The sequence below is a fragment of the Puccinia triticina genome, chromosome 14A, assembly GCF_026914185.1.
Source record: "Puccinia triticina chromosome 14A, complete sequence".
NCBI lineage: Eukaryota > Fungi > Basidiomycota > Pucciniomycetes > Pucciniales > Pucciniaceae > Puccinia > Puccinia triticina.
Window position 1 is genome coordinate 1,870,849 of NC_070571.1, and position 67,204 is coordinate 1,938,052.

The 67,204-nt window shown below is 49.5% G+C and overlaps 16 protein-coding genes across 16 annotated transcripts in view; 7 read left to right on the forward strand and 9 right to left on the reverse strand.

Moving 5' to 3' along the window:
• Positions 1–1,729, forward strand: part of PtA15_14A151 (uncharacterized protein) — a gene marked incomplete at both ends in the record, with an annotated part of 1,874 nt that extends 145 nt beyond the window's left edge. The window contains 7 exons of the mRNA XM_053162838.1: positions 75–150; positions 298–366; positions 496–584; positions 740–828; positions 910–1,124; positions 1,246–1,337; positions 1,438–1,729. Coding sequence (XP_053026824.1) covers positions 75–150; positions 298–366; positions 496–584; positions 740–828; positions 910–1,124; positions 1,246–1,337; positions 1,438–1,729 — 922 coding nt within the window. The remainder of the gene's footprint in view (positions 1–74; positions 151–297; positions 367–495; positions 585–739; positions 829–909; positions 1,125–1,245; positions 1,338–1,437) is intronic.
• Positions 1,730–2,484: 755 nt separating this feature from the next.
• Positions 2,485–4,311, reverse strand: PtA15_14A152 (uncharacterized protein; the record flags this gene model as incomplete). Its single annotated transcript, XM_053162839.1, has 3 exons — positions 2,485–2,583; positions 2,668–4,016; positions 4,128–4,311. The coding sequence occupies 3 exons, from the start codon at positions 4,309–4,311 to the stop codon at positions 2,485–2,487; spliced, it is 1,632 nt and encodes a 543-aa protein (XP_053026825.1).
• A 1,098-nt stretch (positions 4,312–5,409) lies between these two features.
• PtA15_14A153 (uncharacterized protein) lies at positions 5,410–7,733 on the reverse strand (the record flags this gene model as incomplete). The annotated part of the gene is made up of 13 exons (XM_053162840.1): positions 5,410–5,477; positions 5,551–5,621; positions 5,706–5,870; positions 5,954–6,039; positions 6,104–6,124; positions 6,196–6,429; positions 6,502–6,642; positions 6,702–6,798; positions 6,870–6,897; positions 6,978–7,092; positions 7,169–7,237; positions 7,304–7,418; positions 7,543–7,733. The coding sequence occupies 13 exons, from the start codon at positions 7,731–7,733 to the stop codon at positions 5,410–5,412; spliced, it is 1,401 nt and encodes a 466-aa protein (XP_053026826.1).
• A 565-nt stretch (positions 7,734–8,298) lies between these two features.
• On the forward strand, positions 8,299–10,480 carry PtA15_14A154 (uncharacterized protein; the record flags this gene model as incomplete). The annotated part of the gene is made up of 5 exons (XM_053162841.1): positions 8,299–8,417; positions 8,507–9,053; positions 9,123–9,218; positions 9,294–10,264; positions 10,336–10,480. The coding sequence occupies 5 exons, from the start codon at positions 8,299–8,301 to the stop codon at positions 10,478–10,480; spliced, it is 1,878 nt and encodes a 625-aa protein (XP_053026827.1).
• Positions 10,481–14,720: 4,240 nt separating this feature from the next.
• On the reverse strand, positions 14,721–16,805 carry PtA15_14A155 (uncharacterized protein; the record flags this gene model as incomplete). The annotated part of the gene is made up of 4 exons (XM_053162842.1): positions 14,721–15,445; positions 15,528–15,787; positions 15,854–16,571; positions 16,709–16,805. The coding sequence occupies 4 exons, from the start codon at positions 16,803–16,805 to the stop codon at positions 14,721–14,723; spliced, it is 1,800 nt and encodes a 599-aa protein (XP_053026828.1).
• Positions 16,806–18,033: 1,228 nt separating this feature from the next.
• On the reverse strand, positions 18,034–19,471 carry PtA15_14A156 (uncharacterized protein; the record flags this gene model as incomplete). The annotated part of the gene is made up of 6 exons (XM_053162843.1): positions 18,034–18,322; positions 18,407–18,498; positions 18,593–18,807; positions 18,894–18,968; positions 19,214–19,328; positions 19,406–19,471. 6 exons carry the CDS (start codon positions 19,469–19,471, stop codon positions 18,034–18,036), a joined length of 852 nt encoding a protein of 283 aa, XP_053026829.1.
• A 1,207-nt stretch (positions 19,472–20,678) lies between these two features.
• Positions 20,679–21,684, reverse strand: PtA15_14A157 (uncharacterized protein; the record flags this gene model as incomplete). The annotated part of the gene is made up of 6 exons (XM_053162844.1): positions 20,679–20,699; positions 20,848–20,968; positions 21,083–21,174; positions 21,242–21,344; positions 21,433–21,502; positions 21,606–21,684. 6 exons carry the CDS (start codon positions 21,682–21,684, stop codon positions 20,679–20,681), a joined length of 486 nt encoding a protein of 161 aa, XP_053026830.1.
• A 527-nt stretch (positions 21,685–22,211) lies between these two features.
• Positions 22,212–31,160, forward strand: PtA15_14A158 (uncharacterized protein; the record flags this gene model as incomplete). The annotated part of the gene is made up of 38 exons (XM_053162845.1): positions 22,212–22,256; positions 22,332–22,600; positions 22,682–22,804; positions 23,435–23,630; positions 23,715–23,964; positions 24,059–24,243; positions 24,314–24,580; positions 24,656–24,752; positions 24,901–24,911; positions 25,021–25,134; positions 25,200–25,232; positions 25,302–25,411; positions 25,487–25,533; positions 25,653–25,738; positions 25,810–25,929; positions 26,006–26,041; positions 26,132–26,162; positions 26,235–26,276; positions 26,346–26,373; positions 26,447–26,479; positions 26,552–26,619; positions 26,699–26,729; positions 26,812–26,966; positions 27,058–27,090; positions 27,343–27,388; positions 27,454–27,529; positions 27,586–27,699; positions 27,758–27,764; positions 27,848–27,855; positions 27,951–28,037; positions 28,147–28,358; positions 28,614–28,838; positions 28,980–29,289; positions 29,363–29,450; positions 29,511–29,993; positions 30,080–30,333; positions 30,658–30,810; positions 30,882–31,160. The coding sequence occupies 38 exons, from the start codon at positions 22,212–22,214 to the stop codon at positions 31,158–31,160; spliced, it is 4,752 nt and encodes a 1,583-aa protein (XP_053026831.1).
• A 1,124-nt stretch (positions 31,161–32,284) lies between these two features.
• PtA15_14A159 (uncharacterized protein) lies at positions 32,285–37,425 on the forward strand (the record flags this gene model as incomplete). Its single annotated transcript, XM_053162846.1, has 22 exons — positions 32,285–32,444; positions 32,516–32,980; positions 33,079–33,108; positions 33,617–33,973; positions 34,047–34,079; positions 34,176–34,345; positions 34,431–34,778; positions 34,872–34,927; positions 34,999–35,049; positions 35,120–35,192; positions 35,266–35,380; positions 35,453–35,464; positions 35,550–35,657; positions 35,742–35,916; positions 35,997–36,049; positions 36,129–36,161; positions 36,231–36,298; positions 36,353–36,434; positions 36,510–36,688; positions 36,790–37,014; positions 37,103–37,168; positions 37,273–37,425. 22 exons carry the CDS (start codon positions 32,285–32,287, stop codon positions 37,423–37,425), a joined length of 3,012 nt encoding a protein of 1,003 aa, XP_053026832.1.
• A 646-nt stretch (positions 37,426–38,071) lies between these two features.
• Positions 38,072–42,347, forward strand: PtA15_14A160 (uncharacterized protein; the record flags this gene model as incomplete). The annotated part of the gene is made up of 15 exons (XM_053162848.1): positions 38,072–38,177; positions 38,257–38,360; positions 38,430–38,753; positions 38,820–39,064; positions 39,140–39,215; positions 39,317–39,662; positions 39,748–39,803; positions 39,877–40,025; positions 40,100–40,159; positions 40,261–40,270; positions 40,353–40,700; positions 40,764–41,702; positions 41,789–41,862; positions 41,964–42,121; positions 42,205–42,347. 15 exons carry the CDS (start codon positions 38,072–38,074, stop codon positions 42,345–42,347), a joined length of 3,138 nt encoding a protein of 1,045 aa, XP_053026833.1.
• Positions 42,348–43,254: 907 nt separating this feature from the next.
• Positions 43,255–45,397, reverse strand: PtA15_14A161 (uncharacterized protein; the record flags this gene model as incomplete). Its single annotated transcript, XM_053162849.1, has 10 exons — positions 43,255–43,389; positions 43,503–43,577; positions 43,667–43,761; positions 43,838–44,006; positions 44,075–44,417; positions 44,493–44,545; positions 44,621–44,636; positions 44,722–44,868; positions 44,957–44,984; positions 45,127–45,397. 10 exons carry the CDS (start codon positions 45,395–45,397, stop codon positions 43,255–43,257), a joined length of 1,332 nt encoding a protein of 443 aa, XP_053026834.1.
• Positions 45,398–45,564: 167 nt separating this feature from the next.
• On the forward strand, positions 45,565–46,005 carry PtA15_14A162 (uncharacterized protein; the record flags this gene model as incomplete). The annotated part of the gene is made up of 1 exon (XM_053162850.1): positions 45,565–46,005. The coding sequence occupies one exon, from the start codon at positions 45,565–45,567 to the stop codon at positions 46,003–46,005; it is 441 nt and encodes a 146-aa protein (XP_053026835.1).
• A 375-nt stretch (positions 46,006–46,380) lies between these two features.
• Positions 46,381–49,697, forward strand: PtA15_14A163 (uncharacterized protein; the record flags this gene model as incomplete). Its single annotated transcript, XM_053162851.1, has 3 exons — positions 46,381–46,768; positions 46,847–47,558; positions 47,618–49,697. The coding sequence occupies 3 exons, from the start codon at positions 46,381–46,383 to the stop codon at positions 49,695–49,697; spliced, it is 3,180 nt and encodes a 1,059-aa protein (XP_053026836.1).
• Positions 49,698–50,178: 481 nt separating this feature from the next.
• PtA15_14A164 (uncharacterized protein) lies at positions 50,179–51,968 on the reverse strand (the record flags this gene model as incomplete). The annotated part of the gene is made up of 3 exons (XM_053162852.1): positions 50,179–51,527; positions 51,611–51,728; positions 51,891–51,968. 3 exons carry the CDS (start codon positions 51,966–51,968, stop codon positions 50,179–50,181), a joined length of 1,545 nt encoding a protein of 514 aa, XP_053026837.1.
• Positions 51,969–53,001: 1,033 nt separating this feature from the next.
• PtA15_14A165 (uncharacterized protein) lies at positions 53,002–54,044 on the reverse strand (the record flags this gene model as incomplete). Its single annotated transcript, XM_053162853.1, has 4 exons — positions 53,002–53,214; positions 53,306–53,414; positions 53,511–53,668; positions 53,754–54,044. The coding sequence occupies 4 exons, from the start codon at positions 54,042–54,044 to the stop codon at positions 53,002–53,004; spliced, it is 771 nt and encodes a 256-aa protein (XP_053026838.1).
• A 10,593-nt stretch (positions 54,045–64,637) lies between these two features.
• PtA15_14A166 (uncharacterized protein) lies at positions 64,638–65,244 on the reverse strand (the record flags this gene model as incomplete). Its single annotated transcript, XM_053162854.1, has 2 exons — positions 64,638–64,863; positions 64,928–65,244. The coding sequence occupies 2 exons, from the start codon at positions 65,242–65,244 to the stop codon at positions 64,638–64,640; spliced, it is 543 nt and encodes a 180-aa protein (XP_053026839.1).
• Between the last annotated feature and the right edge of the window lie 1,960 nt (positions 65,245–67,204).

Consider the following 67,204-nt stretch of genomic DNA (forward strand, 5'->3'; position numbering starts at 1 on the left):
GTGACTTGTGTCTTTCTTAGGATTTGGAGCCCTGAAAATCCTGGATGCTAACTTCGACGATGTTTTTTTTCTAGGATGGATTTGATTGCAGCTATCGGCGAGTTTATGGGCACCTTCGTCTTTTTACTCGTCGGTTTGGGCGGCATTCAAGTTAGTCAAAATTTTCCATCCAGATAGTAGAAGCACGCATCTTTGCCGGTTTTGTTCGACATTTGCTTCCCTTTGGGGCTTTGTACCATCGATAACCCTTCAATTTTCGTATCAACTCACATTTCCCGGACCAAAAACTCTTTCCAGGCTGGCAAAACATCCAATACCGACAATTCAATCGCAACTGTCGGAAACAGTTCTGTCCCAAACCTCAACGTGCGCTATCCCTTTTTACAAGAGTATGCAAGGAAAACGGAAAAACCGCCAGGAATGCAGTTCATTAGTTGACTTTACACTTGACTGATTTTGCTTTTTCGTTTCTTAACAAATAAAAAAACTCTAAAGTTATTGATGTATGTATCCACTTCCATGGGTCTGAGCTTGCTGTTTTCTTGCTGGATATTTTTTCGTGCTACTGGTGCGGCTTTCAATCCGTGAGTCTGGGGTTCCTTTGCTCTAATTGACAGGAAATAAAAGTCATTTCCTTGGCCAACCGATCCATTCCAAGTTTTCTTGTGACACTTATCTTTCTTGAACCTTATTTCTTATCACTATCTGTTTATCGCGGATTTGCGTCCAATCGAAACAGCAACGTATCTCTTGCCTTGTTGCTGATACGAATAATCAGCCCTGTGAGGTTTGTGCTTTACACAACCGCCCAGCTCTTGGCCTCGATGGGTGAGTCGTATGATTGCGGTTAGTCCACCTTGACACGAACTGCTCGATTAAAACACATTTGTTTTCGGAATTGTTTGTTAGCTGCCTCGGCGGTTCTGCAGGGTCTCTTGCCTGGTCCATTGGCCGTCTCAACCACTCTCGGTGCCGGGACAAGTCAAGTCCAAGGCTTGTTTATCGAAGTTTTCATAACTTGTGGTCTGGTACTTTCGGTTCTATTCTTGGCGGTTGAAAAACATAAGGCCACGTTTTTGGCCCCCGTGGGTATTGGAATAACTCTTTTTGCAGGTCACTTATTCGTTAGTTACTGCCCATATCCCCTGGGATGATTCATGATCTTTTTTTTTCAAAACTTAGCAAGACCAGGAGTGCAAGCTGACATTTTCGAATCCTCATACCATGAAATGATCGTCTTTCTAGGCTCTTGTCTACACTGGAGCTAGTATGAATACTGCGAGGTCGTTTGGACCTGCAGTTATTTCTGGGTTTTCGTCGGAACATTGGATCTACTGGTAAGTAATTTTAATCACTGAAGTCTTCGAAACCGTGATGCCAAAGAAGGTAAGAGGCAGAATAAGCTGGCGAAGATTAAGCTTTTTTAATGTGCAACAGGATCGGGCCCACGCTGGGCTCTCTACTTGCGGTGGCCATTTATGCCGTAATGAAGCTGGCTCGATATTGGAAGCTGAGCGAAGGGCAAGACACCGACGTTCCGAGCAAGTCACCCAAGCTGTTTACCCAAGCGCCTCCACCAGTGAGCAAAGTTGTACGAGCAGTAGATCCAGAAAAGGCCGAGGTGGCTCAGCCCAACTCAAGCAAGCCAGAAAGGGTCTGCTGGCCATCACAATCAGGCAGTTTGAGTCATCCAAGGAATCCCAGCCATGAAGACGCAGGGATGGTTTGAAAACGAAAGCAGCTATAATAGAATGTGTGATAGATCTAGATCAAGGATTCAGAATGAAATACGATTCTTATATAATCCCAAAATATGTATCCATCGTTTGCTATTGTTTGCTTGCACTCAGACATCGTGTTTTATAAAGGGAATGTGTTGAAAATGAAGCAAATGTGTGCCGCTATCGTGATCGTGCAGCCTTCAGAGATTTTACAAGACAGGAAAAAAAGGGCGATAGCGGAGCGTCTAGAACAACTGGAGTAAAAACCGTGAAACTCTTTTTGGGTCTTTCTTCAAAATGTCTATTTGTATTTAGATCATGGACCGTCCAAAGTAAAGATCACAGACCAACCATTTATTTTGAAACACAACAAAACAACAACACAAAGGTGGGGGAAAAGATGCAAAGAGTCAATCCATATATTGAATTCCACTAGAATGTGTATTCAATGAAGACCTTAAACGAAGAGATTGATCTGTAACATCAAAGAAATAGGAAATCGAGACAAAAGCATGTGAAGAATTACTGATGACAGAAAGATTGGAGAGAGAGAGAGAAAGAGATATGGGAAGTGAACAGACTATTGGATAGACAAAAATGACGACAAGGCTGGATGAGAAAGAAGCAGATCAAAAGATAAATAATCACGATCGCGATGATCAGGAGGAATGAGAGACCAAATCAGATAGAGCAAAAAAAAATGGCGATGAGAACACCAAGCAATCGAAAAACAACAACGAAAAGACGGGAGAGAAGACGAGGATTAGTTGATGAGCGAAGGGGCAGTAGGGTGTGGTTGTTGAAGCAAAACGGATGCATTGGCGAAGGCGTCGTCCAGGAGTTTTTCCACCTCCGATGTCGCCTGGAATCCAATCAAGAGAAAAAAATAAGCATGGGCACACACAAAAAGAAAAGCAGATGGGATTAGCGGAAGAGTGGGACTGACCAATTTGACTTGGACTTCAAAGATCCCTCTGATCTTTTCCCGACGACAATTTCTGAGGGGTGTTTCTTGGGAATCATTGGGACCCCTGAACTGATCGAGCTCCCAATTGGAGATAAAGTCGATCGAGTTCTGGATCGAGTCGAAGTCGGTTTTCCAGTTAGCGACGAGGCCCTTGACGCCCTTGAGCTTGCGGACGATTTCGATCTGGGTCTGTCTGCTGATCTGAGTGTGTTCGTGGATCTGGTTTAGGGAGTGGATCAGGCTGCTGGTGATCAGCTTGAGTTCGCCCAAGTTTTCCATCGACCGCTTCTCGTCGACCTTCTTCGTCGTGCCTCGGCCTTGATGGGATAGATCGGTCAGCGAGTCGGTCTGGAACGAGCTTCGCTTCTCGTCCCGCGCACCACCACCACCGGTCGGCGTCAAGCGTCCGCCCTCCAGTTCATCCTCCAAATCAACCTCATCCACTTCGACGTGCTCGTGATCGTGTGGATCGAGCTGCTCTAAATCGTCGAGCGGCTTGGGTGATCCATCCCTCGATGATGAGGGATGGTCCGGTTGGGTGACCAGAGACTTGCCCAAGATCGTCGAATTTCTGAAGTCTCGCTCTTCGAACAGATCCGGCAGCTCTTCCAGGTCGGCCAAAAACCTTCTGTCCGTTCTCGAGAGCGCGATTTCGATTTCCTTGAGCTCGCGGATTTGTGATTCGCGGTCTCGGACTTGCTCGGTCATGGTACGGACGATATCTGTGATCATCTTTTCGACTACTGGCTGTCTGTCTGTCTGACGACTCTCATCCATCGCCCTCGTCCTCGTTGGTGTTGTTGGTGTGGATGGGCTCAGGGCTTGAGGCTGTTGGCTATCGGGTGCTTTGGGGGTGAGCATTGATGCTGGACAATCGGTATTAGACTGTTTCAAGAGGTTCAAAAATTTGGCAGTCGATTCCAGACCGGCTTGTAGTATTTCCGCATCTTCGTCCTCGGATGGCTCAAGATCTTCTGGTGACCTCCGCGACCCAAAGATCCCAGCTTCTTCGTCATCTTCGATCTGAGAGGGGTCTTCGTGTTGAGGATCGATGGGGTGACCCGATTCATCAAAGATGTTTGAAGGTGAAGTCGGATCGATCGTGTTCAGAGTTGAGCGAGAGAGCTCTCTTCCAAGGGTCCTCATGGGGGTCGACAGACTGGGCTCTCGAATTGATGATTTACGTGGAGAGCACGAGGAGCCAAAGGTGGACGCGCCTGAGTAGCGCTTGCTGGTCGATCCGATGGTTGACCGGCTAGGTTGGAGTCGGAGTCGTTGGGGTTCGAGGAACTGCAAGGATGACTGGTCATCGCTTGGGTCGAATCGATCTGGACCAGGATATTCTTCCTCTTCATAGATCGTATCCTCTTGGTCGTCCGCTTCATCGTCAACCTCATCTTGGTCTTCTCCTAGCCCTTCATCGTCATCATCACCGAGACCTAGCTGCTCAAGAATACTCGCTTGATCGTTTTCCTCTGGTTCCATGGCTGCTGCTAGTTCGAAGGCCAGCGACTGGCGATGGTTACTGCTTGGGCCATGGCTATCGAGCCCATTGATTCCTCCAATCGAACTTCCTTTCGTCTTTCGGCGTATCGAGGAGTGTGGTGATGGTTCGATTCCCATGCTGTCAGAGTGAAGATGTTGAGTTCTGTCGTCTAAAGTCTTGATGCGCAAACTGGGAAGAGGGTGAAGTGAAGACGTATGTGTATCTCGCAGTGGCCCGGGAGAGCGAAAGCGGCTCGGCTGGATAGTAGTCCCGGTGTGGTTTCTTTTGAGACGAAGATGAGAGGATATATTTATGTAAGAGAAAGCGTGTCCTCGGGCTTGTAAACTGAAAGGCAGCGTACACAGGCAAAGGAAAAGGAGACAGGTCAACCAAGTTCCGGGGTTAAGATGAATCTGATCAAAGGGGGCGAGACCAACCTGTGTTAAATCGATTTACTTGAGAGTTTTGATCACAGAGTCGAATTCGTCTGTCGCTCCTCGTTTTCCTGCTGGTCCTTCGCTGATAAACAAGAGAGCAGTGTTTGTCTATGTATTGATGTATTTATCTGTTGTCGTTGGAGTTGGACTGGCCAGCCCGAGCGGAACTGGATCGCGGTGGGGAGAGTCGGGACGGTCGAACTGTGCATGCCGGATTCCTCTGATACATAACCGACTGCGCGTGTCCATCCACGCAATCCCTTCTTTCTCACAATCTGCTTCATCTCTTATGTACAGCTCAGCCAGCCCGGAAGAAGAAAACTTTTATGTAGATCATCCTTCGATTTAAATTAGTCGTCATTGACTTTTCAAGATCACAAATTATGTGGAATACACAACAGCATCTCCAGATGGATGGCAATCGAAATGTCCACTTTTTACATTGAGTATTTCCATGATGAATATGACAAAAATGACGAGACATGAAAGCATATGGCTAACAACCAAGATACCACGAAATTGGGCATGGAAACGATTTTCTTGTGGCACGAGCCGTGTGAGAGAGATGGAGTATTGTCTGTGCGGTAGGCTTTGGTGCAAGAGAATTATGTACAATTTTACAGGAATGAAAGATGTAACTTGAGCAATGAGTGGAGAATTTAGCTGGTAATTTTTGACTGTTGCAGGGTTTTTGGGAATTACTGGTTGTTTATGTGTTTCAACTCGTCCCTTGAGTTTTAGTGAAAGTGAGTCGGAGGATTTTCGGACGGGTTTTGCAAGGAATGGGTTCCATCAGAGCTAGAAAGCCATTCCGCCTGCTTGGCATGCCTTGGGAGTAGTTGTGTGTTTTCGCTTCTTGTGAACAACTGCGTAGAGGCCAAGTTCCATTGTGTCAGCAGGTGCAAATGGAGGTAAGGTATCTGGCTCGAGTGCTCTTACCGTGAGCGCTAGTGTCGCAGACTGGTAAATTAATCAAACAGGGCGCGTTTTCGTCCATCGACAAATTGGTTCTATGGAAGGCCATCGATCCCATCACAACCCAATCAGTGTCTTTCTTGGGTACCCATCTTTAAGTTTCTAGCAAGTCAACTCACCCGTCTGCGTATGGATCATAATCGGGCCCTTTGCCCAGCTTGGAGCATTCTACTGCCTGCTTGGTGATAAACTCCGCTGTTATCTGGTACTTTTCAACCAACAGTTTAGCATTGTAAAATTTATTTCCAGAATCACCATGGTCGTTGTAGATTACGTTCATCATTCTGCCGCCACAAAGTCCAATCAGTCAGCGCAAAATTATCCGATGAATCCTTCCACCAGAAGAAAAATAAAGATCTATACTCACGTGCCGTCTGGCCTGTCGCAATAACTCAACCAGCCATCGTCGAGGGAAAAAGCTCCATTGGGTCCATTTTGTCTGCAGCGGTCCGACTACAAAACCACATTAATTTCGGAGGCCTTCCCACACCTACGCACTACTGATATGTGCACTTACATTAATTGTAACAAATCCGTTCTACAATTCAAAATGGTCAATATGAGAGACATGGAAATATGCCGAGGTGGTACGTCATTCCAGTGACTCACCTTTGCCCGAAGTATCTGACCGGCCATTCGGATGGTAAGAATCCGAGACAATTTTTGTTCCAAGTCATTTGAATCCAGTTTTTGGTTGTTACGACAGTAATCGCCCCCCGCCAAGGCTCCGAGCAGGCCTTTGGGGCTACTAACAGGAGATTCGATGAATTCCTTCATTCTCTCACCAATCTTTGTTTGGGCATTTGCTTGCCAGTGTGCAATTTGATCTTCATAATGAGCCCACTACAAGTCAAAGTACGAAATTCAGTTGGGTTTCGTGAGTTGAATCTTTCCACAAAGATTGCGCTTATGTACCTTGGTGAATGTGTCTTGTCTGCCGGCTTTAAGCTCTTGGGCTTGTGCTTTCATTACCATCGTGACTTGTGCGATTGCAATGACTGCACCAGCGGCAGCCGCCACCGCAAAAGGCGTCAGAGAAGCAGCGGCCATAAAAACCTTGACAATGTCGTTAACATGCCGGTGAATATTTCATTTGTGGTCAAGTGGGTACTTACTATGCCGGCTATGATGGCCACGACAGACATGACCATGGTGAGTATCATTGAAATTTGATGGAACAGTTGAAATTTCCTTTTGGCATCTTGCTTGTACCTGGAAGAATTGAATAGTTTGTTGAATGATCAGAGGTGGCAAGATATTATCTGTCTTGTGAGATCACTCACAAGTCATTCACAAGCTCGGCTCCAATGGCTGAATCGAACGGGCTCTTTCATCAGCCACAGATAAAATAAAATAGAAAAACCCGCTCGGCTGGTCTGGGCGTGACTTACCTTTTGTTTGACCGGCCGCGAAGGCGATGGCAGTGTAGAGGGAATTATGATACATGGTATATTGCTCTGCAGCCGCTAGCACCCACCACGCCCTGCCGCTGATAGGAGAACAGAGCTGATTGAGAAATCAGAAGGAGCGTGAATTTAATAGCTAGAACAAAGTGAGGATTCAAAGCCGAAAAGGAGATTACCTGACCGGCTGAGCAAAACAGATTCAAGCCGCATTCAAAGTTGAGGGCGCTATTTTGAGCGGCAAACACCTGGGGGAAGATAGCTCGGATGAGTTTGGAGCAGAGGAGAGGATAGATAGGATTCTGTGAACTGACCGTCAGGTTTACTTCCAGTCCGCCCGGGTAATTTCTAAGGTAGTCATCAAGTCTGAGTTCTTTCCAGGTTTCAGGACTCAGTGGTTTCCGGTCGCATTCGTACGGTTGGAGTGGGCTGTTGTCAACCGGCGGCGGCGGCGGCGGCGGCGGCGGCGGCGGTGGTGGAGGTGGTTGCGGCCCTCCCGCTGAGATTTTTTTCATCAAACTCTGCTGTGATTCAGAAACTCGAGCAGGCTGACTCACGCGGATCGGCTGGGCGGCGGGCGTACAACAAGTGCGAAAGGCCCGGCGTTCTCCGGCCAGAGGAGACTTGAAGAGCCTGCGCGTTAACGTTGGGTATGAGTGCGATCAATAGGCTTTGCACAATAGCCTGGATCAGTAGGAGTTTGAAGAAGTAAGTTGCGGGATGAAGAGAAAGTATCGATTGCATTTAGCAGCAGTTGATTGTTATGGTACATATGTTGGGATCAAGAATCGTGCATGAGAATGAGGGAAGGATGGGACTGGGAGGGACTGGGAGCCCACTATGTACTCCTGGGGAAGCGTCGCTGGCCACCCTGGCGGTCGCTGGCATCAAGCCTTGAGACTCGGAAGCTCAGGGATCATTCTCAAGCCTCTCCCCGTAGTCTCTCTGACTACGCCCGCTGCACCGGAGGCCTGCAACACTACAAGACCACGCCACTCCAGAAAGGCCCCACCTACTGTGATTACTGCTCAGCTGGAATGTTTGAGGTCTGACCTTTCAAAAGAATCTGTGCAAAGTCTAAATTTCTAGTAAAATAAAATAAAATCCAAGATAAGATGAAGAGTCTCGAGGTCGGGATTTACATTTGTACATGTGACGGACCGGCGCACCACAGCGCCGGCCGGGGGAGTTTCAGTTACATAAACATCCGATCCGGAAAGAAAATAAAAACAAACAGAAAATTATCACCCAACTCCCCAATGGGAACAGCCGCCAAGAACGACCACCTCTGACGAACCCAAGAACCATCATGACCAGACGAGCCAACCCACCCCCCACCAACGACCACCAGCCAGCATGGGTCATCCAGAAGTACGGCGGAACGAGCGTCGGAAAGTTCCTGGCCAACGTCGCCACTCAAATCTTGCCGTAAGCAGCAAAAAAAAAAAAAAAAAAAACCCCTACCAGCTGGCACCGCTCTACCTACTGACAAAAAAAATACATCCTCCCCGTCACAGCTCTACCCTCGATGCCGGTCACAGGGTCGCAATCGTCTGTTCAGCCCGATCGGGGAATACCAAATCCACCGGGACGACTAACCTGCTCCTCAAGGCTGCCTTAGAAGCACTCGAAAACACATCCTCAGCCAGCATCCAGCACTCCCCCTCTCAAGCCACCTTCTCGCCCCCTCAGAACACCACCAACACCCTCGCCGGACCAAACCCATCAATCCTCTCCCAAATCCTCGCCCGGCGCGGCTCCCCAACCCCTCGTCTACTCTCCAGGACCAACTCGACGGCCAACGGCTTCACCTCCCCCAGCTTGTATACCAGCCATCACTCGCCAGGAATAAACAACCTCTCCCTGGGGGACTCCACTCACCAGCCTGCCGAGGAACAGAACAACAACAACAACAGCCCATTCGAGAAAACTATCGAAATCCTCAAGGCTGATCATCTCAAGGCCGCCTCCGAGCTGATCTCCAACGAAAACCTGCTCTCGGATCTCCAGTATGACATAGCCTACGACTGCGAAAGGCTACGTAGCTTACTCCTAGCCACTCAGGTCAATAACAGGCTTCTTTTTATTCACTTTTTCACAATCCAATCTAACTTCTATTCCCTGATAAAATAGATCCTCGAAGAAATCTCTCCCAAATCAAAGGATTTGATCATCGGAGTGGGCGAAAAGCTATCATGTCGACTGGTGACGGCCTACTTAACAGATCAGGTAAGCTGTTCCCGATCAAGTTTGTTAATCGAGTAGATATCTTGGAACCAACCTCGAGACAATTTGACCACATAGGGATTCGATGTCGAACTGGTTTGTCTGGATAACATCGTCGAGCGCATCGAATTTGAGGCCCCAGATGGCGATCCGGATGGGGTCTACCAGTCCCCCGGCGGCCAACTCAGGCAACCATTCTACGACCGCTTGGCCTTACGACTCGGGGAGAGGTTGAAGCAGTGCGAAGATCGAATCCCGGTCGTCACCGGATTCTTCGGCGTCGTACCCGGATCACTCTTGACTCAGGTCGGCCGTGGCTACACCGATCTATGCGCCTCGCTGTGTGCCGTAGGTCTCGGTGCGGCAGAGCTTCAGGTTTGGAAAGAGGTCGATGGCATCTTCACTGCCGATCCAAGAAAAGTTCCCAAAGCACGCCTACTCAGTGTAGTCACCCCCGAAGAAGCAGCAGGTCAGGAGGAATTATTTTGGTTCATTCAACTGGTCAACGCATTGACCGGCGATTCCCCCACAGAGTTAACATACTACGGTTCCGAGGTCATCCATCCCTTCACCATGGAACAAGTCATCCGAGCCTCGATCCCCATCCGGATCAAGAACGTCATGAATCCCCAAGGACCTGGAACGGTGATCTACCCCAATCGATCGATCCCCTCCTCGCCCAAGATAGTCGAGATCACTGGGGGAGCCGATGAGATTCACAGCAAGGCACCCACGGCGATCACCATCAAGGAAGACATCGTCGTGCTCAACATTCATTCCAACCAGAAGACCATCTCCCACGGCTTTTTTGCCCGAATCTTCGGCACCCTCGACAAGTTCGGCATCGCCGTCGACCTCATCTCCACCAGCGAGGTCCACGTCAGTATGGCCATCATGGTCAATGAGATCTACCGCTTCAAGGGCTTCGATCGGCTCGTCAAGGAACTCAAAGATATCGGCGAGGTCTCCGTCCTCAACCAAATGGCCATCCTCTCCCTGGTCGGTCGAAAGATGAAAAACATGGTCGGGATTGCTGGGAAGATGTTCAGGTTAGCCAATCCCCTCCTCCCACCCCCTCTGCCTGACCCCTGAATTCTTCCTTCTTTTATGTTATGTTTAGTACTCTGGCAGAAGGCAATGTGAATATCGAAATGATCAGCCAAGGCGCTTCTGAGATTAATATCTCTTGCGTGATCTCGAAACAAGATTCAATCAAAGCCTTGAATCTCGTCCACGATACCCTCGTCATCAACTCTTCTTCTTGAACACCACACCCTCTCTTCCATTCAATCGCCCTTTTATTTTGTTCCTCTCTTCGATATTTCTGTCTTGACTCGAACAAGACTTTTAGGGTTCTTCAATTTCCTTACGAGTGCGTAGTTTTTTCTCACTTTTTTCCTGCATGAAGCGTTTACAATGCTTTACATATCAACGTTTCTTGTCTTGATTCCACTTCGCCTATTTTTGATCTTTCAGGTATTCCTGTTAATGTCAAGCCATCAACGAAAGCAATCCCGAGCTATCTAAAAACGCCGAAAAATTATCAATCTCAGTTTCCTTATCAAAAATCAATCAAACAAACATGAAACGACAAGCCAAACATAAATAGACTATGACGGAAACCCCTACGAACATACCCAATGCATCTAGATATACGTATAGATAGACCACGAAAAACATCCAGAACGACCAAGCATCAGTCAAGCCCACACCCACACATCCATTCGACTTGAAACCCAAAAAAGCAGGTATACATGTAGAGAGATTCATATGCCTATGCAGGACAATTTGTTTACAAGAGTTCTATGTCCATCTCGTTCGGCTCGGTTATTTACATATCTTATCCCAGCCCACTCTAATCTTTCTGCTCCATACATATTCCTCCGGATCATCCGTTGTCTTGGTTCCTGCTGTTTCCACACACACACACTCTCTCTCCCCAATATGTCATCTTGTACAACCACACACACGTTTCTCTATCTATCTTCCCTCCCCAATCTGCTCATAAACACTCCCTGGATAACATCCCTCCTTCCCCCCATCCTTGTTCCCACTTGTTGTTGCTCGGTAGTAGCAATGTTTCCTTTGTGTTGACATCAGTACAGTTCTTGCACGTCTGCCATCTCCTTCTTTTTGTCGCAACAAGGATACGTTTCTTAGTTCATGCAGGATCACCGAAGATCGCGAGCCCGTCCAGTGGCCAGGAGCAATTGCAGTGGATTCCGGTGAGGCTGATCTGCACGCGCCAGACACGGGGCAAATGGGCATGTTGCATCCTCTTGATACACTTATGGCCAGAGCCTGAGGGTTTTGAGATTATTGTGGGCCGGGCAGATAACATGACCGAGTGCCTCATTCTTGGGCCGCAATCATACATTGCTGTAACCCAGCTACCGGGCTACACTCCTACGCCACGGGACAAATCCAATGTCCCTTGGAACAGCCAGCTTATCGCACATGCCTTTGTCAAGGCTTACTGTTGACCAAGCGTCATTGCACAGTGGCTGGGCAGAAAAAGCTCATGTGTGTTTGGATGGAGCTAGAACAGCAGTTCCGCAGCAGCAGCACCCATGACAACTGCTAGCAGTTCAGCAAGTTTTTCTTGTGGCGGACACAAGTTTTTTCAAGCAACAATGGGCCACTACACCATTTGGGCGCTGCACATCAGTGTAACAGCAGTTGTTTTTGGCCTTTAATCCAGTGTTACAGTCGAGTCTCTATTAACTCATACCCCTCGGTGGAATGGGTTAATAAGTCGCGCTTACCAGCCTTTTTGCAATTTCGGTGGACAAATCTCTCATGGGTTAATAGGGAGTATGGGCTAATAGGCATATGGGTTGATGGGGAGTATGGGTTGATAGGTATATGGGTTAATAGGGACTCAACTGTAGCGGGATTTTATGGTGTTAAAACTAGTCCATAGCAAACCATTTTTATCTACGCTAACACTAAAAAAAGTATTAGTGCAGAAAACAATCTGCTACACTGATGGTTAGCATAGCAGATCGGCCACCAAAAAATTGTTTCCACTCCCAGTAGCCTAGCGTAATAAAATCCCCACAATGCTAGTGCAGGAGAAAACAGGCAGAAACAAGCGGCTAGTTTTTTCCCTGTGTTTGGGTGCCTACATGCAGGAACTAAACCGGGCTGTCATCTCTGCCCAGTTTCATCCCTGTAAGTGCGCGGGGACAAACCTGGGCTGTTTCTGCCCAGTTTTGTCCTCAGGCAGCATTAGCATAGACAAAAGCTATGCTATCAATCAGCATAGCTTGTTTTCTACGCTAACGCTATCCATAGTAAATTGTAGTGTTAGTGGCTGTCAGAAAACAGCCGCTAGCGCTTACTTTGCACTTTCTTTTTTGTTGAGTAGTTTTAGCGGGAAATTCTGACCACTAGCAATAGCACCGCCATAGTGTCACATAAAAGGGCTAACACCAGGCTAGACTAGCACCAATTTTAGCGTAGATGGCCCATCATTGCTTGAAGAATATGAGAGCTGATAATTCAGGCTAGTCATCTATGCCACCATGGATAGAAGTGCCTGATCTTTCATTTCTGTAGGTTCATTAATGTAGATATGAGGGCCTGCAGGTCAATTTGATTTGATAATTATGATTCAAATGTGCACAGATAAAATTGAAAATTCCCTTGTATTTGTGAAATTTGATCAGCTTTGTCCCATGCACTTTCTTATTGTAATTATTTTTTGGTAAGTTGGTCATCAACACCACCAGGTATAGTGAAGTTGGCCTTTTCTTGATCTCCTTTGTTTGTCTCATAATCCAATTGATGATGTAGTAAACCCACAAAGAATTTGAAAACTTTATGATCATGGTGTCAAAAACTTCTATTTTCATATTCATGGTGTTGTGGATATTTTGACAAGTGCATTGTGTTAAAAATGAGAAAAACAGCAAACCTCTTATTGTGACCACATATAGAGGCTATTAATTTCTCTTCCCAAGGGGCCTTACTTTATTTTAGATTTCACCAAGGCTAGGCCCCTTCAAGTACAGTGGTGTAGCCACTATGAACTCTAGTAATCTTGAGAATCAAGATGGTGTGTTTTGTGGATCAGAAGACTACCATCAGCTGCCATCCTCCCCATCATCTGGGCTCCAAGCTTAACTAAGCCTCTCCGGGAGCTTAGCAACCTCCAAAGGAGGTCACTAGCTCAAGGTTTGAAATCCAACTTCAGCAAGCATGTCACAGACATGCTCAACATAATACATATCACAATCTACAGACAAGCTCTCCGCAGCACAACACCAAAAGACAGAAACATTGGAGGAGAATATAGTCAACATGAGCAATAATCAATGAGAATCGTGAAATCTTTGTGTGCATATTGAGTCTTCATCCAGATCTTCATGCTTCATCTTGATCTTGAACTGTAGATTATGTCTGACATTCCAGGTACCACACCATTGCATGAATCTAAGATTTAAAAATTATGGCTAGCTTTATATGACTGTGTATTTCTGATCAATCAGTGCAACTTAATTTTTTTTGCAAAAAATGTTCATAAACACCTTAAAATGGGCTCTAAGTTTTACAAATTTCAATTGTGAACCTGTGGGATAAAATGTCACTGGCATGTTCCATTTCACATGTGTGGGCTTGAATGTCCTTTTAGAATATTCACCAGGAAGTGTCTCTCTGAGTTGGATCTGAAAAACAACCATCAACAACCCCAGTCAGATGTTACACGCCAGAAGACCAATTGCCTCAACTCAACTCAGCCATAGTCTGGGCAGAAGTCAAAGTCATCAAACTTCAACAATCAAGGCTATCACTCCCTCACATCCATCATTCAATCACTAGTTTTTCTTATAAATATCTACTACTACTACTGGTTTAAGTGTCTTGTCAGGATCACCCAGTTCAGGCTCTCAGCCGGCAAAAAATAATAATACTTGGTGCCCAGAACACACCAGATCATCATATTAGTCCTAAAAATCATGATAAGGCATCAATTCAACTTTATTGCTAGTTACAGCACACTGATGAATTCAAATTATTGGAGCACCATGTGCGAATGGATTTCGACCATTAGAATCACGGGTGATGTGTGTCGCTCATAGACAGCAAACATTATCTCACTTGTTTTAGATAGAATATATATACAGATAGATATATAGGGCTCCCTAGTCAATAGTAAGATGGGCCTAAATAAGTGTTCTCAGTCAAGTCTTAGCTTGAGTAGATGGGTCATTGTGTGCTGGTTTCTTCTCACCTAACTATTTACTAAGAGAGGCCACTCCAATTTTTAAGAACACAGTAACAGGGACCAATACAAAAAAGCTTCTCTGTGAGCTACATAGTTCAATTCATCTGAAGAGAATGTACATAGGTTTTTGGAACACTGCGGGGTACTGAATTATTACACTAAAGAACCAAATCAAAGAAGCAATCTGTTTTCCTTGTAGAGTTTTTGAAAATATAGACGAGTTGATACTGAAAAGCAATGAGATAATTGCACAACGAAAATGTATCGTGTATTCCCTAATGTAAATAAGACTCCTCTGAATGAATCTTAGAGGTTTCGAAAGTCGTCGAAGGAATCGTCACATTTCTCCATAAGTTCTGAGCGCATTCAATGCCGATCCCGTTGTCGAAAAACATTCCGCCATTTTCCCAACCGCTGTTTTCTGGCGTCGAAAACTCCTGAAAAAATGGTTGATCTTCGGTGGAAGTGGATTCTTTACTCGAACCTTTTTCCATACTTGAACCCATCAGTTCGCTGTTGAATGAAGACTGAAGAGTGGGTGCGAAGTTATATCCACTGGTAGCTTGACTGCCAGTGCTGAGCGATTCCATGTTGTCCAAAACATTTTGCCCAGGTCTCCCCCATCTCTTGGTTTGATTAGTGGCTACCATGCTTTCGTGAAAAAAATCGGAATTCGTCGGCCAAGAATACCCGTTATATTCGCCGGGCAGGATGCCGTTTGATTTTTCATGAGTGAACGATGGAGGTTCAATGCTGCCCAGACATCCGGGGAACATGTTTGGATTCCATGTCTCGTGAGGGTGTGTGTCTGATGGAGCTGTGCCGAGGAAACTGATAGTGGGTTCGCTCGCGGTTTGAACATTGGGCAAGTAATGAATTGTCGTCGGAGAGGCAGTCAACATATCTGAATTCTTAGTGTGAGGTGATCCGGATGACTTCGACGGCGCCTCGCACAAATTGTTACTCAATTCCACTTGGAATGGTACGAAGTTGACACCGACTACGATTCAAGTTAAGATGAAGCAAGCTTATGATCAAGAATTGAACAATGACGACCTGAATGAAAGTCTTAAATAACCGACCTGGCCAGGTGGCTCTGAGCCGTTCCTCCTCCTTTGCCACGGTATATATATCTCTGAGAATATCCATCTTGTCTGGGGGGATGAATGCTGCCATCTCGGCGGAAGCAAGTTCGAGTCTGCCAACTGGGACCTTCCCCGCGCCTAGAACAGCTAGCATCAACTTGATTCTGTCAGGCTTGAGGAGATGATCGGGTTCGCGATGGACTACGCCTCGAGGCCACCACTCGGGTTTACTAGTCTCTCCACTTCGGTATGGAAACCTTTGTACGTGGTAGAAATTGGTCAGTGATCCGGGCCTGGTTCAACAAAGACGAAACTCTTCTCACTTTCGTTGCTTCTTCGGCTCAACAACCTTGATCCAAGCTTTGCAGACGAGCTTGCATGTACTTTGTTGAAGTTGCCGAAACTTGTTTTCCAGGAAACTTGCAATGGAAAGAGGGCTGGAGAAAGATACCGTGGTTGGGGAATCAGTCGGCGGTTTAATCGGTCGACATTCGATGGGCATCATGTTTTCATTGCGCTCTTGATCTTCTGATTCTGATGTAATGGTCTCTTCGTGAAGAGGCTCGAGAAGCCTTGAGGTCTCTGGTAGAGCGGTTTGCGATGTAATGCAGAGGATGTCATCCTGCAACATGTAATTCACTTGATCCCCCTCTACCTTGCTTTCAATAATCGAAAGTTCCGCTTCCGCCGTTCCTGGTGATCCGTGATCATGTTGGTTAGGGGATGACGAAGAACCCGCGCCTTTTGCCGATAATGTGCTGCGAGAGTCTGATCCAACTGGTGAGGCCGCAGGAGGTGCGTCAGCGCGAGACTGTGGCTTCCGGATGTGCTCCAAGGATATTTCTGCCACTTTGAGCTCAGGCGGAGCCTTCAATGCAGCTTCCTTGGCTCTTTGTAGAATCTCAGGTGAGAAGAGGCCGGGATGGCCGGGATCGGGCTGCAAGAGGCTTTGCAGAGCGGGAGAAGCGTAGGTCTCTGTCTCTCCGCGCGCTGAGACCCATATTATCGCGAATTGTGAACCATTGATGTAACATGATCGACCTTTGCGGAGTTAGCAGCAGGAGATGGAATCAACATTTCACAGCTGAGTATGACTGCCGAAAAGCGGCATGCCAAGACATCAAAAACAGAAAAAGGAAAAAAAAGTAAGGATGCTGCACTGGTGCAATGTGGCTCACCCAGGGCTCGGAGGACTTGGTCGCGCTTATTTTTGAAATGTCTGTGCTGACGAGTGGGTGTGTCGTAAGGCGTTGTTCGCGTTGGGATTCGTGGCATGGCAGTAACAATGAAACTCGGGAAGCTCGGAGAAAGGAGCAACTATAGGCTTAACGCGCGCGATGGAATCTTTCAACTGATAGACCTTAGCCGGTACAAGTGAACCTCCGCAAAATATGACTCGAGCTCTCAACTATGAGCAACCGCGTTTGAGTGTTGCTACCTACCGACGGTGTATCCCTGTAGGTCTGCCCTTTCCATACCATCGCACTGAAATCCAGGCCAACCCTTCGAATAATCGCAACCCTCTCCTCCAGGGAAGATATGAACAGGGGTAAAATAACTATCTACAAGGTCCAGGAACATAGATATTTGCGGGAAACTACTCAAACAAAATGCCCGACTTGGGATGCGCGGGCGACGCGTCTGCGCAGGGTGGCATTACTCCAGCGCAGGCTGTCCCATGGGTTTGGCTGGCTACTTACCGGAAGCGTAGCGGGAGGTGAGGATAATGCAAAGAGCGCAAAGGGAGAAGCAGGCCCCCTACGCTATACCACGGGTTGAAAACAATGTGATGCCCCGCGGCGGGGTGAAAATTGGGTTAGCCCGGGTCGGGCCTGATCTGCTAATTGCCCTACATAACTTCCGTTCACCAGCAGCTTAAGCCAACCGTACCCACAGGAGGTGGTTAGCAAAGTTGGCTTGACCTCCAATTCAGCTAAGGCGAGGCACACCCCTCGCCGACCAAGGTTTGCCTCCAGGACAGGGCGACGAGAGCTGGTCACACACGACTCACTTCGCTCACTAATGGCGACGAGGAGAGCTGGTCACCGGCTCACCTCGCCGACCGCCGGCACAGATACAGCATACTTGACCAGATGTCTCATCACCAAAGAAACTGCGGAGACTTTCTTCCCTATCTTACTTTTCCGCCTGCTCATTCAATTATTTTCTAGTATTGATCGTATCATTTGCTGTGTTGCTATTGATGTATTTACTAAAATCAAAAGAAATCTTGTTCGCTCGCATTTGATTTATGGCAGGTCAATTATCTGCTGCATCAACCGTTTATCGTGTACCAATTGCCCCAATCTCTAGAATCCACTTTGCGTCCACCGGTTAATGCAAATGTATGGGAAGGAAAAGATGGATGACGTCATCGCTTTCGCGTGGATTTTCTTCTTTACAATTCATTATTTTCTTCAGCTGAAATATAGCGGACCTGTTTGCTCGATACGCACAAAATATACATTGGATAACATATTTGCCAAAGCTTTCATAGAAAAGCTCATACTGGAGGGCGAGCGTCCTGATGCGCGTCCACTGTGAAGGCTTCGGATGGCGAACGGTTTTTGTTGTTTCTCGTGCCCGGGAACCAGACGCGCTCGACGGATTTAGACATTCTGAAAATCCTTGGACGCCCGGGGGCTTCCTCGCTGATTGGCCGCGCAATGAAGAGCTCAGGAGATGCGCTATAAACGTCGGTATCCTGACCCTCATTCAGTCTCCAATATTCATATTTTTTCATAAATATGTAGATTGTAATCGCTAGTAAGGAGCCTATTGTGGGTCCAACCCTGCGATATCATTCGAGTTCAAGCTTTAGCAGTGGGTCTTGTGATCTTCAGCCATCATCTAAATCTGGAATGTTGGACACGCACCAGTAAACCCAATGATCCTTCCAAGAGTTTGTTACTGCGGCTGGTCCAAAAGCTCTTGCCGAGTTCATCGCTGCGCCCGTGAAAACAACAGCCTATTATGCCATGTTCAATCAGTTCCAACCTGATCCCTCCGGGTAGCTTTTTCCCCTCACATCCAAGTCAAACTGGTAGATTGAAATAACTTACAAAAAGATGGCAAGCGAATAAAGTAATACTTATCCCTACGGGCGCCAAAAAAGTGGCTTTGTGTTTTTCAACCGCCAGAAAGAGTACCGAAAGAACTAGAGCACATGTTATGAATGCCTCGATCAGGATCCCCTGCGCAACACTAGTTCCTACCGCAAGATTTGGTACGACGGACATTGGACCGGGTAACAGGCGCTTCAAAAGTGCTGACGCGACTGGGGAAAAACCGACCAATCAATTCCAAAAACAATTGATAACAAGATGTTATTTCATCAGGCAAGACCAGAACAGTGACTCTTACCCAGTGAAGCCGAAAGTTGGGCGCCAACATACAGAATAAAACGCGTGGGTGTAATGACACCAGTCAGCAGAAGCGCTAAAGATACGTTGCTTCCGTGTCATATTGTGGATGAGCCCGAGTTTGTGTTAGTGAAATTTCCCAAAAAGAAATCTTGTCATGATCGAAGTAGGTGACTTACGGGTTGAAGGCAGCCCCCGTAGCGCGAAAAAAAATCCAAGCGGAAAACAGTAGACTCAAACCCATCGAAGTAGAAATATACATCAAATGCTATCCAATGAAAAAACCCATCCGATGGGAGTGAGGTATATCTCGGTAAGAACCTAGAGCCGCTGACTTTAACATGTGAAAATTATCAAGGAATCGAACCTGAATGTTAGGCACCGTGGAAGTTGAAGCAAGTGTAGGTAATCCGGCTTGGTTGGAAGCTGCGGCTGCCTAGAACATTTGTAGAGAGAGTGGGACGAATCAGCCTCTCGAGAATTGTTACAGGAGCAAACAAAACTCATTCCAACCTGGATTCCCCCGAGTCCGACCAGGAGAAAAGCTATCGTGCCAATGAATTCACCGGATGCAGCCATGAAGTCGGCACTTGGAAAGATTAAAGAGCAGCGGAATATATATAGGCCTTGAACATATGAATACGTCTACATTTTGGAACAGTTAACAGTCAACTCACGCAAAGTTTTCCAACGGATGTGCGTAAAAATGACTCCAGTCAAATTTTTTGATTGTTTTCTCGGGGTGAGTTAAATTCATAGCAACTACTCAAATAAAAATAACTGTGACGTATTCTGATAAGTTTCAGATGTGGGCTGGGAGGTGTGCGCTTTGGGTGAGTTGTTATAATAAAACCAAAGCGACAAAATCTTATCTTCGGGTCTATGACAGGATGCTTGGGAGCAATACTTCAGTTGATGATTCAAGTTGGCCGCCTCCTCCTGCTTTATATCTATAGCATCTTCCCACAATCTGGAAAATACCTCATAGACGTCTGAATCCAAGTCGATGGCGATCGGGTTTTTAGAGGGGTATTTGAAGTTCTGCGTTGCACGAAAATCCACCAAACAAGCCAACACCCCATCTTCTTCATCATAGCCATCCCATCATATTGGTGATTTTCAAATTAATTTTCACAGAGGCAATGGCCGCGAGTTTCAAACGGGGCAAAACCAGGGACGGACGCCGGCAAGGGTTTCGCATAGAAACGACCTTGGTAATCTTTGATTTTTGATCTGATCACAGTGTTGTGTCACAATGGCTCACTGGCCTCTGAGCGGAGGATCACCTTGGGTCATCGCGACTTTTCGGCTAAGAGGAAGGGTCCCGCTGGCCCCTGTGCTCTCAGGCCAGAGGATCGAAGGGCCAATCTTCGAATAGCCACATTTTCCTCAGCTTTAATATAAATTGAGGGTGGTAGGCCATTTGTAAATCTAGGCTTTTGCGGGGCGCGGAGCGTGACATGGCGAGGTTGAATTTGTGAATCGTGAAGCATTTGGACATCACTATCAGCAAAACACTCGGGCTGGCCGGGTATGTAGGCAATCGGAGCAGATATGTATGCACAACTAGTCACAGTGGGGACAATCAGAAGCAGTCTGACACATACCACTTATGACCTACACGCTGCTTCTGGGTTTCTTTGCTGAAAGTGGTCCCAGCGGATACGCAAGTAGGCTATAAATCATGTGTATTTGCGAGGGAAGAAGAAAAATGAAACAACCGGACCGACACTTACAAGGAGAAATAGGATGGGGTATAAAGGATAGGAGGAAAATGACAGGAAAGTTAAAAAGAGATTTTTTCGTTCTTTTATTGTTAGTTCATGGAATTATCACAAAATCCAAATTAACACCCAACGATTAGCAAAAATTTGACAATTTCAAGAATGATGAGTAAATGTAGGGCAAGCAGTGGGAATGGCTGGGAAAGAAAAGTCGCATAAGACGATACTTACAAGTTGTAGGACTTCGCCAAGGACAGCTTCGAAAGAGGTGGTATATTCATCTTCATCAGCTTGAATTTTCGCGGCTTTCGATGGATCTGCTTCAATCAGTGCCTTTTTCTTTGCAGCAAATCTGATTCGAGCCGAGAGAAAATGACAGATGGTTGAGTATCTGGTCTTCGATTGCTGCCTGAAATAACGGAGAGACTGCGGAGTAGGAATAAATGGAGGGGAACGAGAAAATTACTTTTCTTGCATGGCTTTGCTGCCGCCTCGGGACGTGGAAATCATCACGCAGCTAGTTGGCCGTTTTGTAGAGGAAGCTGCCCCAAGCGATTCCTATCACGATGGTCGAGCATAGTCAGTCTGAAAGAAGTTCTGACTTGTGAGGTGGATGGAAGTTTACCTTGGTGGGCACAAAGATGTATCCAGATCCATTCTCCTCCGCGAGCAAAGGAATGTGTGTTAGAACGTCCATTGGTGAAATATCTCCAGCCATCACAACCAACCTGATTGTCGATAGCAAAACATTCATTTCGGCCCCAAACATAAGACACCGAAAGCAGTTCGATCACAGTCTTCGAGCGTTGAACTCACCCTTTCTCGCCCTTTCTCAAGGCTTTGACCACTTCCTTGACGCCTCTCTTAATTGCCCTTTGTTTAGAACCTGTAGAGCAATCGAAATTGTTCGGATATCAAGTCGAACTAGATCAGTAATTTTCTTCTGTCCAAAGAAAGTAAAACAAATGATGTAAGGATCGAAGTCCAACCTTTCTTGACTGTTCTCAATACTCGCTTGCTCAATTTCTTGTCGGCTAGGGGATGGGCAATAGGGCTTAGGGCGTCCATGTTTAGATCTTGGTCGGCGTCAGTTTCAACGTCGGCTGTTTGTTTCGATTTTTTCTTTTTCGAAGATTCGGTGTCGGCTTCTTTTTCAGTGGTTTTCTTCTTCTTCTCTTTCTTCTTGTTTGAGTTAGCCGGTTCGGCTGGTTGGGCTGTGCTCTCTGACTCCGGAGCCTCGGTAGTTATCGACTTGCGTTTCTTCGATGATTTTTTCTCCGATACGTTTTTGGAGTTGCTTGCTGGGGCTTCCATTTCGATGTCTGACGGCATGATTCGATGAGGTTGGTGGGTTCAGTCGGGAGATAAACTCTGGGGTGATATTGCAGCTGTCGTTTGTGCTGGCCCGAGATGGGTCCGGTCTTGTTTTGTATATTCAAATTCAATATGCGCGCCGTATTCAACTTGCACTTAAGCCCCCTTCAACAAGGCCTTTGGGAAAACTCAGCACGGGGGCACCGTGCCCACCTATGTCATTTGGTATTCCCCGTTGGTGAACTGTGCCACCCGCCGAACGAAATTCCACCACCAGTACCATGTCGCTCTCCTTGTTCCAATCGAGTGTTCTCAGGTCTTGTCGAGTAAGTCGATCAATCGGATGTCCGAGTGGGTCCAGTTGCTAATATCGAAAAATATCTTCCCGCTCGACCGAACAGTCTGCACGGGCTGCAGCGACATCCAGCCTCCGAGGGCCGACTTCCCAGTCTCAGCGAGCCTTGTCCGACCAGGCCCGGTCATCGATTCAGACGGCCGTTAAGGCTCACCCGCTCGTTTTGTTCATGAAGGGTACTCCCAAGATGCCTCAGTGCGGATTCTCGAGAGCTGTGGTCCAACTGCTAGAGCTTCACGATGTTCCTTCAGAGAAGATGAAAACCTACAACTGCCTGGAAGATAACGAACTTCGGCAATCAATCAAGGAGTTCAGGTTAGTTTTTCCCCCTATTTTTAGTCAGTCTACTCGAATGAGAGTTTGAATGCCATTTTTTGATTACCTGTTTGTGAATAGTGAATGGCCTACGATCCCTCAGGTTTATATCGACGGCGAATTTATGGGTGGCTGCGATATGATGATGGAGATGCATCGGTCGGGTGAACTGGGTCGCTTGTTGGAATCCAAAGGAGTCACAAAGTCTGCTTCAACCTCTCCCAAAGACACCAAATAGAAATCCCATTCCCCACTACACACTCAATTACATAGATCTCAGAACACTAGACTCAGTAACTGTATCGATGCCACGTAGCAAGAAAGCTTACAAGAAGCCGTGAAATGTATTTCTCTTGGCTAAATTGAGAGAGTTATGTAGGGGAGGTGTGACATGACGATGTTGAAGATACCAATCATGAATCACACGTTATCCAGAAGAAAGGAAACTGGACCCGTTGCGATATATTCAACTTGGGACAAGTTGTATGTCGAACGGATACGAGGAAATTTAGTCCTTGTTGGCACCAGATCTCACTGTGGGGGGGGGGGGGGGGGGAGCCACACCGTTACGGCACACGGGTTGGCAAAGTTGCTTTGTTCACCCGTAACGCTTGTAATTGGTTCCCAATGTGTATGCCTGTCGAAATAGACTTTGTACATATGTACATACATATGCGGGTTGCTCTTTACCAGTTGAAGTGCATCAGCTTTCAGGGGTTGTGTGTTCCCTCGTGAGTGTGATCAGTGAAAGGTTGGAGTGGTGCAACGGGGGTTGTGAACACTGCCAAGAGCAGACTTCCACCGCTGGCCTTTCCTTCCATCGCGACGTGTCAGCAAGCCACCACGGCCAACTCCGCCCGATCCGCAAGAAAGTTCAGCCTCGAAAGCCCGACGACCTGAAGTAGCGGAAAATACAGACGTGGCCCGGGACCCAGACGGTCTCCCAACTGCAAGCTGCTTTTATTCGGCACTCGAGTCCGATCACAGAGTTGGCGATATGACGGTGGACGAAGAGGAGGCCATCCCTCTCGTTCAGGCGGGCGGCGCCCGGCCAGGATCGGAGTGCTCAGACGGGGAGGACGAGCAGTGGCAGCAGCAGCAGCAGCATGCGGAGGTGAGCGGGACATCATCGCAGACGGAGACGATCCCGCTCCGCCATCGGTCGCGCTCGCCGCCGGCCAATCCGATCGTCGCCAATGTCGTCAGTCTGGAGGACGACAGCAAGGCCACAACGCTCTCGTTTAGGGTCTTCCTGCTCGGCTCCTTCCTCGGCTGCACCGGCGCGGCGGTCGGCCAGATCTTCTTCTTCAAGTCCAACGGCATCGGCTTCAACATCTTCCTCATCATCCTCGTCAGTTACCCCAGTTGAGTACTCCCGTCCCTCCCTTCCTCTTCCTCGCCTCCTCAATCTTACCCTTGGCCTGTTTTTTGCACCTCTTGGCGGCTCGGTTACACAAGTGGGCAAGGCGCTCGAACGGCTGCTTCCCAATGCCACGATCTCCTTGACCAAACGCTGGTCTTTCCGCCTAAACCCCGGCCCGTTTACGCTCAAGGAGCATCTGCTGATCGGCGTCCTGGCTTCGGGGGCTTCGGGAAGCTCGTATGCGGGTGACATTGTGGCCGTCCAGGACCTTTACTACCATGTCAGTACATACACAGATCAACCGTTTCAGCTGACCCTCTGACCGCTTGTCTCTCTCGTCGTGTAAACAGCGTGACATTGGACATGTAGGCGGCTTGCTACTTGTCCTCAGCACACAGCTGATAGGATTCGGTCTTGCGGGGATGACCTACAGCTTATTGGTCCGGCCAACCAACATGGTCTGGCCCTCCTCATTGGTGGTGATGACCATGTACAACACCTTGCATTCGCGCTCGAGCGGGATGAGCTCCTTCAGGCCGCCCGCTGAAGATCGTCTACTGATGGCCAAGAAGTTCAAATTCTTCTCGGTCGTCTTCGTCCTCATAACACTCTACCAGGTTAGTAAAATCTGACTTTTTCCGTCACGCTGGATATTGTGCTGATTTTGTTTCCCCTTCCGCCGTATTATACAGTTCATTCCAACCGTCTTCGCCCCCACGCTGAGCAGTATAGCAGTGCTCTGTCTAATCAACAATCGAAGCACGTTTATGCGAGTCCTTGGATCGGCCTGTGAGTGACACACACTCTCACCTTTTTACCCTCTTTTTTTCCCCATTTCGGATGGTATCCGAGAGCTTTGCCTCCCCATTTCGTTCCATTTCATGGTCCCAGAGTTCCTTGTCAAGTTACTTATCGCTACTTTCGATGAGCCATCTAGACACCGGTGTTGTAAGTCTCTCTCTGTCTCTCACACACACAATTGTAACAGAGAGGATGGGTGCATGTTGTGACCTCTCCTTAAAAAAATGCTGATTGGGCCCTAGATATATTTCAATAGGGCATGTTTTCGTTGAGTTTTGATTGGGCAGTTATCACTTCCATCTCGCTCCAAACACCCTTCTACTCGTCATGCAACTATTTTGCGGGCTTGGTATGGTCGATGTGGATATTGGTATGTGCCAGTCCTTCAATGTCTGGAACGTATGTTGTACTTCTGATCAACATTTGCTTGGGTAGGTGCCGGTGCTTTGGTACTTTGATTTCTGGAATGTATGTTGTTACTTCTGACCACCATTAGCTTGGGCGGCATGGTTTATCTAATTCGGATCCTCGACGTAGTATCAAAGCTTTGGCGACAATGCAGTTTCGTCGCGACTCTTCAACTCCAAATATGAGAAGTACGACGTTGGGGCAGTGGTCAAGCCAGACCTAACATTGGACCTAGAGAAGTGAGCTTTGGATTATTCTTACATGATGCCTATTGTAAGTTGGTCAATTAATCCCTTCTACCCACCTCTGCATAGATACAACCAAATGGGCCCCATCCAGCTGACACCCTACTTTGCACTGTGTGTTACCATTGCATAACCATTATTGGTAACATGACTACCCTTTGTTGCTGACATCATTCATGTACCATAACATCACTTGTATCTACTCCCACCAGCTACTACGGCATTGGATTTGCAGTCTTGACGTCGGCCATCACAACGGTGATCCTGTTCCATTCTGACGACATCCGGATGGCCATGGACGCGCGGACCAAAGCGTCAACCGTCCGTTGTTCTCTCTCATCCCACCCACCGTACCCTTTTTTCTCTTGTTGTTGATCTCGAGTTGTGTACAGGATGCACACGTCGAGATGATGGAGAAAAGCTATGCCAAAGTGCCCGCTTCGTGGTACATCATGATTGGCACCAGCATGACTATCGCCGCAATCTATGTGGTCGTCGCCTATCCTCTCCAGGCAAGCCACCTTTTCATGACTGACCTTCAGAGAGATATAGTATAGATTTTCTGAGGGTAGATTGTTTGGTATGCAGATACCAGTGTGGGGACTGGCGGTTGCACTAGCTCTGGTACTGCACGTTTTCCCTTTGCTATCCAAAATCCACCGAAAGAAAACCCCTGCCTACTTGCGTTCTCTTATTTTTTTTTTAAAAAAAAAGGCATTGTGTTTTACGATCCCCCTAGGTATCAGTGCGTCCACACTTTTTTTTTCTTCTGGAAATGTGTAGCGAGAATAACAGCCTTGATGTTATCTCCGATCAGTTAAGGCGACCTCCAACACCGCCATAGGCTTGCACGCAATCAGTACGTATTCGTGCGCTTAACTTGTTTCGTATCTACGCTATTTGCTCATCTTCCGCTCTTTCATGATAGCCGAGCTCACCGCTGGCCTGTTGTTCCCGTCAGTCAATCACAATTCCACTTTTGTATGTTGTGCTGAACTCGAGATCGGGTTTCGTTTTGATTTTTCGCAGTGGCAAGCCGCTTGCGAATGTGGTCTTCAAAGTGTCAGCCCCCCTTCTTTTTCTTTTTTTTTCTTGCAGTCGAGAAGTTGGTGCTGACGAGTGTTGAGAGCGCAGATACGGCTACATGACCATGCACCAATGTCTGGATCTGGCCGCCGATCTGAAGCTAGGGATATACGCTAGTGAGCCTATCGCCACGCGCTGGAAAGGGAGGGGTTCAGAGCCGCTGATCTCGCTGCACATCTTTGTTTATCTGGACAGAAATCCCGCCGAAGGATATGTTCATCAGTCAGTGAGTAAATACCGACAAGGATGCTGGGAGATGGGCTCTCACAGGACGATGCCAGTTGACAGAACGGTTGTTGTGAACATAGGGTCCTGGGCACCGCGATCGGTGGGGTGGTGAACTACATCTTCATCCGGCTCGTCATTGCTGATAAGCGCGAGTACTTGGACGGCACGATCGCCGACCCGACCGGGCAATGGACCGGGCGCAAACCGGAGCTGTTCTACTCTGGCAGCGTCGTGTGTAAGCCATCTCGACTACTGCGATCATTGGCTTCTCGGGCCTCATTTCATCCATGCTTCGCGTTCTTTTGGCGTGGGTCGTGTGATCGCAGGGGGTCTGATTGGGCCGTTCCGATTCTTCTCCGGTCAGTCCCCGATGATCTCTCCATCCAGTCGGCCACCACTGAGTGTTTTTTTGTTGTTGTTGTTGTTGTTAGGTAAATACAAGTATCTCTACCTGGGCATTCCGCTGGGGGCCGTGTTGCCGTTCATCCCCTGGTACTTGTCCAAGCGGTATCCGAAATGGTCGTGGGAGTATTTCAGCGTCCCTCGTCCGTCCGTCCATCCACCCCTCCGCCTTTCTTTATGTTGATCTGTCTTTCTGGTGTGTGTGATAGTGTTTTTGCATGGCTCGATCCAGCCGCCGCGGCAGCCGAACAACATGTGAGTCAGCCCTTAGAGTGATCTGCGACTGTCTGCGCGCCAATCTGACGCTGGTACACATGCAGCATCGTCGGCGGGTTCATCTGCGCGTACGTTTCGCAGTACTGGGCCCTGCGGAAGCGGCCGGTCTGGTTCCACAACGTAAGCCGCGTCTCTCCGGCTGGGCTGTGGTGTGTTAGTGCTGAGGAGTGGTGCAGTTCAACTACATCTTGTCGAGTGCGTTGGATGCGGGGACGAGCATCAATGCGTTGATTGTGTATGCGCTGGCGTTGAAGGGGTTCGAGTGGTGGTGGAACCCTGCGGTTGATTCGGTTTGTCGTTCCCGATTTGCGTGTTGATCTGTTTTGTGCTGATGTTTGCTCTGTGTAGGAGCATTGTAAGCCTGGGTCTTGAGTGTTGTTCGCTCTACATATTTAGATTTCTCCCTCGTTGCAGCTTTCCTCTTCCTCTCTCTCTCAGCAGCAGCAGTCTGTTGGTCTCGTTTTGTGTTACATACATACATAGTCGTTTGCAATCCAGTATTTATGTATGCTGTTTGTGTCTGGGTGTGTGTGGCTGCCAGTGTCCGCCCGCTTCCGCCCAGGAATCCCCCAATGGCGAGCACCAGCTCCGGGCAGTCGACTGCCAGCAGCAGCAGCCCCTCGCCCTGGTGGCGCTTCTGGCGGGAACGATCCCCCTCAGCATCCTCATCCTCAGCCGACGAAGACGACGACGACGACGACGACGACGACGACTACCACCAACAACAACACCCCCAGGACCAGCCCCAGCCATCCGAATTCACCCTCATCACCCCCAGCCTCCAGACCCAGCACGACTACCCCCACCCCAGCAACCACGACCAGCAGACACCCCCGCCCTACGACGCATTCACTTCCTCAGATATCACCCCAGCACTCCAACGACTCCTCGCCTACTGGAATACCACAACCCAACAGGACCCACTCCCAGCCGACCTCGGACTGCAGCAGCTCAGCCAGCAACATCAAACAACAACAACAACAAACATCCCGCCAGCGAAGGAGCCCATCGAACATGAAAAACCATCCTTCAGGCTGCTGCCCAAGGTGCGCAAACAGCCACTCAACCCGATGCACAAGCTGCTCTTCAACAACGACGGAAGACTCTTCCTGCTCGAATCACCCACACCCACCCTGCCCACCAAGAACACTCCCACCCCCCGCCCCTCTCCACCACCATCCCCCACACCCTCAGGCCCCGCGAGCTCATCTCCACCAGCAGACAACACCCCGCCCCAGCCCTCCGCGTGGTGGCTCGACATCACCTGTCCGACCAGCGCAGACATGCACCAGCTCCGCAAGATCTTCCCCCTCCATCCGCTCACCATCGAAGACATCCTCCACCAGGACACCCGGGAGAAAACCGAGACCTTCCACAGCCTGGGCTACTACCTGATCTGCTTCAGAGGCCTGGACGAGTCGAGCTTCAAGTACAAAGACGACGACGAGGACGAGGACGACGAAGATGAAGATGAAGATGAGCAGGAACAGGCGCAGGAACTGGAACGGGTCGAGCAGCGCGAAGCGCGCGAAGAGGAGAAGGCTGGCGCCGACTCCGGAAAGACCACCAGTCTCAAGACCCGCACCCTCAACAGCTCCAAGGACGGAATCATGCTCTCTTCGATCATCCGGCGCAGGAAGAACGGCGCCGGCCGGCCGGGAGCAGCCCGGCGGCGCAGAAAGCCCAACAAGATCGTCCAGGTGCGCGACTCGCCCACCCCTCACCCCATCCTGCAAGAACACGGCCCCGACCCGCGTGCTGACCCTCAATCCCGGACCGCCCAGACGACGGCCGACCACAGCCTTAACAAGACCCTGGACGGCGTAGGCGTCGGCGCGGTCAACATGTATCTCGTCGTCTTCAGGGACGGAATCATCTCCGTTGAGTCTCTCTCTCTCTTCTACACTCCTCCTCTCGCCCATCGGGTCTCATCCTATTCCGCTCCTCTGCTAGTTCCATTTCGAGAACTTACAGAAACACATCGACCGTGTCAAGGAACGAATACACAGCTTCAGCACCGACACCGGCCACGTCTCTCCGCGTACGTTGCGATCCGCCTCCCTTCTTATGACTGCCGAGAGATGCTGAGACAGGTACACAGATTGGATAGCGTACGGACTGATGGACTCGATCGTGGACGAGTTTTTCCCGGTGCTCGAGCTGATCGAGGCGGAGACGGACAAGATGGAGGAGTACCTACTGGCGGACCCGCTAGGTCTGAAGATGCAGGAGGGTCGAGGAGTAGGGGAAAGGCGACGACGCCGGCGAGGGCGGCGAGGGCGTGCGAAGGGAGGTGGGGGCAGTAACAGCAGTGAGACGGGCGGCGGGAGCGCGGGGGCAGCGGAGCGGCTGAAGTCGGACGCCATGATCGAGCGCGCTCGGATGCTCACTCGGATCACGACCAACCGCAGACTCGTCGTCTCCCTCGCCCGCCTCATTGCGCAGAAACACCAGACCGTCGAGGCTCTCCGGAAGCGCATGAGCGTCGATGGCTTCGTCGGCCCGACGGGTGGCGGGGGGGCTCGGGCGGGAGAGCCGGAGGGCCGGTCGATGGAGATCGGGCTCTACCTGGGCGACCTGCAAGGTCTGTTTTTTTTTTTTTTTTTTTGCCCCCTTCCACCAACGATCGCAGAAAGAGAGAAGCTGACCAGAGAGGAGGTGGCGAGACAGACCACATCGTCGGGCTGAGCCAGGCGCTCTCGTTCTACGACACCCTGCTCTCGAATGCCCATTCGGCCTACCTGGGCATCCTCCGCGTCGGGCTGCACTCGGCCAAGCAAGCCCAAGACGTCATCATCATCCGTCTCTACCTCATCACGCTCATCGTCCTGCCCATGAACACGCTCATCGGCCTGCACTCCATGAACATCCATATCCCCGCCAACGGGGACATGGAGAACCATAGGCTGGCCGACGGCTCCCAGGCCCCCTTCACCGTCTTCGCCATCGTCATCCTCGGCTGCCTGCTCATCGGCATCGCCTTCGTCGCCTTTATCTGGAAAGTCATCTTCGCCCAGTCCGCCCTCTCCTTCAACCGCCCCGTCCCCAAACTCTTCTACTTCCTCTAACCCCCCCCCCCCCCCCCCCCTCCCACTGTTGTTGTCTCCATATTCAGACCGTCGTTTTTTTTTTTTTCCTTTTTTGGTGTTGTTGGGCTCTCGGTCTTCGCGTTTCTTCGGCTCTCATGGGCCGTGTAGTGTTTGTGTGTGCATACGCTTCCTCTGCGCTTTTCTCCTGTCGATATTCAGTACTGCTTGTGTGTCTCCCCGACCCGCCGCCTCCCGCCCGCGTCCTCTGCGCCGCTCGGCTCGAGCCGCGCCCAGCCGTCTTCTTGTCCCTTCTCTTGCCGGGGAGGAACAGCTGAGAGAGACATGGACGGCCTGCTTGGGCGTCCGGGCAAGGTCGAGCGGCGCGGGGTCTCGCCCGGCGCGGCGCGTGCCCATCGCTCTCCGTATTTAATGGCTCCAGACAGTCCCAGGTGCGAGATGAGCGCCATCGCCGAGAAGAAGCAGCCCGGCTGGATCCAAGCTCCCACACGGCCGCAAGATCATCGCGGCATGCACCCGGCAAGAATTTCCATCGGCAGATCGACATCGCCGACCCACTCGCGCCGCCGTGGATAGCTCCCCCCCGGCTGGCGGGCACATCCGGGCGTGCGGATCCGCGCGGAAGGGCTCCCCGGAGCGTCCGCCGACCTCTGTCGCCGAGCCGCCCGCTCAGAGCTCGCGCTCCTCCGTCTGCCGCGACTTGAGTCGACCGGCGTGCACTCGCTCGGCTGGATCGACTCTGCGGCTCCGGCCCCCCTAGCTCGGGGGCTCCCCGGAGCGGGCAACCCGGGTCGAGGAAAAACACTTCTGTCAGAAGGAAAAAAAGCCCTGGGCTTCGAGGCCTGGTATGATGAACAAGACAGTACATATATGTCTTAAGATATGCCCAATGCGTAGACCTGAACCCTGATGCTCCCGGTCTCCTTCAGGTCCTTTTTCTTCTTCGCCTGGCTGCATTTACATATTTATCTAATTTCATCGTACGAGAATTGAATGCCATATCGCTGTTTCCTGGGATCGTGCGAGTTGGTTCCTGAGAACACCGATATCCGTTTCGGGGCAGTGCTTCCGGCTTCGCCACCTTCCAAAGCCCAACAGCACGCACATGAACAAGATGAAAATGTGGTGTCTCATCGATACATCTGTGGACATCTATAAGATGGCCGCAATGGAGGGAGCTCGTTGGGTCCTGGGGATACATATGCGGAAGGGTTTTTGGGCACTGATAGCACCGTCGTCGCTATCCCTGAATCCACGTTGTCGTTGCGCGATGTATTTATGTAAGCTGGTGATCGGCGATTTGACGGAGGTCTTTTTGCAAATTCAAGGCAAGCGTTGATAAGGTCGTGACTGATACATGTCGATCGCGTGAGTATAACCCATGTCGCAATATGAGCAGTAGTATGACGGGGTGGTATGAGCACGATAAATATGTACCACTCTTATCAAGTCACTGCCATCGCTACCCCGGGCGACGGCTTCAACACAAGCCGATGACTGGACATATTCGCCTTGGATATCGGGCGCATATGATGGATCAGAGGATACTGGTTGCGCGCGTTGCCCTTGAGTTGCCCGGTCTGGATTCCAGCTGGAGGTGATATTCTTGACATGGGGCAGGACCGCTGTACCAAGATATGGATGGACTCTCCTCTTGCCAAGTGCAACTCAAGGAAGCCCAGAATACTTAAGGCGGGCAGCTTCCTGCAATCGCAACCCTCCCCATCCCACGAATCCAAATCATTCTGAGTCTTATTATTGCAGCCATCCGGGAAGCGAGATAACCCATCTATCAGCACCTAAGGCGAAATATAGTGCCTAGCCCACCATGTCTTACACTCTAGTAGAGCCGATGATTGGCGTGACGATGAGCGAAAAGCCAGTCCCCGATGCCAAACCGAATATTGAGGCGGCGGAGATAGAAGAGATCGAGCCTTTTCCGGATCCTGAAGAGAGAGCTCACGCCGAGCGCACAGCTCCTTACACCCGTGAGCCCTACAATTTTTTTGTTTTGGCACATTCAGATTGCACACTGACTCTCGTGTGCTGCGGTTGGTAGGAAATGAGAATCTTGAAAGTGTTACGAGGTACTTTGACCAGCCAACGGATCTGCAGCTATCCCAGCTCAACAACCACCTCATCAAATGGGAGGTGGCTCGATCTATCATTGTCTGCCCCGGCGAAGACCAACAAAAGGTGCTCGCCAGTGATCTTCCGACCGACCCGCGCCTTTTGAACCTCAGCGCGATTGTGCCGGGGTGCGGACTGGAGTACGACTATGACACACAGCTGTCGAGTGTGATTGACCAGCTCAAACAAGAGATGCAGTCCGAAGGCGACGATTCCAGCGTCGAGAGCGCAATCGAGAAGCTCATCCGCTCCGGCGAGGTCCGCTTCGCCTTCGACCTATCATCGGATATAGTCGATTACACTTGGAAGTATAAGATGACGAATGCTCGATTGGCAACTTCAAACGAACTCCTGAGGACGTATGGCTCTGATTGTTGGATCCAATTCCATCTCAGTGAGGCGCTTCTGTTCTCTACCCAATACACTGGTCGAAGACATGGGGTCGGGAATGAGATATGGCAGTTTCTTCATCGGCCGATCAGTTTCTTTCAGAGGGTATATCGCTCAGCCCTAGTCAAGGACGTAAGTAACCTGAGCCTTTTTGGTATGTTTTTTTTATTGATTCTTTCTTTGTAGGAAACCGTCTGGTTTTTCGCCTCACCAATGCACGTTAAGAAGCCAATTCATATGACGGACATGATCAACAAACAATTGCCTGTCGACCTCAATTACACCATGAAGATCTCGAAATTTGTACGTCAATTCCATGCAGATTTCCTTTTTTTTTTTTAGAGAAAAGGTTTATCGTGACAACTGTTTGAGTTTCCTGGAGCAGAATTCGCGATTGCAGCTTGGTCTTTCGACAACCACTCCAAGTGTTGCCTTCAAGCCATGCGAAATTCGACGCGTCCCGGATATATGCACGAGCTCATTACGCATCACCCGGGAGCTCATGTCAGAGATAGCACACAAGTTGCAGCTATCCTATGTCCCCTGTATGTCCAAACTGTGTCTCCTTTTCTTGAAGGAAAATCACAGCTTTTTGTGTCATTCTGATGGCTGCCTTTCTTGCCGTGTTTTGAAAATTCAGCGGCAATATCAGGTGCTCACAAGGTGCCCGAATCCAACTATGTTGGACAGCAGTATACGTGGGCTCTGTTTGACCCAGTCGGTTTACCACCTAACATCTTCCTGCAAGTCTGGAATAACGATCACATCAGCACTAAAGGGATGAAGTCCCTCAAGTTTCAATTTAAAATCCCGGTCTACGTGAAATCGTCTAGACGCTGGAAGGAGGTCCAATGCGACATCGTTGTTCCACGCATGCGCATCGAGATCAAATTCGGCAAGCCGACTGACGAGGTTTTAATGACTGACGGCGCCGCTGCTATCAGCTGGGGAGCTGCGATGAGCATCAAGGAAACTCTGGGACTAAATCATCTTCCTGGTACGCAAATGCAAATCTTCTAAAAACAATTTTGGGGGCAGGTTTGCTTGACTTCCTGCATCTCACGTCTCAGCTGCGTACCAAGCACGAATTTTGAAAAGTAAAGGTAAATCAAAATTTGGTTTTATCAGTGGTTTTAGACGCGTTTGTTCAGGCCATCTGATAGTTTTTTTTTTCTTTCTCTCTTCCTCCGTCTTAACAGGATTATGGTACCTGAGTCGAGATCAAGACAAAAGTGCTCACTGGATCGAGATTCGTGCAAGCCAATGGAAAGGTGATGTGCGGCGCACGGCAGACGATCCAATCATGTTCAACATCTGCAACTTCTCCACTCGTGCCAAAACCGGACATGTCAACAGACAATCAATCCCAGTTGAGTTTCAGCAGTTTTATTGGCCATGCGAGCACAGGTTCCTTGGAGCTCTCCACGGGCCGAGCTGACGTGATGGGTTTCTAGGTCATCGTTTCAAGAAATGTGCCGGTTTCGGTGTTTACGGACCGTCAAAGGGCGACGTTCAAAGCTGTGTTGGATGAACTCACGTCGACGAATCCTGTCACTCTAGCTCAAGCACTCGAGGTCCATGGTCACCTGCTGAACATCAAAGCCAAACGGCTTGCAACGGTAACCAATAGCTACATACGCAAGGACATGGATGAGGACGGATTTGCTTGGGAAAGATATTCTAACCGTCCCTACAGTCCAATGGAAGAGATCGTTGAGCTGCTCAAAAGCGGGTTTTCTGCTCGCAATAACCGGGTTGTCGACAGGCTTAATTATGCCGGTAAACAAATCTGTGAGAAAATGGTATTTACAAAGCTCTTTTGGTTTGATTGGTGGTCTTTCATTTGAGCAGCCTTTAATAATTTTCGGCTAATACATAAATATGTTCCTTCAAAGATGAACTTCAAGGTTGAAGTGGGATCTAGCGTGACTGTTTACGCCATACCGGACCCGTAAGCACAGATTGTCGTGGCCACTTGGTTGCTGTTTCTGTTGCAACTGACATCTTGGCCACCGGCTCCAGAACCGGCACGTTGAAAGAGGGGGAAGTATTTTTACGGCTCTCTCGGTTCAGGTGAGAAATCTTACAACTTCGAACGGCCCCTAAAGGAATATTTGCCGACGTGTTGAGCTCCACTTTGCAGAGATCCCACGACGTCTCTTCCGGTCAACGTCTTGAAAGGAAGCTGCGTTGTTGCAAGATCTCCATGTGTGCTCGTAAGTATTTCAAATGTTGCCATTCAACAAATCTTCATCTTTAGCTTACAGCTGATCACCTTACACGTTGCAGCCAACGGACGCAAGGAAAGTCAAGGCTGTCATCAATCAGCGGTTAGCATGCTACGAAGATGTTTTAGTATGTTCGATTCAGGGCAAGAAATCCCTGCTTGATTACCTTTCTGGCGGTACGTAATTTTTGATTCATCCTTGAAATCAGATTACAGCTGTTGACTTAGCCATGTTCTTTGACTCTCCAGGCGACTACGATGGTAAGAATTCAATCCATAATGAAGTTAAGATGAATTTTTTTCCTAATAGTAAAGCTTTCTTTTGCTCTTTTTTGCACGTGTTTAGGTGACGTGGTAATCGTAATTTGGGATGATGCGTTCACCGAAAACTTTGTCAACGCGGTTGATTCAGAGTATCAACTCCCCACGGAAAGATACAACAACTTTTTTTCTGGTACGCTTCCCGAATTCAAATGTTCATTCTTAATATATATAAAAAAAGGTTTGAGCTCCGTTAAATGAAGACAGGAATATGCAGATACGGTTACGATGGCTGCCTCTGGGAGAGGTTCATGTTTACCAACGATGAAAGTCCAGGACTTCTTGACGCTTAAAAAGGAAAATAGAACCTTTGAGCGGGAGTTTAGAAGAGCTCAGCTTGTGTCACTATTTCAACCAGTGGCTTACGGTCGCTATTCACGCATGCACAAAGTGTGAGTGACTTCCCTTCCACGACTTAGCTTGTCGTGACTGACTGGTGTCGAAAAATTACACCCCAATTTTCTCCATCAAGTTGCGAATACTTATTCGGGATAGGTCATACACTTACCATGAAGCTTGGTTACGGTAAGCAATTTAATCTAACACGACTGATTCATTCTTGGTATTGATAACCCACATGCTTTTTCAAAATATCACATCGTAGTTTATACTAAATGCTTGGATGCAGCCAAGCAAGGTACGGGGATAAATTTTTCTTACCACCTCTTTCAGTACCAGCATGTTGTTGACAAACCGGGGGTTTCAGGGATAATCCTGAAGGCAGAGGCGGATTATGAATTGAAGAGAGAATTCGAGGAAGCTATTGGAGGACTTGTAAGGGGAGTGATTCCACTTCCATGGTGGACATCCTATGTTGACATCTCAAAGGATGAGGGAAGCGGAGATTGGAACTATGGCGACAGAGGAATCGCGAAGGAATATCTTGAGGTGAAAAGGGAGCATGTTTTAGGTGAGTGGCAACGCAAAGTTGTCGTTTTTGTACCTCCGGGGTTGTATGATCAAGATTACTGAAATTTATTCACAGAGGCGATTGCAATCACTGGCGAAGAAGAAGCAAGAAAGTTTCTCTTTACATTGAAGAATCTAAAAGTGGAATCAAACGATCCCGTTCTGAGTTTGCCATGGCTGAAATTCGAGAAAACCGTCAAGTCCAACTTGCACGATGCTCGCGCCTTAATGAAGTTCATCAAGTCCAATGCTGAAGTATGCCACAGTCCATTCCGGCTTCTCTCTACAGCTCTAAATACAACTTCTGATTGATAAAATAATGGGGTTTTTTTTTTTGGATCTAAATAATGGTTTAGGAATGCTTCAACCAATACCAGATGGCTTTTGTATTCAAGGATGGTCAACACCACCCGACTTTGCCATGTAAGGATGGGAAGATAGACAGGTCGAACTTCGAAGCTGCTGGAAAGACTTTCTGGATTGATGGTCAATTTGACAATGCTATTGAAGCAGTCAAACATGATCCTAAATCTCTTATTTTTCTCCGGGGTAAAGGAAAAGTGGAATACAACAATCTCAGAGTGAATTTGTTTCTCTATGCTTACCTAGTGCCCAGACACCGATAAAATTTACTGGTTCATATTTTTCTGTGATGATTTTTGGATTCAGGCTTCTGCATTGGCGGCAATTGCACCTGAGCAAAACTTTTTCCCCTTTCACGTAGTTTTTAATGAGGTAAATAGCTTTCTTTCTGCTCTGAATCAATCCATCCTTTCCTCAAAGCTCAAACGGATCTCGACGAACTGACGATGTTTTTTTCTTTGATTTCTTGAAATCAGCTATGCCACATCAGATCCGCAGCCTCGGAGATTGGCTTCCAGGCGCGAGCAGGCTTCAAAAGGGTTGGCCATTTACCCAGAGCTTATGCGCCCGAGTTCTGGCAAGCCATGATGACCAGAAAGTGTTTGCTTCCACCAGAGAAAGTTGAATAGTTTCTCATACCTTTCCTATATCCTTGGTTGTCTTGAGGTACACTGTATGCCAATCAAAACTAGGCAGAGTGCTCTACAAGCTCTCATCTCTCTTCCCCTACAAATACTGGATTTCATAGCTTGGGTGTAAACTTTGTCTGAACTGTAACTTGTGCATGTATGGTTTCGCTGCGAAAAATCACAGTGGAGGAGTTGATCCCGTCCAATCTGAAGCCTGCGGACTTTGGATTCGACCCTGAGAATCTATGTAAACTTTTGAGGGGAAACGCAGTCCCAGAGGCTGCAGATCTGGCTGTGCAGGGTCTGGACGTAAATCTCGACGGGAAGCCCTCGAGGCTCGGAAGTCCTCCAGTATTTGCGGATGTCAACTTGTGCCCAGTTGAGCAACTTTTTTTAGCGCATGGGTGTCAGATCTGTGCCGATCTGTTACAAACTGGTAATTGACGATCAGCGGCGATCGCTGACAGGATTGATAGATAGACTTTGTGTGATTGCGGAGCTGGTGTAATTATCAAGCTTCTCCGGTTATTTCAAATTTGCCGGGGGAAATGATCTGAAATGGTATAGTTATCCAACTCGAAGCAGAACCTTGTACCCCTTTCCACTTCCCATTCTTATCTGGTTATCGTCCTTCCACCATTGGACCATGTCCTTGCAACTGAGGGGTCGGCCCAGGCTTTCCTTCGAAAAACGCTTTCGTCTCTTCACCCGAGCTTTTCAGCAAGGTCCCGCAGGCGATCCGCCAGTCTGGGGTACGTCTTTGTTGGGCGGCAGATCGGCCCTAGAAGTGGAGACAACTAATTGAACAGTTTGCATGTCCACCCCACACAGGCTATCAGCGTCCTGAATCTTTTCAGTTGCCAGATTTTACGCCTGAGCAACTTTTAAACCGAGCTTCTCAAGCGTCGTTAGTCAGGCTGGTAGACTCCTATCGAGTGAGCACATGGCCCTTACTCTCGATTCTTACTCAAATAGTTCAATCCATAGCTGATAATGTTGACCAGCGCCATGCCCATCGATCCGCAAGTTTAGATCCACTGTCCCTGACCCCCCGACCGTCAGTGCCGGCGTTGGATCCCAGAAGATATGGATTTGGAGTTTCTCCGTCGTTTTTGAAAGACAGGTTACACTCAAATCACATAGCCAATGAACTTCCGAGTGAAATGATAGATGAGTTGGGAGATGAGACTAAGCTCTGGTCGGTGGACGGGGTCGTTGGCATGGGCACCAGGACTCCAGGCGGAGTTCAGCGGACTTTGGGAGAGATTATCGATCGACTCCAGCAGGTCTACTGTGGCCGAATTGCTTACGAATACATGCACTTGCCGGTAAGCTGTTCATTTATTTCAACGAAGTTGGAGAAACTAGCTCTGACTAAAATTTCCAAATCACAGAACAAATCCGAAAGAGAATGGCTGTCTGACACACTGGAGTCCAAAGTACACGATATGTCGATCGGGGAGGACTGTAAACTTCATTACTGGCAACTTCTTTATCGGTCGGAAGCTTTTGATAAGTTTCTAGGTACCAAGTTCCCCAATGTCAAGCGTTATGGTCTTGAAGGGGGGGAGAGTATGCTGGTGGCATTGGACCGAATCTTCGAAGAATGTAGCGCTCATGGGGTCAAGGATGTGATTGTGTGAGTAGACATGGTCCAATTTGTTTTTTGCATTTCCCTTAGTTAACGGACAGAGGGTTTTTTTCTTTTGTACAGCGCAATGCCCCATCGGGGTCGCTTGAATTTCTTGACTCAACTGCTATCCTTGGATCTTGATATATTGCTGAAGAAGGTGGCTATTTCATTCTTAGAGTGTCTGACCGAAGTTTTATCGTCAAGTTTCGATATCTGGAGGATAGCTGAGAATGCTGCTTTCACTACTTGGCTGCTCAGCTCAAAGGCAAGGCAGAAATTTCAGAAGATCTGCTCCGTGATACTCCGGCGTACACGGGTGATGTCCTTTCACATCTGACGACCACAACATCCTTGCGATCTCGGGGCTGCCCCGATGGCAAACCTGTCAATGTTCACGTATTACCCAACCCATCACATTTAGAGGCTGTTTCTCCCGTGGGTTTGGGTGTTGCTCGGGCACTCAACATGCTGGACGGGGTAGGGCCGTACCTCGAATCGTTGCCAGTCAATGAAAAGCGGATTGGTGACGAGGTCTTGAGCGTTCAAATCCACGGGGACGCCGCATTTGGGGGGCAAGGGGTGGTGGCTGAAACTCTAAATCTCAGTGAGTTGATTCTCTTATCTCAACATGTTGCGCCTCCAAAACAAAAAATAGTTTCTGAGGATACACTTTCTGTTTATTTTCTTAGGTACTCTTCCACATTTTACTGTTGGAGGAAGCGTGAGGCTAGTTCTGAACAACCAAGTCGGTAGCTCCTATAGAGTCGGATTTCGCAGGACCCACAATTGATCCTGTGGTTTATTTATCTGATCTTCAGCTGGGATACACCACTCCCGCGACGGAAGGTCGGACATCATTCTATGCAACCGACATAGGTAAGTCTATCAGCGCGCCCATTATCCACGTAAATGGGGAGTATCCAGAGGATGTTTCGAGGGCTCTATCATTGGCGTTCGCCTTTAGAAAGTGCGTCTATCCCTCAAATCTCTCGAAGGTTATCTTCTTTACGCTAACCTATATAAAATGTCTGTTGGGGGAAGTCAATTCCGAAAGGATGTGCTCATCGACTTGGTAGTTTACAGAAGATGGGGCCATAACGAGTAGGTCATGTATTTCTCATGTCCCACTGGGCGTATTTCAGGCGACATTCGGAATAGTCGATTTGACATCGTTTTGCCTCTGTGTTTTGCCGTATGACTAGACTTGACGAGGTCAGCGAGTTCCACCCTTCACGAGGACTGTTGTTGCAACTTTACTTACTGAGATCGTACATACCGTGCTTGACATTTGCAGCCGACCTATACAAGTCCACACATGTACCGAAAGATTGATTCGCTTCCGAGTGTTCCCACGCGCTACGAAAAAGAGCTTCTGGACAGCAAAGTGTTTGATGTTCAAACTCTATCCAAAATCAAATCCACCGTTGATCAGGAATTTTCTCAAGCTCTCGATGTTCAGCAAAGCCCTCTTGGAAATAAGAATGCCGGGAAGACGAGCTTGATGCACTTGGAAAACATGGTTGGGAATCGACCGTGCCCTCCTCATAAAGCAAGACATATCAGCCAGGACGCTGAAACTGGCGTGAGCCTCGCACGTCTTCAAGAAGCTGGGCGCGCCTCAGTAACCACTCCAAAAGACTTCGTAAGTATTTTGCGAGAAATGTCGCTTTCAAAGGGCAACATTAACGATCAACTTGCTGCACAGAACGTCCATCCAAGGCTACAAAAGATGCATATTCAGAAACGTCTCCAGGCCCTCGAGAACAATCCCGAAGCTCCCAAGCCAACAATTGATTTTTCAACCGCTGAAGCGTTGGCGTTTGGTACTTTATTGGAGGACGGCTTCGACATAAGATTGTCGGGACAAGATAGCGGTCGAGGCACATTCTCTCAGCGACATGCCCTCTTGACAGACCAGGATGTCGAAGGCCGAACAGTTGTGCCGCTAAACCAGTTAGCAGCTCAAGATCCCGGTAGAGGCAAGCTAGAGATCGTCAACAGCCCCTTGAGTGAATACTCGGTCATGGGCTTTGAACTGGGATTTTCCTACATGACATCCAGAACCTGTTTAGTCCTCTGGGAAGCTCAATTTGGCGACTTTGTCAACACGGCCCAAGTGATTGTTGATCACTTCCTTGTTTCTGGTCAATTCAAATGGCCTACATTTCAAAGTGGCTTAGTATTACTCCTTCCTCACGGATTGGACGGGGCTGGACCGGAACACTCATCCTGTCGAATCGAAAGGTTCTTGCAGGCCGCCAACGAGCCGTGGTTGTTCGGAGACCGATCTACTCAAGTTGGATTCGAGGGCGAAAATATCTCGGTTTGTAATGCGACAACACCTGCCCAATACTTTCACCTCTTGAGAAGGCAGATGAAAACGGCAAGAACGAAGAGCCCGAAAGGATTGGTAATTTGCACGCCGAAAACGATGCTTAGAGCTCGAGAGACTTTCAGTCTTTTGAATGAATTAGGCCCCGGCACGTCTTGGAAAGAAGTTCTAGACGATCCTCTCTTGCAAAAAAATGCATCCAAAGATAGCGTTGAAAGACTCGTTTTATGCAGCGGAAAAGTTTACTATGATCTAGTGAAAAAGAGACACGCCTTGGATCTCGATTCAAAGGTTGCTTTGGTTAGGGTTGAAGTGCGTTCAATCTTGGAAAATGATTGTTTCCATAAACTTCTGGCCTTTTGATTGACATGGGAATGATATTGAAACACTTCTTCTAGGAATTGACCCCATTTCCGTATCGATCTTTACACCAAGTGATCAGAAGTTATTCATCAGTTAAATCTGTCATTTGGTAAGCCTACACATTCCTTCTGCTTTCCTATCAGGCCGACCTCACCGTACTTGCTGATAATCGGTATCAATACATTCGCTCCATTTTTCACGCGTGTAAAGGGCCCAGGAAGAGCCACAAAATGCGGGAGCTTTGAATTTCGTGGCTCATCGAATAAGAGAAGTTTTAAGCAAAATGGGAAACGCGGGTTCGTTTCTCAGCGCTGACCAAGCTCCGCCAAGCGATTCAAGTCAAGATTCATCCCTCTCTGGGACCGCAGGTCAGTACTCATGTTTCTCTTTAGGGGGGGCAGTCACTGCAGCGTGCATCCATAAGATTCTCACTTTGTTTCATTTTGTGTAGACGGACAAGGTATTCAGTTAGGGTTTGTAGCTCGGCCAAGCTGTGCCTCTTCTGCTACTGGAATCAGCGAACGGTTCAAGCATGAACAAAGCCGGCTGGAAAATAAAGTGTTCGACTTGAATCTTGTCCAAAGTCCTTTCTAAGAATTGTGTATCTACATACTACCTTGTGATCTTACTTGCTGCCCTTTGTCCATGTATATCTAGATCCGAAGCACTTGTCTATTTTGATTGAATTTGTTGTATTCCAATGTTTTTTTTCTGGATTGTGATTGAGTGAATGTTTGTGGGTTTGAGGGAGATGAATGTATGATAACCTAGATTTTGCCGGTCCATTGAACCGAAGATTTTTAGTCAGTCTGATGAAGGAGCTGCTGTTTGCCAAAAAAAAACTTTCAATCTTATTAAATGATCTCTTTGAGCCTACTTTCAACGTCATTCGACCTCATGTCTGAATTTTGGCGCTTAACAAGTGATACAACAGGTGCTGATAACGATTCACAGAAGTAAAATAATCATGCAAGTTGATGCGCTCAGATTTGAAATCCTTCCCCATGGTAAAACTCCAAGGTGGGCCTCGATTCATCGATGGTCTAGCTGTAGCATGACTCTTGGCTGATGTGGAGGGTATACATAGATGCTGATTGATGAGGCCAACTGAGGTGGGTTTTTCAATTTGTGGGATAATATTTCAAAAGAAATGTCCCCAACATATTGAAAAAAAACACATAAACAAATCCAAAATGCCCACATAATAATTAGAAGAACTTCAAAACGAGGTGTTACCCTCATTGAGGAACCGAGTAATTAGAAAGAAAAAAAAATCTAGGGGGAAGCAAGGCAATTAATAGAAGCATTTCTTCGAACGAAATATTAGGGTTAAATTTTGCGGGATTTGCTAGAAGGAGTGACTCCGTTGGGAGGGATAAAACAGACAGATAAATTAACTGTACTTGGTTGACTCTCTCTCTCGTACCTCCTGGGCTCGAGAATACAGACTGGGTGATAATTATGGAAGGCCAGGGTTATGTTTTTCAGCTTTTGAAATTGGTCACGTCATTAGCTGGATATCCGGATGGCAATTCTTGGACTCCGAGAGGCTGAGCTCGTAATCCGTATTTTTCTCGCTCTTGCTACTACTCGTGCTCCCACTGGCTTGATCCCTACCCTCGGAAATAATTCGAAGCTGTTGAGGGACAACAAGAGCAACAAGAAAGAAGCCGGCGTCAGTTTCACTGTCAGTGCTATGCTACACATACACCATTTCAAGAATGGGCAGAGGAGGGAACAAATTCTTACCAGTTGGACGATCAGTGCGCCTAGTAAGAAATACGAGCCTGAGTTAGCCAATAACATGAACAATTCCAACCATGGCTTGCTACGATCATCACTAGCCAGTCAGTCTTGATTTTCACACACACAAAACCCGAAAAGAAGATGAGGAAAAAGAAAACTGAATTGACCATTGCCGCCTCGCCCGATAAATAAAAGATCAAGCCGACAAAAATGTGGTAAACCAGCGTAAGTGTCATCATCACATAATGGACCCCCAAGTAGACTACACACAGAAAGAAGAAATTTCGTCAAGAGGAATTTGGAAAATCTTGTAGGGACTGGAAGCTAGGAATAATCACTGAAGCTGGTCCGAAGCTTGCTCGACTTGTTCTGGTTATGGTTTTTCAACAAGCGTTTGACGAATGAACCGGTCGAACTGATCGTGCTCTCCTGGTCCGATTGACTCTTGACCGCATGGAAACGTTTGTACATGACTCTGAGTAGAGTGGAGATCCCAAAGACGTAGAACTATTCAAACAACCAAAACGAAAATTAGCAGGTTTTATCGCAGATTTGTATTGTTAAGTTCTACTCACGATGAGCGTGGGTATAGCCATGAAACTCCAGAACAATCCAGTGTCCCTGAACCTAGCGAGCATATATGAAGACTTGATGCTGTACTCGGTGAATTGAGCTGATGCGGTACGGAACTGGGGGCTGCCAAGGGTATTCTGGCCTTGTTGCCAGTGAAGACTGAGCTGGTGAAGTGAGGCAATAAGGGTCTTGTAGCTGTCGACCTGCGCACTCATCGAGGCTACCTGTGCCGAAATCAGAACCAGTGCTGAGATTAAAGCGGTCGTCGGGAATACTATCAGGTTGGCATTAAAGACCAACGGGTGGATCCCATTCTTTTTCCCCTTGAGTGATGCCTCGGAGGCTCTGTGATTGAAACGTCGAACTCAGCACATTTGGAATTCTTCTTTAATTATTAGCAGAAAAGAAAAGTGTACCCACCGAACAAACCAAGTACTCCATGCTTGCGTGAAGAATGACCAATAACTAGGATACTAAGAGTGCAAGTTGAAGAGACATTGTTGAGTGCGACTTCTGATTTGTTTGGTTGAAAAAACGAGTCTTCTTACCCATCGCAATTCCAGCCTGTGAGTTTTTATCAAAGGCAAAAAAAGAAAACAGAGGTGGACGTCAAGATTATGACCACACATGAAGAAGTACTTTCTGATACATCTGTTGGAGTAGAAAGAGCACTGACCACGCTGAACCATAGAACGCATCGGCTACATAGCCTGACTTGAAATCGTGGTAGCGAAGTCCTAGGAAGACGAGGAAAAAGGTGCTCCCAACCAGATGGCATCCCGCAACAATCAAGCCACTTTTAGTTTTGGTTCAAGCAACGTGCAAAAATAACACATCAGTTTTGCTTAAAAGCAAATATCATTCATTAATGGGGTTTTCCTTACCTGTTAGGAATCCAGTAAGGCTGTGAATCTGTTGTTTTCGAGAACATGACAAATCATCAGAGAAAACGCGCAAAAAGAATGTGAATCGTCAGTTTTTGTGTAGGCCGCGAGGAGTTGGATAAATAAGACAGTGAAGGGAAAAAAGTATATAAAGCGGAAAGAGAGCTTACGCCCATCGAGGTATTGACGCTTAATGATCCAATGTCGTCTCCTGTGACCACCGGCGCCCTGAAGATAGGGCAGACAGATGATGGTGACACATACCAGGAAGATGATGATGTAAGTGGCGATGGATACGAGCAGTTCTCTGGCTTGTGATGCGTCTACGGGTGGGTTCTGCCTCCTATCCAGGCCGCGCATGAGACTGAGGAAGGGATTGGACTTGGGATCATGGGAGGTGCCATTGAGGATAGCTTCGAGGGTGGGTGATGAAGAGGCCATGATGATGGGTTGTGTAAGGGGAGATGAGCCCCTAAGTACCGGCAAATATAACGCGCGACACTCGAGCATTCTTCGTCCCACCCCACCCACGGGCACAGGCTGCCCGGCGCGGCGAATGGGACCGCTCTAGAGAGGCCTGCTCGGCCCAGTTGGCCTCCCTCGCCACGATGGTCGTTATGCACCAAAATAGCACCTCACGCGGCGCCCGGTTCAGACCCGAGGGCCGAGCCGAGGATGCCTCTCAAAGTGGCGTGGTGGTCCGGCGGAGTGCGAGGCCGAGGCGCGATGCCCGCTCCGGCTGGCCATTCCAGCCGCTGCCGCCGGAGCACTCCCGAAGCGCAAAATGCCAAACCAAACTCGGGATGCGCACGGCTCTGCACCAAGCAACGAACATGCCCGCCGATGCCCCCCATCGATCGTCGACATCCAAGCATCTCATTGTCCAGCTTGACCCCGATCTCCAGCAGATTCATTTGAGCTATTTACGTACTTCGACTAGGACCGACACCTTGCGCGCCTTCCGACGCCCCAGACTAGGCTTGCTTTGGGCCGCCGCGGCTGCGCTCACGCTCCATGCCCTGTTGTCGCGGGTGATGCCCGATGTCTAGGGCCGATGTCAATTGCCTTGAGGCCACCATGTCTCCGGTTAAGCTCAATCATCCCGGGACCATGCCCTTGGGAGTCTACCCATTTAAATGGTTCTCAATCTGATAAGAATGGCTATGTTGAGTGGATCATTTGTCATACTGCACCGTGATTTTTTTGTTCTTTATCTAAATATCCACCCTTGATATCCTTACGCACAATGAAAAAAAAAAAGAAAAATTCCCCAAGGTTTGGTGATGGAAGTAATTATGTAATATGTAGTTTTGTTGTTGAGCCTGTGACAGGGCAGTGACAGGCGCCCTCCTGCTATTAACATATCCACTTTCCTCCCGAGGCCACCACCACCGCCAGCCCCAGCCAGCCAGCTCCCAGCCCCGATGGACCAGCAAACACAACCAGAACCACGAAAACAACGGACCAGCATCGACGAGCTCCTCGACCAACTCCAGCTGACCATCCACTGTCTGGACGACTCCGTACCCACGGCAACAGAAAACGACATCGTAGCACTCACACTCAGCCACTCGACAAACCAGCTGCCCCCGCAGACAGACAGACTGGCCGAGCACCTCCAGCTCATCCTCAGCAGCCTCTTCCCCGAAGGACAGCAGGAACGAGCCTACCAGAACATCAGACGAGGCCCACACGGAATACAGGCACTCACCAGCTACCTCCAAACAGTCAGAACTCACCATGCCTGGCAAGACTCACTCGACCAGCAGATCCTCGAACCCCATCTCAAGAGAATCCTCACCCTCGTTGTCGGTCAGTAATCTCACATCCCAAAAACAAGCAGCCAAAGAAAAAAAAAAAAAAACTCACATCTGCTGGTAGAAACAACAGAACGCTGCACACGGCCCCAGACTGGGAACCCTGTCTCGATCGACACCAATCCCAATCTGCCGATAGCAGACGAGCAGCACTCGATCGGAGTCACCGACCCTAATCCACTCAACTATCTGATCGAACAGCTCGAGAATCAAGACAATCACCAACCGTCACCACCGTCACAGAGTACGGCTAGCAAGAAGAGGAACTCGACCACCGTCGCACACAAGCTACAGGTGATCGACCACCATAACAAGACCAAGTCGACCCAGAAACAGACCGCGAAGAGGTTCGGCCTCACCCAGAGTCAGCTCAGTAGATGGCTCAAGGAAGAGGAGGAGCTTCGTGAATATCTTCTGGATAAAGGATCTTCCAGTAAGCGCCAACGAACCGGCGACTTCCCACAGATCGAAGAAACCCTCCTGCGATACTACATCGAAGCCAGGGCGCGAAACTGTCTACCCCCGGATGAGCTCCTCAAGGAACGCACAAAGTCGTTTATGAAACTCTACCAGATCCCCGAGAACTTACTCAAGGTCTCAAACGGATGGCTGCTCAGGTTCAAGGCCAGGAATAACATCAAGAGTTATCAGCTCCCCCCTCCCCATCCAGCACACTTAGGCCTAGACACTAGCCTCGACTCGGTCCGGGAGAAATTGAGAAACCTCACTAACTCATATGCCCTACAGGATATCTACACTCTTGGCGAAGTCGAGTTGTTCTGCAAGTGAGCTTATTCTCATTATCTCCTGTTTGATTTTAACTAACTTATCTCCTAAACCCAAGTCTTGGTGCCCTGACAGGCTCGTTAGATGTTGATCCATCCCAAAGACTCCGACTTACTTACTTGCTATGCACAAATGCCGATGGGAGTGACAAACGAACCCCACTGGTCATCGGGCGCACTCTCGAGCCAGACACCTTCCAGGCCCCGCAGGGGGAGAAGCCATACTGGTATCGATACTCAGCCCGGGGCCGGAGCTCGTCGCCGATTTTTTCCGAGTGGATCAGAAAGTTCGATCGAGAGATGCAGCGCCAAGAGCGGAAGGTGTTCCTGATGTTCGACAACACGCGAGGCCATCTCTGTGAGCTGGAATCGATTGCGAGCACGGCCTTGCTTCCACTGCCTGAGTCGACGCTCAGATATGTCCAGCCGCTCCTGGCGGGCATCATCCGCACCTTCAAGTCAAACTACCGCCGGAATCTGCTCGAGAGCCACATGGAGCTGAGCCAGCAAGAGATCGGCCAAGTTTGGGCACCAAAGAAACACGAGCAACGACTGGCGCTCGAATGTGCCCACTCCGCATGGGACCAAGTCACCCCCACGACAATCCGCAACTGCTTCGGCCATTCTGGCATCATCTCGCCCCGTTTAGATGATGGCTTCACCACCGCCCTCGACCAGATCCATTCCTCTCAGTTTGCCTCCGACCTTGACATGGAGAAATCCCTGATGGCCACCCAATCTGCTCTCATCCAACTCCAAAGAGACCTCAAGCTACCCGAATCTTCCCAGCTGAGTATCGAGGAATTCCTGGAACTCGAATCCCATCTCGATCTGAACTACCCGCAAGTCCCGCAAGTAGTAGAGGATAGTCAAGCGTCTGGCACGTCGACAGAGCTGACCGATGAAGAACTTGTCCAAGAGTCCAAGTTCCTTGCAAGCCAGCTCTTGGAAGAAGCTCGGTATCGGAAACGGGAAGAGAATCATGAGCCAAATGGAGCCGACGACGGCGTGCCTGTTTTTGATCCCTCTTCCCTGACGTCGATCGAGTCTAATACGACGTCCAAGGAGCTCAGCAAAACAAACACCAGACGGGCGATCAAGCCGCGCCCGAAACGGAAGCCCGCTTCCAAGTCGGTGTCGTCTCCGCCGAGTGTCGGGGCGGTAGCAGTGGACGACAAGACCCAGCCGGAGACCCCCAACGGCCTCCTGTCGTCCGCCGATCTCCAGAATCAGCTTCCTGTTCACCTCCAGCAATCCTCTTCGCCCTCCGTACCCGCTCCGTCTCTAGTCCCACTGTCCGTCCAAGAAATGATCCACGTACTCGGCCGTCTGGAGTACTCTCTCCCCTTCTATCTCTCCCCTAACAACTCGTCCTCCTCACTCGTCCCTCCCCTCTATCAGCCAAACTCGGCGCCTTTCATGCCTGTTGATACCCCCCAGACGGACTTCGGACTCGCCGAGAAACAGCACTTGGACCGGCTGCTCGGCTTGGCGCTCAACCTGCCCGACCAGCCGCTGCCCGCACACGCGTCCCAAGTATCGGCCACTCGGCCTGCCCAAAGTGGCCAGCCAGCCGACCAGTCTTCTCACCACACACCAGCGACTCATCATGGTATCTCAAACGGAGGAGAACACCAAGGTGACCTCGTCGTTGGTCGAGCAGCCGATGGGCTGCGGGGATCGGAAGGCCCACAAGAGACGAACACCACCACCACGCGCCTGTTCGACCTCGACTCGAGCATCCTTCTCAGCCACCTCGAGTCCACGCTCACCCGCAACGCCTTCCATCTCGCCCCCTCTTCCTCTTCCGCGCCGCCTCCCTCTGGCTCAGGCTCTGGAGCCGAGCCCGATCGGGGACGGGACATGCATGCGCATCTGGACCAGGATCTCGGGCTCAGTCGGGCGGCGCGGGATGCGAATAATCCGCACGAGAATGCGGATCCGGTCACTCGGGACGGTGGTCAGTCGAGTACACATGGCCTTCTGGATCCACGGACCGCTGAGAACCCGGATCCGGGCTCCGGGTCCGGGACTCGCAAGAGTCGCGCGGGGGACTTGCGGGTCCAGTTGGGGTTTATCGCCAGCCTGAAGGCCCACCTGTCTGGGCTGTTAACCACTCCGAATACTCTTTCTTCTTGAACGCTTCCTCTTCGACTGTTTATAGTGACATTCACTGGTGTGGATAGAAAGATTGGAGCAACTGAGTTATGGAAATTCTGTACTGCTGTAAGACTCGAAACGTCGCTGCATTCGAGGCTGGGCTTCTACCCGAAACGCGGGTGATGGTGCTCTGCACCATGTCTGCCCTATACGTACATACACAAATACAACAATGGCATAACAACTGCTGGTGTTTGGGTAATGAAGACAACTACACGGTAGGCTTCTGTTTTTCTATAATGAAAGGGGGACTAATGATATCCGTGTATGTGAGTGTATCCTGGTTTAACTGATGTGTATGCATGGGCACACGAGGTAATAAAGATAAGAGCACAGAACGCTTGGCGTGGACTGATAAGAATTGGCTGAGTGAACTCTAAAAAAACCATTAAAGAAGAGTAAGAAAGGAAACAAAGCATGATTAAGAGTTGATGGAGGGTGGAAGGCAAAGCCCAGAGGATCAATTGGGATCGCGGGAGCTGTTGTTGATGGAGCGGGGGTGGAACTTATGGGAGGAAGGATCGGCCCAAGCAAAGGCGAGGTCCGCATGGTTTGTGCTGAGGTGTGAGGAGTGGAGGAGGTGGGGATGGTGGGGGTGGAGGGAGGGAGGGAGCGGAAGAAGTTCGGCGCGGTACCTGGCCAAGAAGCCGGTGGGGGCGGAGCTAGCGGAGAAGAGCTCGGCGCGGGGGATCTCGCGGTCGAGGGGGTGTGGGCCGCGGAGGATGTTCCTGCCGACGACGGCGTGGGGCGAGCAGGGCAGGCCGGCGGCATAGGACGGCGGGGGACGGGGGTCGCGCGGGGCGCCGATGGCGAGCGGCTTGATCAGGATGTCCTGCGGGATCATCGAGGCCATGGGCGAGCAGGGGTCGCTGTAGAGGGACTTGTCCAGGAAGAACTCGTCCGGCTTCCTCGCGCCGAGCTTGGAGGAGACCACTAGGCCGCGGGCTGCTGCGGCTGAGGAGGATGAGGAGGAGGAGGAGGAGGCGGAGGAGGAGGAGGGAGGGGCGGGGAGCGGCTTGCAGGGCCCGGCCCGGGCGGCGTCGGACTTGAAGGACTTGACGGCTTCGCGGGCCTGCTTGAGCTGCTCGGACTCGATGACGTCGTTGGAGAAGGAGACGCGGCGGCTGCGGGTGTTCCGTTGGGAGCTTGGCCCCGTGCTGTGGCTGGCGGAGAGGTAGGAGGAGGAGCTTGTGGAATGGCCCCGGCTGCGCAGCCCGCCCGGCTCCCTGCTGCTGTAGTGCTCCGAGGAGGAGGAGGGGTGGTATGCCGCCGGCGCGTGGTCCCGGCTTAGGAGCTCCCCGATGCTGCCCGGACTCCCCCGGAATTGACTCTTGCTCTCGTCGCGCAGGATGCCGGTCTTCAAGGCGCCATTCCAGGCCGGCGGTTTGCTGGTACTGGCAGAACCCGTGCTAGCCGTCGTGCCGTCTTCTCGGGCCGGCCCGCTGACGGAAGCCTTGCGGTTGTGGCCGGGACGTGCGAACGGGCTTTCGTCTGGGAAGCGGGAGGCCGGAGAGCGGCGGGGTCTGGGCTGAGGGCCGGCAGCAGGCTTGGTGGCCGCGGCCGGAGGGACGTGCGTCTGCTGGGCCCGTCGCTCCTGGTCGATCTGGCAGACGACCCGGTTGAACAGCTTGACGGGGTTCACGTCGACCAGCAAGGCGCGCAGCTCGGCCGGCAGCCCGGCGCGCAGGTCGATCGTCAGCTCGGAGCGCGCCCGGGAGCGGCCCGGGGTCGTCGGCAGCGGCGGCGGGAGGGCCGCGCTCCGTCGGTACTCCGATGAGCGGACCAGATCGTACAGCTGGCGCCGTGCGTCTACAGATGGTCCGGGAGATGGTCGAGCTCAGCAATCATGTGGTCTCTGTGTGGGGCTGCTGGGCTGGTTCCGGGGGACTTACCGTCTCCGATCAGCGCATAGGCTTCAGCGGCCGCGCGGAACTGGGTGTGGGGCGCGCCGGAGCCGACGGTGCTGGCTTCGGGGCGGTCGGAGAGCTTGCAGGGATGGTGCTGACATGCCTGTGGATGATGCAATCGTCTGGTGTCAGTTCTCTGGACTGCACGACGTCAACGTGTTGGGGAAGGATGCATTGTTTTTGGGGGGGGGTCTGATCATTGGTGTTGCGTTGGAGCGATTGTTGGAGGGCTTTTGGATGTGGATGGAGGGAGGGGTAACTCAACCAGCTCGAGATAAGCGGCCCTTATTTCGGCGGAAGACGCGGTGGACGGAACGTTCAAGACCCGATAAGCGTCTGCCATTTCCGGTTGTTGTTGTTTCTAGGTAGTTGAGGAAGGAAAATATCCACGATCACCAGTGATGATGGATAGGAAGAGATGAGGAAGTCGGAGGACCAAAGCAGAGTGGGTGGGTGTCGGGGGCTGTGGGCTTGGATTGGGATGGTATTTATTTATAAGGGAAGATAAGGGTGCAGCTTGATGGCCGGACTGATTAATAACTGAGGGCTGGCTGAGGCTGAGCGACTGAGGCTGATCGGCTGAGCACTGGACACCAGCAGTGATCACAGGCTTCTGCTCAGACACTCCATCCTCGCCTCCTGTCGCTGGGTTTCGGAAGCAGCTGCGACGTGTGCGAGGAAGAGTACACCGAGCATCGGCCCAGTCGACGCCGGGCGCACTCGCCGGGCAAGTCAAATGACTTCATTCGAAGCCCCCAATCTGTTATCGGGAAAAATCGTACAGCCGAGTATGTATCCGCAAACCTAAAATAAATCCCTCCTGCGCCGTGTCACGAGCGTTCACGCTCTGGGGCAGCCTGCTGTTCCCTGGATGCTTTCATCAGAACGGGCGCCGTAGACTATGGCTTGAAGCGGGCACTCGGAGGGAAGGCCAGCCGGATGCACTGCACTGCAGTGACCAGAGCTGAGTCCCACAGGCTAAAACAAAAGGAAAACATGATAAGAGGAAGCAGAACACAAGCCACGTTTGGTGCCCGTGACCTGCTCCCTTTCAAACCCCCTCCCCCCTTCGCCGAGGCCACTCCCCCAAGCTCTAGTTCCCGATCGGCATGGCTGACTCAGGTGGAGCAAAGCGCAGGAAGGGACGGCCTGGATGCACAAAGAGCTCCTCCTGCCCATGAGGTACATCATACAAGAAATGAGCTTGCAAAGCTGTAGCTGGCACTCTTCTAGGAGATCGATCGGACATCGGCAAAAATGGACTCAAGTAAAGTTTCATGTCACAAAGGGAATATACACACAGGGCCAGCTAGTTGTGGACAAGATACTGCGAAGAAGCAAATATTTATATACACATGTCGGGAGGATGACATGGACTATTTTGGTGGGGGGGTTGATTTGGCGGGTGGGCCGGCTGGTTTGCCACCAGCTGGGGGAGCCTTGGTGGACTTGGTAGTCCCTGGAAGTGCGACCACGATGGGCTTGACGAGCCCGGCGACCGGCTTGAAGTCGCTGCCGTTTTTCCCATCACACATCTTCTTCTTGTCTGATATTGGGTTGTTTTTAACACATTCAATACAATAAGCCGCCTAGATTTAAAAAAATTATACCGAGTGTCAGAGATTGCTACGATTTTTATGTTTTTCGATCCGATGATTTTTTTCATCATCAACTGCTCACCTTGGGAACTGAAAAGAATGGTCGGTCGGCGGCGGATGTCTGCTTGAAATGTCCCTCGAGGGAAGACTCGCAGAAGTTCAATTTCTCTATGTTTGGGCAAGCGTCGGCCCTGAAATAGAAATGTGCCCAGAATGAGTTTTTTTTGTCGATAGATGGAAGATGCATGGATGAATGAAACAGAGAGAAGACACGGGCATCGACAAACTTTAGAGCTTCATGGCCGTTGAGCAAAGATAGGAGAGCCTTAGCGTCCATCGAATTACTTTTCAGCTCGGCACCACAGCCGGCTTTGAATTTATCATTGGCGGCGGTAAGGGCCGCTTTAGTACAAGGCGTAGCTTTACACAGGGCCTTCAGCCATGTCTAGTGCCGTACATCAACGATTGTCAGTAATCAGGGTTCCAAGCAGAAAGAAGAGCTCGAAAGATGTGGCGATAGAACTACTGACCTTGATAGGCTCAGAGAACTTCGTCTGGGCCATACGGATCATCACCATGGGGGTGAGCGCGGCACAATCATCCACATCGGCGCCCATGGAGATGATCGCATCGTTACACTTGCCGGAGAGCTCGCCTGGATAGGCGGCCAAGCTGGCAGCCAGACTGCCCGTGTCCGCTCCCCCGGCCTTCTTCGTCGCATCCAGCCCGGTCGTCGCCCCGCCATTCGTCGCCGCGCCAAGCGCCATGCCCACCCAGATGCTCACCATCAGAACCGACATCAAGCCGCGTAAGAAAGCCATTTTTTTTTTCTCAAGAAAACTCGGGAATGGGAGGCGAAGGAGATTGGTAGTCGAAGGCGGATTGGGACGAGAGCTGTTGATGATATACACACACGCTACTACTGAGAAGACTTATTTTATACAAGTTGGACAAGGTGGAGGAGCTTTTCGGATGGTGAGAGAGGATGGAGAATGCGGTGGGAGGCCTCGGAACCTGTCTATTTATACCGTCAAAACAGGCGCTGCTTGTCAAGACCGCCTGGGTGGAAGCCAACCAGGCTGGCCGAGCACGATCAGAACGTGGGCAGCGTGGCCTTGGGCAACGTGGCTTGGCCGATGGGCCAGGCGGCGGACGACAGAGACCCTCTGCCTTGGCGGAATATATATATCAGGGGGGTCAATATTTAAGCCAGGCCCAAGGCCTATGTCAACAGGACCCGGCAAGCCGTAACAGGATTCCTGGGCCATCACAACACCACCATCATAAACGGGAAAAAAAAAGCGGATAAACAGAGTGAAACGGGCTCTGTAGATGGTTATCATGGACCCTGCGATTAGGGGGCGAGGAGAAAATGACGGCATCGACCCGCCCGGCACCCTCCGAGCGTCGTCCCGCCAAGACCAGCGCTTGCCCCAAAGAGGACACCGTGGAACGCCGGCCGAGGCAGCCGCTTCAGCCCTGGCTGATTACCGAGTGGGATGGCCGTCGACCATGTTCAGTGGGATGTCTCTCCTTCTGTTGTGTACATTTGTTAGACGAGGATGCGATTACGGGAGAAAAGGGTACGATTCTATCTATCTCGACGGGTGTCCCTCGTCTGTAAGGATAGAGAGAGGACCCTGTGCTGGCACGCACAGACCTTCTCTGGTCAAAGCCCCAAAACTTGAGTGCTTTTCTCTACACACACCACCGCTCGAATCCGTGGTCGGAATGGATTGACGGCGGCCGAACTGCGCCTGACTTATCACAAGTCCCTCGCTTCAGAGGGCCCTGGTACAGCCTGGGCTGGCGCAAAGCGCCCTCGCGCGAAGCGCGACCTCCGAAGGAGGGACTTGCAGGTAAAGCCAAGAATTTGGCTTGAGAGCTTTCAGTGTTTTGGTGGGAGTTTTTTCCCGCTCCCCTTTCAGGGGTCTTCTCCTTGTGTATTCCTATTGCCTGTGGTGCCAGATTAAAGGCCTGATTTTTCTCTTTCTTTTGGTGTCAATCACCACTTTTTCCCCCTTCACAAACTCCTTCCATCCCCCTTTTAAGTTTGTGATTTTTTTGTGTTTGGCCAGAAGTGTGTATGCAAATTCCGAGAAGATCCATTTGGACTCAATTTAAATACAGAACTCCATCATCCATCCACCTTGACTGCTGAGCAAGGGCAACACTCTCCTTCAAGTGTAGATATCACAAAAGTGACACTACATTGAAGCTGAGATGCTCAGCTATCCCGTGTACTTCAGCTCGCTGACTCACATGGGAATGGGAGATGCTTTGCATCGGGGTGCTCTGCACCCCCAGTCCCGGGAGGCTTAGTTAAGTCAGACTGCGCTGTCAAAGACGTGGTGGGATCTAACCAAGTCCCTCGCTGCTGCGGGCATCTGGCCTTGCCAAGCAGGATATATAACCCTCGGCAGGTGAGGAGGCACTGGAGCGCTGTCACCCCCTTGCATAGAGCCTAGAATCCGGGTTTGGGTGGTAGGCAAAACTATTGACACCAAATGCATGATGAAGATGCTGATCCTTATGTATGTACCAGCTGCCAATGAGGAAAATATCACAAATATTTATGTAATCAAATGCACATTAACCTAACACATTGACTGTTGTCAAGATAGTTATTAGCATCTCTCTATGCAGTGTGCTTCTAATCTATACACCCACAACTTAGCATATACTTATGGTATTCAAAATTGCATATGTCACTATTTACATAAAATCATAAAACCAATTTTGGCTGGGAGATGTCAGCATGCATAAAACTTAAAGTGACATCTCCCAGCCAAAATTGCAGTTTATGATTTTATGTAAAAAAATCTTATGCAATTTTGAATACCATAACTGTGTTGTAGCCTGGAGGGCTACGCATCCTGAGCCTCGCCGCAGTCGCGGTATCTTGTCCATCCCGGACTGACATCCGGGTTGGAGAGATTGTCATTTTCATTACCATAGTGTCACTTCACCCACCTGTGCCACTACAGGTTATGAGCCCTTGACGCTCTTATTAATTTGTTTTTGATCTATTAACCATTTATCAAAAGTAACCGAGTCTAAACAACTCGGTCATCTTTCAACTTACCGGTCTTTCCCTACTTCGCTAAACCCGACCGTCAAGATTAATAATCTTGTCTATCCGGCTCACTCATCATTTGTCGGGAGGTCAGCCATATTATCCTTATCTCTCCAACAGCCGAGTTTCTCTTTGGGTGTTAGGTCTGAAGCTTGGATATTGCTGACAGCTAGAAAGACTAGCCATCTTTTTGAACACAAGACTGTGGCCCAGTCTTGCCCGCTGTAAGTAAGATTTGAGTATCAGATTGATCATCTACTGGGTTTCCGGTGGACTCGACGACAGCGGACTCTCAACTGGATTTTTTTTTTCTTTCTTTTTTCCCTTTCTTGACCTCTCAACTCAAACTCCACTCGACAAACCTCAGTTATCTCTCTACTTCCCGTATATCCCCTATTCATATTTCCCAACTCAATCTTCACCCGAAGAACCTTCTTTTTCCTTTCCCTACTTCCCACATATCAACACCCAAATCCTATCTCGCATTTTTTTTCTTTTCCTTTCTTCCGACTCAACTTTCACCCGACAACACACAAGTTCCCGTTACACAACCCCTTTCTTCCCTCAAATATCCTTTCTTACGATGAACCCATCAACCTCAAAATCCCTCGGTACTTTGAATTGGCAGATTGACGATACTGAACACCGAAATCGACTAGCCGAAGACATTGCTCTCCTCCACTCCAACTTCGAACAACTACCTCCCAGTCCTGACGCCACAGCAGGGCCAAGTACACTGAAAGGCAAGGGCCCCACCAAGAAGACCGTAAACCCACGAGCCGCTGATGACAGAGCCGCCCCGCCCCACATGGACCCGAGACTCCCTTCAGCTCAAAGTTCACGACCTGTCCATGCCGTGGTTCCTACGCAGCCGTCCGACGATGAGATATTGGCCAAGCAGATCCGTGATTTTGAGGTAGCGGAATTTCATCTCAAGCAAAACAAACTGGTTGGTACGGCCATTCAAACAGCCAGTTCACAGTTCTGAGTGGTCAATCACCTCAAAGCCGACGGATCAAACTTCGGAGATTGGTATAGAAACCTTGCGGAGGTAGCTTGGGCTAATCTGACAGATCCAAGGTTCTTTTTCGAGGAGTGCGACAATTCGATGTACGAAAAAATTGGCCGGGCGATTCTCATAGCAACCATTGATCAATCCCTGGTTGCAGAGATGCAAAGATTGCCGACTTGTTATGCTATGTACAAGGCCCTTTTCGCGAAGTTCAAGACGGCGTCGAGAGCGGCGCAAATGAATATCTTTCACAAGTTCAGGTCGTTCAAAGTCGACCCTGAAGGCCACAACGCTGGGATCGCGAGCACCTTACGGGATCTACACGCTGAATGGATGGCTGTAAATGTCGAATTCAGCATTGATGCGTTCATGGGTTTTGTGCTTCAGGCTGCAGTCATGGATTCGGGCGCCCCCTACAGGACTGCTTTCGAATTACGCGTTGAACACCTCGTCCAGGACGACAAGAAGGGCAGATGTCCGTCTTTTGACGCCATAATGATGGCACTAGACATCTGCAAGGATCAACACAAGCAAGCAATGGAGTCGGCGGCGAACGCAAGCCCCCCATTCGCCTCCAATCAACCACCAACCACCCTACTCTTGTCCGCATCCGACGACACTTTTGATGTGTCAGCCTTCTTGACCAACATCGACCCATCGGAGTGGGTGGACGCCCTAGATTTCTATGCTTTGACAGCACACAAATGCTGGCAATGCGGGGGCGAAGGGCACTACGCAAAAAATTGTCCCGATCAATCGATGTCAGGACAGGTGGGGGGCAGAACCGGACGACCTATTGGGACGATCATGGGGACCATATACGGATACCTCCCGAGTGGCTTCGCCATGGACAGCAACAGATTTCCGCGGACAAATTTCAGGCGAAGTCCGAACCCCCCCTCGAAGAACCAAGAACACTCTCGAAACTTGGCCGACCACTACCGGCCGCAATACCAGCAATCAAGTCGCGCGTCAGCAAGGCCGGTCCAACACCCTCCGGTGGCGGCATCAAGCGCGAATGGGGGGGTTTTGGCCCACATCGTGGTAGTGAATGAGCTGCCGGATGATCTAGATGACCTAGACTTCCACTCGATGGCGCTTGGGGAAGATCTAGTAAGTGAGGTTGCTGTTTTTGATACCGGAGCCTCTCATGGTTTCACCGGTTCTAAATTCCTCCTTCATGATTTCCGTCCTCTCCCAAAACCCATTGGTGTATCGGTAGCTACAACTGGAAGCGGCTCCGAGATCACAGGAGTGGGGTGTCTAAAGTTCCAAGCCCCGGATGGCCGGGTGATAGTACTTCGACAGGTTTTGTACTGTGAGCACGCTAAGACCACACTCATATCAATGGCAGCGCTCAGGAAAGCTAATGCGCTTGTCACCTATGACAATGCCACAGACACTTTCAGCGTTTCGCGACAAACCGGCGAAAAACTGTTTGATTGTGCTTTTGAGCCAAATAAGAACAGGTGGTGCATGCCATATCCGATGATCCAATCGGATAGCACGAGGGAGATGACTGCATCCGATTGTTGCGTTCTGTTTTTGACTGTTTCTACTCCGAGTTCTGTTTCCCCTCTTCCCAGTCCTATTCCTTTTCCAACCTCTTCTTCTGTTCCAGAGTCAACCTTTTCACTGCCACGTGCCTCTTACGCATCGAACATGCCAACATCTGTGCATAATGTTGTTACGTCAAATCCTGTCTGCAATGACATTTCTGCCCTGATTTCTAAAACAGAAAATGCAAAGGAAGATGAGCTCTTCCGTGAACCTCTGTGCCATGCGACTGACTATCAGTGGAAACCTGAGTCGCTGACCAAGGATGAATTGAAGCTTCTTTTCTATCATCGTGCTTTTGGCCATGCCAGTCTCAGACACATCAGGAAGATCATCAAAGATGATCTCGGGAGTGGACTGCCTACTGACCTCCCGCTGGGAAAGATTCATTGCCCAGTATGTGCGATCAGCAAGAGCACCCAGATTAATCCCCTAGCTTCTTCCCTAAGGACTGTTAATAGGTTGGACGTCATGGCGGTTGACCTCATGGGGCCATTCCAGGAAGACTCGGTCGAAGGAGCGAAATATCTACTCACAATGAGGGATGTTGCCACCGGATACGCGTTTGTGAAAGTGTTGAAGAAGAAGGCAGAGGCGAATCAACACATCATTGACACAATCAAGAGACTGGAGCAAGTGACGGGTAAACGTTTAGGGACGCTGCGCAGTGACAACGGCGGCGAGTTTGCCAACAAAACGCTACACGACTTCTTACGCGAACAAGGCATTGCAGCTGAAAAAGCTCTTCTGTATCACCATTACCAGAACGGGGTGATAGAGCGATTTAATCGGACACTTGCGGATGCCGGGCGGACAATTTTGATTGACAGCCCGCTTCAAAAGAGCTTCTGGAGCTACGCGTTTCTCTGGGCCGCCTATGTCCTGAACAGACTACCAAATAAAGCTAGCGGGAAAGTGACGCCTTATGAGGCGATGTTCAATAAGAAACCGCAGTATGATGGTTTCAGGGTGTTCGGAAGTGTGGGCTATGTGCATATTCCGGCGGAAAAGAGGAAGAAACTCGACGAAAGGGCGCTGAAAGGACACGTTATTGCTCACCTTGAACAATCAAAAGGCTGGCTATTCTGGGTGCCGTCAATCAAGAAATTCGTGGCGTTGGCGATGGTTCGTTTTCCTGCTGATTTGAGGGACGTCCCAGTGATTAAGAAAGCAGAAAATCATGAAGAAAGCGCGCCGGTAGACCCTGTACAATCCAAACCGAAACTATCAGTGGCCTACATTATGAACCTCCTACAGCTGGGAGATTTTTCGCAAGAGATAGAGTTTACAAATCAAGAACTGATTGTCGACCAAATTGTTAATCTCTGCGGTTTCTATGCGATCTCGGTGCCAAAGACGTTCAAGCAGGCGATGAACTCACCGGACAAGGAAGCATGGTCCAAGGCTATTGCCATTGAGCTGACAAACCTGGAGCGAATGCGTGTCTGGGTACTCAAGCTGAAACCCGACAACAAGAAGGCGCTTGGTGGGCGATGGGTTTTTGCGACGAAGCCAGCGGTGGATGAGTCGGGGGTACGTTTCAAAGCGCGATACGTCGCGAAAGGCTTTACTCAGGTGGAAGGCGAGGACTTTACGCGACTTTCGCGCCAACTGCTACGTTTGTGTCACTGAGGCTCCTGCTGGTGGTTGCGGCGGCATATGATTGGCCGGTACATAGCTTTGATTTTGTAGCCGCGTACCTCAATTCTCCGATCGATGAGGAGGTGTGGGTGAAACCACCTGAAGGGATGGAGACACCGCCGGGGCAGGCGCTACTCCTCAAGAAAGCACTCTATGGGACACGTCAAGCAGCGCGGTGCTGGTGGATCCACCTGAAGAACGTGTTGGACAAATTTGGATACTCCCCTTCCCAATACGATAACAGCCTTTATATCCTTCGGCATCCGGTGAGAGACTCCTGTCCGTACAAGCGGAGGCAGTCGTGTGAGGGGATGGGTGCTGTTTAGGCTGCCCTCGTGGCTGGGTGGTCCGTGGTGATGAGCGCTGAAAATGGGGGGGATCAGGGATAGCTATTGGGTTTTGGGTGGTTTTGAGAAGTTCGCCGGGGGTTTGGATCCTCGGCGGCGGTTGTTTTGTTTGAGGGGAAGGGAGATGTGATCTTAAGGAAGAGGAAGGAAAAAGATCCGGAAAACTCTGATGAAGGATGATCGGCGGGCGGAGCCCGTAAGTTGAAACTCTGAAGATAGGATCTATAAGCTCAGTGATGGTCCGTATTCCGGGGATCAGAATGCCATGGCCACCCATCATCCAAGTTCGAGCTGAACTTGGACTCCGGGAGACATGTCACATACATTTCATCACATCCTCCGCGCGCTACACGCGCACACACTCACAACAAACAAGATAAAAAAGAAGAAAGGAAACAACACAAGGGAAAATTAAGGAAAACACAGCGTGATGAGTCAGGAAGAAAAGAACCAGAGGGAGGAAAATAAAAAGAGGAAAGAGAAAACAGAAAACACTCAAGACAGGCAGAACAAACAGAAGAGAAAGAAATCAGAAACAAACAAGGAAATAAACCCACATCAGGCGCTGTGTTAGGACCAAGAAAGCTGAAGAGGCATGGGGAACTGAGAAGGAAGGGAGATGGGAAAATGGACAGAAGGAAAAGGAGAGATAGGGGAGCCAGTTGAAGGTGGAAATGTGATGAGAAGAGATCTTGAGGCCTGGGGAGTCGGGACTGCACTGTGAGCCTGAGTCTCTATAGTGACAGCAGGACACAAGAAATGGGGGGGCAATAGTTGGATTTCTTGGGATAAAGAAATTACAACTATAATAGAAAAAGAGAAAGAGAGAGAGAAACCAAGCAGGATAAGAAGGAAGAGAAGTACTAGGTTATCCTAGTGGGAATGCACGTCCACTGGCAATGCTACTCTTCAGAAGAGTGCTGCTAATCTGTGCAAGAAGTGCTACAGCTTCCTCTCAGGAGGGTATCTGGATTAGATAAGTCTTAATCCAGCCACAGTTTTTTAGACTTCTCTCTGGACAGTCAAGTTTCTTAATGGGAAACCTGAGGGACAGCCCTGAACCTAGATTTTGAGGCAAAGGCCTGATGATAAGAAGGGACAGCCCTGTGATCAAGATGGAGGCAAAGGCCTATAGATATGGAGGGACAGCCCTGTGATCAAGGAGAAAGCAAAGCAAGAAGAAAAGGCAGATCCAGCAAGACACAGAGTTGTACCTCTGAGATAAACAAGGTTCAGTGAAAGAGGTTACTTACTGTCAATATCCTAGGCGCCTGTGACGGTAGGTATACTGGGAGTATAGTAGGCTCTTTGGTGGTGATCCTGGAGTTATCTGGGTGGTGGTTCTGGTGTGCTGAAGTCTGTGGATCCGCCTCAGGCAAGGGGGATCCTGACTACGAAAATTTTCACAGTTTGCTTATGTAATTTACATATGTACATGTGGTTTGGCGCGCCTAGTAGCGCTGACACGTCACAACTGCGCAAGGGCGCTACAACTCAGTAACTCAGGGAAGGAGTATAGTTACAATGAATTGGTAAGTTGTAACTAGGGTTAAAATTGCATGAGGAAACAGAATATGAAGTCAAAACAGGGATATCTCTTAAGATGAAAAAGATATAAAGTAATTTATATGTAACAAAGGTAGAACAGGCAGCTTTTAGGTCAGCTGTGATGACTCTAAGGCTGACATGCACCATAACTTTCATTGAGTCGCAAGACCCAATGTCGGATTACCTAATCAACTTTCATTGAGTCGCGGGACCCAATGACGGATTACCTAATCAACTTTCATTGAGTCGCGGGACCCAATGACGGATTACCTAATCAACTTTCATTGAGTCGCGGGACCCAATGACGGATTACCTAATCAACTTTCATTGAGTCGCGGGACCCAATGACGGATTTCTGTCCACCCCAGCGTGGAAATTGAGTCTTGGGAAGTGAAAATAAACTTGAGTCTTGATGATCCTGCTGGCGGCGGTGATGCTCCTGAATAGCTGGCCATGAGAGGGGCCACCACACCGGATGAACATGGCGTTGTTTGGTTACATGTAGACGACGGTGTAGTTACGGCTTCCAACGATGCGCTGTTGAAGAGACTAGAGGGCGATCTGAAAGACATTCTGGAGATAAAATGGGCGCGCGGCCTCGACTCGATTGTGGGCCTCAATGTCCGCCGATCTGGTCAGGGTTTTGAGCTGTGGCAACAAGAGCTTGTGTCGGGCATTCTGGCGGAACACTGGGATGGAGTGTCGAGTGCGGCGACTCCCCTGCCGCTGGGATTCAATGCTACAACAGATGCGGAAGGAGTTGCTGCAGACTCGGGGAAATACCTGTCGGTGATTGGATCCTTCAGTTATTTGGCGGTAGGTACAAGACCAGATATCTGTTTTGCTGTTAACTATTTAGCGCGTTTTGCAGCCAAACCGGGTGTGTCCCACTGGAAAGGTGTTAAACATTTGGTAAATTACTTGGCGGGCAGCAGAGATCTGCGACTGACTCTTTTTCCCTCTACTGATCAAAAAGCGCTCAAGACTTTTGCAGATGCCTCCTGGGGTGGAGAATTCTCTTGCTCATCCTACAGCGTCCTGATTTCCTTTCTCAATTGCCCAGTGCTGTGGGTTTCACGGAGACAACAGTCCGTGGCGTCATCCACCTGTCATGCAGAATACATGGCACTGGGGGTTGCCACAAGGCAGACTCTCTGGGTAAGACACTTGCTACGGGATGTTTTGAAGCAAGATTTTGTGGGACATTTGTTTTGCGATAACCAGTCGGCTATCAGGGTATCTACTGACGACGCGTCCAACAAGCGGACGCGCCACACTGACCGCGATTTTTACATCACTAACGAGTCTCTGTTCCAGAAAAAGACTGTGATTGAGTGGGTGAACACCAAGGATCAGCTGGCGGATATATTTACCAAGTGCATGGCACCGGTAAATTTTGTGGCTCTAAGGGACAGGATTATGTCAAAATGATTGTGTTGTTTATTTTTTTTCTCTTTCCTCTCTTTCTTTTTATTTTAACAAATTTCTTTTCCCTTTCCCTTGTCTGTTTTTTTCCTTTTTTCTTCTCCTTTTTTGTTTGTTATGCGGTACCGTGTCTACGGCGAGAGGGGGGGTGTTGTAGTCTGGAGGGCTACGCATCCTGAGCCTCGCCGCAGTTGCGGTATCTTGTCCATCCCGGACTGACATCCGGGTTGGAGAGATTGTCATTTTCATTACCATAGTGTCACTTCACCCACCTGTGCCACTACAAACTGTACTTGTATATAGCCTACACGGCGGTTGCATAGCGCGGTCAAAAGCGCCGCGAGTTCGGCCGTCAAATTGACGGTCCCCCCTCAGCCATTGTTGACCGTAAAAAAACAGCCCCCGCGTCAGCCGTCAAATTGACGGCCAAATTGTCAGCCTGCCCACCAGAGAGCAGTCGGGCAAACAGCTGGCAAACCTTCCGGCCCGCCGACCCGAGCGGGAACTTGACGTCAACCCCAAGCCCGTTCACAAATGCGGGCAGGCACTTTTGTCCACCGTTTGACGGAAAACAACCGCCGCAACCCATGATTCACTCAGAGCAAAAATTGGCGGCCACCAGGGCACTTTTTTTGGTTTGTATTGCATGTTTTGATGTTTTTTTTTTTTTTTTTTCTTTTGTTTTTATGCCTTTTTTTTTTGGTTTACAAATAATGATCTGGGAAGAGAATTGAGAGTGGGAAGAGAACAGAGAGTGGGAAGAGAACAGAGAGTGGGAAGAGAACAGAGAGTGGGAAGAGAACCGAGATCAGCAAATAAATCCCTCAGGATCTAGTATCACTCGTACCTCTCCCGGCGCAAAGAAATGTTGAGCGGCCGAGTGGATAGAAAGCCAAGAGGCCCTTGAATAAAATGGCGGGTGGGACACCTTTTGCTTCTCTAGCATGCCTGAGTTTGTAGTTGCTTGGCTCGTCCATTTGGAAGCCAACGTCTTGGCTGAATATGGGTCCGAGGCATTAATCGTATCAAGAAGGCTAAAGGCGGGCACAAAAAAAATGTCAGAGATGGATTCTTAAAATATGGGTCAGGGCGCTTAACTGGATGCCCTTTTTGAACTCACACCACAACAGTTCAAAGCCGGTGTTCATCCTGACCACCCCCTTGAAGCCGTATTGCTCGCCGATCTTACAAAGCTCGGCAGCACGCGCGTATTCGGCTTCTACATAATGACCCTTGTCCAGGAAGTGCTCGGGCACGGAACCGTTGATGAGGGCGTACTGCAAGTCCATAAAGCCGGGCGTAATGAGGGAAGCACTCTGGCCATCAAGGTAAATCACCCGGAGAGCACGCTCGGCTGAAAATGTGTAGAGCTGAAATCCATCGTGCGCAAGATAGGTTCCAACCGCATAGCTCATCTTGGGATCAAAGGCAAACCATTCTTTTTCCCTGATACCGTTCATGATGCTATTAAATCTCCTCAACAAGGCGGGCCGATTGAGTCTTGAGTGATTAGAATCAGCATTAGTAGTAGTGGTGGTGGAAGTGGGATATTCCAGCCAGTGATGAGCTCATGGTTTTTTTGAATGGATGAGGGTGGAGTCTGGACTCTGGAGGTGTGGAGGGTGACGTGTGCTCCAATGAGCGGACTTTGAAAAATGAGTGAGGACCAAGGGTGACGTGTCCCTCCAATGAGTGGACTCTGTACACCCGGCCACCTCTGCCGTTTTGGGGCAGGTTAGGGCTGAGCCTTGCAGCAGGCAAGTTAACATAAAGTTACCAATAAGTTGCCTGAATTCAAGTGCCGGCGGGTTGGCTGGCTATTTGGCTGTCAATTTGACGGCTGACGCGGGGGCTGGTAGCTGACCAGTCGAGCCGACCGATACTTGGCCCCTCACATCAATTTGCCAACCAAAACTTTAATATGTGCAACTGCCGTGTAGTTGTTCCCTGGTTTTTCTCCTTCCTCACTGAATGAACATTAGAGCATCTCCACCGCGCGGGACTATCTGAGGGACTAAATCCCCAACTCGCGCGACTGCGGCGCAGTTATAGTCCCCCGCCCAAAATCGTTTTCACACCGCAAGGTCCTAAAATTAGGACCTGGGTCTTGTGGAAGGCTGTACCCCCGATTCCCCCTACTCAACAATCCCAGGAACCAAACGTATAGCAAGCCACACGGAACGGAAACACAAAATCAGCATGGAGAACGAGGAGAACGACCCAGGCGTACTCAACCCCACCGTATTGCAGATATTAATCCGACAAAGGCAACTAGTGGCAAGGTTCAGAACCACTGTAAATGCAGCTCTTCAAGTCATTCCGATGCTGCTCAATGACAATGAAGATGAGGACAACATTTTCCCTTCACATGGTGGATCAAAACCAGGTAAACTGCCCAACCGTCCCCGCGACTTTGAAGGAGCCTACCAAAGGCTCTTTGGTCATTACTTTTGCCCGCGAGCTTTCTACAACAAAGTAGTATTCTGGCAATGTTTTTGAATGGGAAAGTCCCTCTTCTTGAAGATCGCCAACGCTGTTGAAAACTTCAATCCCTACTTTAAGCTCAGGGCTGACGCGTTGGGAAAACCTGGAGTGAGGCCCCTTGTCAAGATAACGGCAGCTTTGCGAATGCTTGCATACGGAGCCGCTGCCAACTGCAACAACAAATACTTACAGCTTTCGGAGTCCACGTCTCAAGAGTGTATGGACAGATTTTGCAACAATATTGTTGCTATCTACTTGGCGGAATATCTTCGACACCCAACAACTGCCGACTTGGAGCGACTCCTCTCTGAATGTGCCCACCGAGGCTTCCCAGGAATACTTGGATCGCTCGATTGTATGCACTGGGAGTGGAAGAACTGCCCATCCGGCTGGGCGGGAGCATTTCAAGGAAAAGAAAAGGTATTAACTTTCTTTTTCCTTATGGTCCCTGACCGATTGCTTTGATGGATTGGGTTCCTTTGAATGTGTGATTTGCATTCATGGTCTATACTACACATGCGATTGAATTGCCCTAGTATCATGGCAAATCTTTCCAGTGGAAATATAGTGCCATGAAGGCCTATCAGCTTCAAAGGGCCCCACAGCAAAGGTGGGGTAGATGTACCTTGCTGACCTTGTACTATCATTTTCAGCGACCAACAGTCATTCTTGAGGCAGTCGCATCACAAGATATGTGGATCTGGCATGCCTACTTTGGCTTACCAGGCTCTCACAACAACATAAACATCCTCAATACTTCACCACTATTTGAGAATCTCTTGAACGGTCAGGCACCTCGATGTGAATACACAATCAACGGACACAACTACCAGCAAGGGTACTACCTTGCCAATGGAATCTATCCAGACTGGGCAACCTTTGTGAAGACGT